The 72,089-nt window shown below is 41.5% G+C and overlaps 1 pseudogene across 1 annotated transcript; it reads right to left on the bottom strand.

The window, feature by feature from the left end:
- Window positions 1–41,203: 41,203 nt before the first annotated feature.
- Window positions 41,204–42,695, bottom strand: LOC116534933 (annotated as a pseudogene). The gene has a single exon (XR_004261955.1). The product of XR_004261955.1 is annotated as an adenosine deaminase pseudogene (transcript).
- Window positions 42,696–72,089: the final 29,394 nt, after the last annotated feature.

The raw sequence follows: 72,089 nt of genomic DNA, 5'->3' as shown, positions 1-72,089 counted from the left end.
GCTTATGGTTTATCAATTTTATCTTTTCCAACAACCATTTTTGTGCATTTTTGATTTTTTGTGTATTTTTAATCTCAATTTCATTTATTTATCTCCTGATCTTTATTATTTCTTTACTCCTACTAGTTTTTGGTTTGATATATTCTTGCTTCTCTAGTTCCTTGAGATGTATCATTAGGTTGTTTATTCAAAGCATTTCTAGTATTTTTAATGTAGGCATTTGTTACTATAAACTTGCCTCTTAATACTGCCTTTGCTGTGTCCCACAGGTTTTGGTATGTTGTGTTTCTATTTTCATTTGTTTCAATAAATTTTTACATTTTATTCTTAATTTCTCCCTCCATCCACTAGTCATTCAGAAGTATATTGTTTAATTTTCAAGTATTTGTAGTTGTAAATATTCTTCTTGTATTTCTTTCTAGTTTTATTACATTCTGTGTGATCTATAGTTTCGATGCAATCTTACCAATATTCCAGCTGCCTATTTTGCAGAAACTGACAAGCTGATTTTAAAATTCTATGAAAATTCAAGGGACCCAGAATAGCCAAAACAATCTTGAAAAAGAAGAATAAGTTGTAGGACTCATGATTCCGCATTTCAAAACTTACTGCCAAGCTTCAGTAATCATGGCAGTGTAGTACTATCATAAGGATAAACATATAGGTGAGTAGAATAACATTAAAAGCCTAACAACAGATAGACTTATTATGGTCAGTTAACTTTTAATAATCTTTTCAAAAATGGTGCTAAATTAAAAATGGAGAAAAGATATTAATAGATATTTCCCCAAAAAACATATAAAAATGGACAAAAAGCCAATGAAAAGATGCTAAACATCATTTTCTTTATTAGGAAAATGCAAATCAAAAGTGGTGTCTCATAGACACCACTTCACATTCATTAGGATAGCTAAAATTTAAAAGTTGGACAATAAGAAATATTGGTAAGAATGTAGAGAAATCAAATTTTTTGGTGGTGGGATTGTAAAATGGTGCAGCTGCTGTGGAAAGTGGTTTCGCAGTTCTTCAGAAAGTTAAAAATAGAGTTACCATGTGATCTAGCAACTCTGCTCCTAGGTATCTAACCAAGAGAAATGAAAGTGTGTGTCCGCACAAAAACTTAGACATAAATATTCATAACAGCCTTATTCAAAACAGACAAAAAGTAGAAATAACCCAAATGTTCATCTGCTGATGAATAGATTAACAAAATGTGGTAGAGCCATGCAATGGAATATTATTTGCAATAAAACAGGAATGAAGTACTGATGCATTCTAGAGCATTAATAATCTTTGAAACATTATGTAACTGAAAAAAGCCAGACACATATAACGTGCTTTCATTTATAGGAACTGTCTAGTATTGGCAAATTAATACAGACAAAAGTAGATTGGTGATTGTCATGGGATGGAAGGAGGACTAAAGAGTGATTGCTGATAGGTATGGAGCTTCTTTCTGGGATAATGCAAATATTCTGGAATTAGACAGTGGTGTTGGCTTCACAACTCTGTGAACATACTGAAAACACTGAGTTGTACTTCCAATTGTGACATTTTTAATTGTGACTAGTAGGGAGAAGTGGAGAATGAAGAGTTTGTTAATGGGTACAAATATACGGTTTGATAAAAGAAAGACCTAATGTTAGATCAATAAGGCAACTATTGTTTACAATAATCTATTGCACATTTTAAAATAGCTAGAAGAGAATAATTTGAATGTTTCTAGCATAAATAAAAGATAAATATTTAATGTGATAGATATCTCAAGTATACTGATTTGAGCTTTACAAATTATATAAATTATTTAATTATTATCTATATCCCAAAACTGTGTACATCTATCAGGCGTCAATAAAAAAAATAAATGAATTTACAAAATGGCAGCAGCAAGCCAGTCTGATATAATAGTCCTGGTGAGAGATGATGGTGGCATGGAAATAGGGTGACCGTGAAAATAAAGAGAAAGGAGACATATGACAGAAAGCTATTTGTAGGAATCTCTATTCGCTGTCACATCACACTGTACCACCCTAGCCCAAGCCCCAGCTGTGGTGAGTGGATCTAGATGTGATGGTAGAGTGGGTTTCATTCTGGCACGCTGTTCTCTCCAGCCAGTAACCAAGAGGATCATAATATGAAGCTGATACAAAGCTGAAGCTAAGCATTGTCTTGGTGACATCAAAGGCTGATGCACAGCACAGTTGCTTTATTTAAGGCAATTTGGACATTGATTTAACACCAAAAAGGCCAGGGTGTAATTAGTATCCCCCTCCAGCTCTCAGCTAAAATACGTCCCTCCTTCCTTCGTGTCCTTATTTCACTCAACTTGACTTGAAACAGCTAATGGTGTCCACTGACTGAGGCTGTGCTGCTCTTCAAGCAGTGAGCATGGTATAAACATGGTGTCATTTAATCTCAAAATAGCAATTCAGTTCAATATCATTATTATCTCAATTTTATAGATGAGTATGCAGAAAATCAGAGGTTTAACTAACATGCTCAAGATCTCCTAACCAGTTAAGTGGTGAAGTTGGAATTGTAACCCAAGTCTGTTTGCCAAATATATGCTTTTCATCATTACATCTATATAGGACCAGCTACATAACTTGTAGCGCCCAGTGCAAAATGAAAACGCAAGTCCACTTGAATAAGAAATTATGAAGAATTTCAAAGGGGGGATAGCGAGCATTAAACAGAGTGGGGACCTTCTGAGGTCCCTGTGTGACTGCATAGGTTGTACACCTCTGAAGCCAGCCCTGCTTTCATGTTTCTCCAGTTTACCTACTGATAAGAATTATACTGGGAAGGTGCATTGATTTTACAGATTTTTAGGTCTCTCTCCAGGATAATCTAGTAGAGCGGATTGAGGTGGAGCTCTGAAATCTTTTTTTTTTCTTTTTATTAGAGATAGAGTCTTGCTCTGTCACCCATGCTCGAGTGCAACGGCACAATCATAGCTCGCTGCCGACTTGAACTCCTGAGCTCAAGCAATCTTCCCACTTTAGCCTCCCAAATAGCTGAGACGGCAGATCTGGCTAATTAAAATTTTTTTGTAGAGATGGGGGGGGTCTCACTATGTTGCCCAGGCTGGTCTTGAACTCCTGGCCTCCAGTAATCCTCTGACCTTGACCTCCCAAAGTGCTAGGATTACAGGCATGAGCCACCACGCCTGGCCAGGAATCTGTGTTTTTAATAGGTGTCTTCAGTAATTCTTATTGCAAGCAAATTGGCGTAATTGCAATATGCCATACATCTGGCTGTTTTGGAGGACTTTTTTTTTGTGCTTAGCACTGTGTTAGGCACTCTGTGTGTGTGTGCATGTGTGTGTGTGTGTGTGTGTGTGTGTGTGTGTGTGTGGCGAGCAGGGGGGATGGTGTTGTCAGGGAATTCAAATGTATGCATTACGTGGACAATCCTTTTCCAAATTTGCCCCCTCTGACACCTCCAAAACCAGGAACGGGGCTCCTTTATTCCCCGGTGATTGGAACTGCTTGAATTTTAAAGCACTGCACAATTTACTCAGAGGAAGTCTTTCAAGAAGGAGTGGGAGCTAGGCCACAGGATTCTAATCTTGAATATTCAGGGAAAGCAGCATGTTCTATTCAACACGGCTGATCAATAATGAGTGCATTCACACTCTAAATGTGTGCATTATGTACAGATACAAAATATACAATGCCCCCAAAACGGGGAAAGACATTTTGATTGAATTTTTTTGTTTGGGTTTATAAAAATAACTTGTGGTGCATCAATTACTCTCCATTTCCATGGATACAGGCAATACTTTATTATGTAACTCTACAGCTGTGCCGGTTTTTAATATAAAACCCAGATTTTTTCATCTATTTCTCTTTCATAGTTACTGAACTGAGATAATAACATCTTTTACCTATGAATGTATTCAATTCCCCTTTTTTTTTTTAGCATCCTGCAAACTATTATTGATTAGAATTTCATTTTGTGGCTTTTGCAATAAAATATGCAGTAAATGTTACCATTGCAGGCAGTGGAAGGGCGGAGTGGGGGAAGGTCATTCTTTATGTATATTGTGTGTAAATATGTATGCATAAAGAATGCCGTTTGTGTGTGCACATTCTTCCAAGTCTAACAAGTGAGTGCCTGGGCATTGTACTGACTTCCAATTTTCTCTAGGGCAGTTTTCAAATGGCTGCTTATGAAATGGTGAGAAAATATTTCTCTACACTTTTTTTTTTTAAAGAGCTCATTACCCACTTTTTTTGGGAACAGAACTTTATCTCTGCAGCTCTACAATTTGCAATTCATTACCATTGTTTTCACCTTCCTGGTGATGCTCAAAGTTGATTGATATCCTGTTGTTCTTTTCAGGTCTCCCTGCACAGAAATGGCTTCCCATTATCTTAGTGGGAATTGGAGCAGAGAGTGAGGGGAAAGGGAATAAATGACGTGGAATGAAAATCCAAGACAGGCCTAAAAGGTGCAGATGAGGGAAATGGAGCTGGAGGGGATTTGAGGAGCTATAGAAAGGGATTCTGCTTCTACAAATTATCAACCATTAGGAATTCTTTCACTAGCAATTTAAATCCTTTGTGTAAACAGAGTTAATCTCCAGGCCTGGAATGAGCCTGAAGGGCCCAACAACTCCCTGGAATTTTATGTGAAAAACTGCATGTATGTGTGTCTGTGTACTTTTGGAGGAAAGGATCTGTTGTAGGTAGATTTGAGGGTGATGGCCTGCCTTACAACAATGCTCAGAGAGGTCATTGCCCCGTTTAGTGACAAAGCCAGCAAAGAGATGGGGGTATAACTAAGCTGGTCGTCACTATCCTGATCACCGTACTTGACCTGAGGGGTGAGCACCTGACTCAAACGGGACCAGTTAGGGTCCTTTCCTGGGACATTTCCAACTCCACTTGGAGGAAAGACTGTATCTCCCACTCTAATTGATGGTGTAAGGATTCAGTCATGCCTTTGCCCTTTGCGATGTGGCAAAAGCACACCTGTAATGGGGGGAAGTAAGCTGTCAATCAGAAAAAAGCAGAGATGACAATGAGCGCCAGAGAGAGCCAGAACCTAAGAGACAGCTTACAGCACTCCACTGATCTGGTTACCCCTTGGACCAGCTCCACCCATGCCCTTTCTAAATTTGCATATTTGAATCACTAAACGGCCCTTTTTGGCAAAAGCTAATTCCATGTGGTACCTGTCATCACAGCCAACAGATTCTTGATAATAACGTAATAATGTAATTCCCAGCTTTCATCAGATTTGTATGACCTCCTACCTCCCAATGGGGTAAAAACAGCCATGTAAGACCTCCTCTCCCAATAGTTATCTTAAATTGTCATTGCTTCTGGGAGGGATGGCTGGGAAAATGATAAACCCTGATATGAATGGGAAGGAGTTGATTATATGCTTTCTCCACTGATAAAAGATCCTAGGAATGAAAGTGGGGGTCTGCAGTGACCCATCTACTTCACAATTTTGCTTGGAATAGTCCCTGGGTTGACAGTGCTGACTTTGAGTAAACATTTATTAAGCACCACTACATGCACAGTTACTGTGAGATGACAAAGACTGAGGGTATGACCCATGCCTCCAATTTATATGAGGTTGAGGACCAGAGAATATTTTCCAGGTATGTTGCAAGTAGGAGTGTGAGATGAGGTACAGCAAAGGGCTCATGTGTGAAGGAGGAGGTGGGACAACTAGCAAGCCCACGACTAGTATTGCTGGATTATTAATTAAATCATTTAATTGATTAATTTAAGACATCATCATGAAATAGGATGGTAATAGAACATCATGAAATGCTCAGCATTGGGCCTTTCCCCATATTTGTGTGGTCATCCTTCTCAGGAGTAATCGAATGCACAGGAATTCTGCTTCCGTGACTTTTCTTTTTAGGGGACCTCCACGTCTCAGTCTTCCCTGTCTATCAAATGGTCATAATCATTTCAGTCCCACCTACTTCACTGAGGTGTTGTGAGGACATAAGGAGATAAATATAGAAGGCCATGCCTCCTTTCCACCTGTAGGAGACATCACCTGTCGATCTTAGCACTCTTTCTGCCGCAACTTGCTTGATCTCAATCTCCCTGGTTCAACTTTTGAGCCTTTTCAACACAACACTCCATGCAGCCTCCACCACTGTTGAGAGCTGGCCTGTAAAATGCTATCTGCAGTCCCTCATCTAGGTTGTCAAATGATTGGTATTAGCGTGGCCGGTTGGGGATGAATTTTCTAACTAATTATGGAGGAAGGATGAAGAGATCATGATGTGTTTGAAAAGGACAAAATGGTGTGACTGTTAGGCAAACATAAACAGGAATTTAGGAGTTAGGAGAAGGGCTTGCCATTTTAGTTATTTAAATATCTATGTTATCATTAAAAACAGAGAAGAGGAATGTTAGCTAATATCAGCCTAATTACTTCTCCCCAGGCACCCTAGGCTGTGATCCTAGAACTGAACAGTCTGATGAGTCAATACAGGGCACAGAGTAGGCAAGTCATTATTACTTTTTGCTCCTGGTGATATAAGACAGTGATATAAGAATAACCTGATGAACTGGGAACAAAAACAAATAAGCGAATTGACTTAAAAATAAGTTTGGAGCAGTTACAGATGAGAGCATTTGGACCCTTATTGGTATGTTTATCCAGAAGTGAGCAACCACATGCAAAACCATAACTCATCTACCGCTGATTAAAAGACACAAGTGGCCTCTGGGCAGGGACCAGCTTTAGCCAAACATAATTCAGAGACCCACAGCTACTGCATTGCCTTAGGCTCTCCCCATATTGCCAGTGGATTCTCAGAATACTCTGGACAGAGCTAATTTTCTGATTTCCACAGTGACTGACAGGCCACTGAAGACTCCCTCCAAGGCTTGTTTCATATCGTAGGGAGGCTTACCCCAAGGGGTCGCACCCCTACTGGGGCTATGGTCAACTGAGTCACAGCTAGGTTCCTTACCCACAATGGGCTAATCTTATTTTCTTTCCCCACATTCAGAATTAAATGACTGAATCTCTGGCAGGTGTCATTAGACCTAGCAGGTCATTAAGATGTGAGAGATAAGAGTTCAAGCTTGCAGGTGGAACAGAGATGCTCTTCTGGAGAAGGGGTTAGGGAGAGGGTTGGCTGTGCTTTCTCAAGATAAACTCCCTTTAATTTCATCTAGCTTCATTGGGCTTCTATTCTGTGCAAGCAAACCTGCCTTGAACCAAACTGCTTCCCCAAATCTGGGATGTGTACCCCTGGGGTGCACAAGCTGATATTTAGGCAGCAGGAGAGATGATTTTTACATGATGCATAGCTGCAGCCTTTTAAAACATCATCATCGATTTCCATTCTGAGAAAGAAATTCCCTTTTAGTCCTTTTGATTATCTCAGTTTGGTGCTTGTCTTTAACACCTAAGACTTGCTAATTTCCTATTTCAACAAAGAGAGGATAGAGCTTAGGTTAAGAGCCTTCAGCAATCAACATTGTTTTGCTAGACTTGAATAATAATATTATTTTGCGTTTATTTTCAGGTTGCCTTTTTATGGTAGGTGATCTTACTTTTTTCATTGCCCTCATTCTGACCCACAGAATCCATGAGAAATATTGAAATGATCGCTGTTGTTTAAAGCCACTAAGTTTAGGGGTGGTTTGTTATATGGCAATAGAAAATGAGAACAGAATTCATACCAGATACTTAAATAGAGAGGAATTAATACAGAAATCAGTTTTTAAAAAGCTGTGTTACAGGAAAGGGGTTCCAATCCGGACTCCAAGCGAGGGTTCTTGGATCTTATACAAGAACGAATTCGTGGTGAGTCCATAAAGTGCAAGCAAGTTTATTAAAGTGAAAGGTTGGCTACTCCATAGGCAGTGCAGCAGCCTGAGCTGCTCGTTGGCCATTTTAATGGTTATTTCTTGATGATATGCCAACAAGGGGTGGATTATTCATTAGTTTTCCAGGAAAGGGGTGGGCTATTCCTGGAACTGAGGGTTCCTCCCCTTTTTAGACCATACAGTGTAACTTCCTGACGTTGCCATGGCATTTGTAAACTGTCTCGGCTGGTGGGAGTGTCTTTAACATGCTAATGTATTATAATTAGCATGTAATGAGCAGTGAGGACGATCAGAGGTCACTCTCATTGTCATCTTGCTTTTGGTGGGTTTTGGGTGGCTTCTTTACTGCAACCTATTTGATCAGCAAAGTCTTTATGACCCTTATTTTGTGCCAGCCTCCTATCTCATTTTGTGAGATGTCAAACTTCCTGGGAATGCAGCCCAGTAGGTCTTAGCTTTATTTTACCCAGCCCCTATTTAAGATGGACTTGCTCTGGTTGAAACATCTCAGACAATTAGAAGAGTGCAAATAAGAGACGGTGAGGCAACCCAGATTTAGCAATGGCAAGAAGGCACTACAGCCAGTGCTCGACTTACGACCACGATTGGTTCCGACAGACCGGTCGTAACACGATTTGGTCGTAAGTTGAGTAGGCTATATGTACAGTACTGTGAAATGATGTTATAAAAATCTTTAAGTCATATTTTATCATAATTTTCTTTCATTATTGTTATATATCATAATTTTCTTTGTTCATTTTATACCATTTTTATCATCTCTACACCATTTTGTTACTCATTTTTACATTCGTCAGGTTTAAGTAAAACACTGCATTACCAGTACAACTGGTTTAATATTTGCAAAACATACAAAATTACAAAATACAAGTGCATACAAAAATACAAAATACAGGTGTAAATAATACCATAGGAAACATTTTCCCAATTGCAAAACATATCAAAATATATAAACATGTACGAAACATTTTATCGGCCGCTGGTGCTTGGCTGCGGATCGTTGATGTCGTCATCTGAGGCAGCAGTTGGAGTTACCGGAGTTAGTTTTTTCATAAACATGGTGAGCTTTGTCTGAACTGTATGTTTCTTTTTTTCTTCATAAATTTCACGATACAGACGAAACACATCGTGTGCCATCCGTTCAATCCTTGCAAATCGTTCGATGTTTGGGTCCATTGCTTCGAAATGTATAAGAAGTTTATTGGGAGGAGTTTGATGAAAAATATCCAAGACACAAAACATAAACTGCTGTACCGAGTCTGGGATAACAGTTGAAATGGTGCACGCGGAGATGGTAGTGCTGCCGGAAGCTGGTCTGCACTGTCGTACGCCCAGCTGGGCAAAGTTTGGGCTGCCAGACGCGGAGCAGTCGTGGCTAGCGATTGTGGTCGTAAAGTCGAATGGTCGTAAGTTGCATAGGTCGTAAGTCAATCAATCAATACCTGTACTGTTCATAGGACTGGAGGGACAAAGAGAGCAGGAGGTGTTACAAGTGTCCAGGAACCAGAGCCACCTGTGAGAGCTGGAGCCATGGTAGGGACTGCCTGGTGGGAGCTGGAATCCAAGAGGTGATGCAGCTACTGCCAAAGACAGAGTCCAAAGGACAGAGGGGCATATCAATACGTTAGCTCTACCCCTTCTCTCTCTTTAATCTCCTGTTGGGGCTCCCATGAGACTCCTACCAAAAGCCTGTTGCTATGGAGCCTGGGCACCATAGTTAGCAGTATCCCCTGGGATACAGAAGAGGGCAAGGCCAGGGCGGGCAAGGGATTGAAGAGCAATGGGGCAAATGACGAGTACACAGGACCGTGTGACACAAAGCAAGGCAAAGCACTTCCCAGGAATGACTGTGACCACATGGCTGAACACAGAATCGAGGACATGAAAGGCATGTGGAGTTTCATAAATTTCCCTTCAGCCAGTTCAAATGGCACCTGCTCAATAGCCATGCCCGATTCCTGGAGATTTGACTTAATTCTTTCCACACAATGCTACTGTTCTAGTAACAATCAAGGCTTTTTTCAGTTGCAAGTGGCCCACTTTTTAAAAATATCCAGGGTAAAAAGGCTTGAGGCACAGATGGAAGCAGATGTTCAGCAATGTCATCAGGTAACTGTATGTGTCCATCTCTCAACTCTGCTCTCCTGTCTTGTTTTTATTCTTAAACAAAAGTTTCTCAAGTAGGAACAACACACCTGCCAGAAGCTCCAAGTGTGCATCCATTGACTGCATAACTCCAGTGAAAACTCAACACCTCTCCCTCGATAGTTACAGCCAAAGTGCTGGAGTTGAGTTTCATTGCCCTGGCTTGGGTCAAGTGTCCATGTTTGAGCTGACCACTAGGGCCAGGAGAGTGGAGATGTTCTGATTGTTCAGACCTGGGACATGTGCCCAGCTCTGAAGCTAGGGCATGAAGTAGGGTGAGTATGAGTCAGCCTCGTCTGAGTGGAAAGGCATTTCATCTAAACAAAATAAGGTTCTTGTCTCCAGGAGAGGGGATGCTGGGCAGGTACAAATTGACATTTTCCCTAATCCCTTCAGCACTTCTATTAGCAGCCACGCTCAAATTTCCATTTGGTTTTGACTGATCAAATGAGTTCTGACAACACATGATACCCCCTTCATCTCCATATCTCCATAATGTCTAATACGGTGCCAGGGACATAGTAAGTGCTCAGTAAACTGTTTGTGGAAGTGAATTGGGTGAAAATGATTGGAGTCCGCATTCATTTCTGAGGTGCAATAGGCTTTTCCATGTCCTGAGGATGCAGGTTGTATTTCTCATATTTTCCCTAGGGTGGGTAGTGGGCAGGGGAGAGGGAAGAAGCACTGGCCGAAATGCAGCCTCCCTCCCACCTTCTACTGCCTGATCCCTTGGGGACCCTGGCCAAACCAGCTGAGAGCTCATCTCCATTTGCCACAAATTAGAAATCAGCATTTTCCCTTCAGTTGGCCTGAGGCACAGTCTTTCCTTTCCAATTTGAATTGCATATAAGTCCCATTTCTTCCTGTTAGATGTTTAAGAACAATCTGACACTTCGGTTGTTTCTTCTTTTCTTTCAGATTTACAGGAAAAAGCACATTTTAGAGCCCTGTTTGGTATTCTAGCCCCTTTTAGAAAGTTTCTGCAGTATCTCACCTCAAAACTGAAGTTCTTCAATTACTCTGCACAAATTAGCTTCAGACTCCATCTTTGCACAGGGCCATCATGTAAGCCCGGACTCCTTTAGTCACTGGCCTCCAGACCAGCCTCCCACTAAGCAGAACCATTATAGAGTCTGTTTATAACAGCACCATTAAAAATGAAGAGCTGTCAAGAATCCCTTATAACGATGTTGGAAGCTGTTTTCACAAAGATTTTTTAATGACCAGATGGTTTTTAAAAAGGCAATAGAACACTTTTAATGAACTCTAATGTAATAAATCAATCACATTTTCCCCTACTTGACTACACTGTCTTTATATTTCTTGCAGCTTATGGAAAACCACACCATTAATTCTTTCCTAATTTCCCTTCCCCCACCATATCCCTATAAAACTGAAACAGACATTTAGGTAAAGTATATTTGTATTTTAAGAGATTTAGTTTTGCCATGAATATTGTTTACCAAACTCAATCTTTAAGTTACCGGTTGTAACATGAGCTCTTTTAAATTTTATTTTTAGTGTTTGTTCTTTTGAGGGTCTAGGATTAACTAGAGCATCCTGGTCATAGGCAAAAGAAACTAAGTCCAACTAACTTAAGAAGGGAAAATTTATTGGAAGGGTATCAGAAGCTCACAGAATTCCCGAGAGTCTTCTGCTCAATTAGAAATGGACAGAAACCAGGACAACTGGAAGGGCTAGAATATAGGAATTACAGACAGTGTCTTGTAGCAGAACAGAGTGGTCAGAAAGTTACTACCACCTCCCACATGAAAATATCTCTCTCCGGGTTTCACTCTCTCCTAACATAACATGTGATTGGCTGAGTTTAAGTCATGTTCCCTGCAGCTCCCTGGCTGTGCTGAGGAGGGGAGAGGAAAGATGGGATCTTTTTGGCTTCCCTCTTAGGAAATGAGCACCTGATTTGCTATCCCATCCAGGTGACACACAACAGGCGAGGCAATTTCCCAAAAGAAAACCATGGAACTGCTCAAAAGTGGTATTAATGAAAGGAATGTCAGCTGCTATATCCTGAATTTTCTGTATTGGCTTAACAAGGCACAAGTTTATTTCTAACTTACGTAATAGTTCATTCTGGTTGTTTCTAATTGGAAGGCTCACTTTCAAGGGTTGATTCAGGGATCTAGCTTCTTTTTTCTGATACCTTTGCATCTTAACATGTATCTCATAACTCACACTGAGGGTCTTCTATATTTCTGGGGGAAAGAGCTTTTGTTTTTGTTTTTAGAGACAAGGTCTTGTTCTGTTGCACAGGCTGGAGTGCAGTGGCACAATCATAGCTTATTGTAACCTTGAAAGGCTGGGCTCAAGTGAGCCTCCTGTCTTAGCCTCCTGATTAGCTGAGACTATAAGCCAGGTACATGCCACGATGCCTGGCTAATTTTTTTTATTTTTCTTTTTTGTAGAGATGGGGGTCTATGTTGCCCGGGCTTGTCTCAGACTCTTGGGCTCAAGTGACCCTGTAACCTTGGCCTCCCAAAGTGCTGGGATTACATGCATGAGCCATCACGCCGAGCATTCCTGACTCTTTTTAATAGGCTACATCTGCAAATGGTGGGCATCATTTCTGCTCACATTCCATTGGCTAGAACTCACACAATCCTTCTTGAATTGCCAAGGAATTGAGAAATACAACCCTACCTGGGACAGCTGCTTCCTGGCAATGCTCTGCATCATGGAATGGGAAGCAGGAATCTTTGGAGGAAGGAGACTAACCTTTGCCACAGCAGAGGAAATGGGAAATGGAGATGGACTGACAGCACCTCCAGTGGATAAACGTCTACTAGGGAGTTTGGGCAGGTCATGGATTTCTCTAATTTGAGCACAGATAATTCCAGGAGAGATAATTTTTCTGGTTTTGCCAACATGTATTTTCTCCCTACACCTGGATTCTGATGCAGAGGTTCCCAGTGAGACTGGAAATGTGTTATTATTCCCAATTTTGCACGTGAAAATTTGAGGATTAGAGTTGGTGAGGGCTAGCGTTTAGCTCTTTTGACACCTGAGAAAATGCCTCTTTTACAACACAACCCTGTACCCATAGCATTTTTGACATCTTGTTACTTCCTTGAGTAGGAAACAGAAAGTTCCATACCAGCACTGGAACCAAGATGAAATCCCACTCCCCGCTCTAATGGAAAAGATTGCTGCATACTTGTAATATCTTAAAGTAAAAGAAACTCCCTCATTTTCCTCTCCACATAGCTCCCCTTTAACTCGGCTCACCAATTCAACTCTCTATTTGGGCTTTTCTTGTGAATTTATTTTTTTCCCCAGAGACAAAACTTGCTTAGAACAACAACAATTTTAAAACAAAGATTTCAGTTGTTATGCAAACACAATTTCATTTTCACATGAGAGTATTTCACAAAAAGAAAAATAAATGCACATTTCAAGATGTCAGCTAAAGAAATGGAAAGCCAAACCAAACCAAAAAATACTTACTATGTAAATCTGCCAGGGAGAAGACGCGGTGTAATGCCATGTTGCCTAAAGAGAGATTTTTCCAGTGTCATTGTAAGTGAAAGAGACTGGCCCATGACCAGGAACATTCTAACAATTTAAAACATGTGTGTATATGTGTGTTTGTGTATGTATCTACATCTATATCTATTAATATAATCCATCTATAGTGTGTATGTGTACACACATTATAGATACACTGTGATATATATGGAATATGAAAATACATATCATTTAAATCAATGCAGTATATTGGATAAAACAGTAGGCTAGGAATGGAGTAAACAGAGTAAGCCACAGAGTGATGGAGGTGTCTCAATCACCACCACCATTACCCCATCTCCTAATTTTTTGCTTCTACATCATGGGTTTTAACGGTAGGTCCACTTAAATACATTGTCAAGCAAAGTAGTAAGCTGGAGATGTAATTCTGGTAAGTGCCATGCCACTTTATGGTGAGGTGGAGAAGGTCTTCATCCTGTGGCTGCAGTGTGCCTGAGTGGTGTGTGTGATGGCTTTCAGGTTGGTAGAACTGGGTTCATGTCTCAGCTGTGCCTGTAACTGTGTGCATAGATCTTTACTCTTCTGGAACCCAGTTTCTCCTACTATAAAATGAAAGAGTTAGAGCAGGTGATTTTAGCATCACCTTCCAGCTCCGAATTGGTTCCTTGATTCCCAGTTCCAGTAAGTTGTGGCAAAGCAAGTAGGTTGTTCTTTTCCCAAATCACAATTTGTGGCTAATTATTTATCTCCTCATTTTTTCCTGCCATACTTTTTTGTTTCAGTTCAGTAAGTTGCAGACCTTCATCAACACTGGTGCAGGAATGAGTGGACATGTCTCGTTGGCTTTGCTCGCTCCTGCCTGCTTCCTAGATCCACAGATCCACAGGATGGAAATTCCACATTACCTGTCCTGGTCTCTCACTCTGCAAAAGAAGGAATGGAAGTGATAGAACTGCTCAGATACAAAAAGCTTCAGCATGGCATGGGGTTTTCCACATTGCTTACTGAGCCTGTTAGTGTACAGAAGAGAACATGGGGGTGTCTCAGCCTCCACCACCATCACCCCATCTTCTAACACTGTTGGCCACCTCCACCTCCCCTGGGTGTGAAGCTGCATTTCAGCACGATGTCCATTGTCCTTGTTTTTGCTCTATTACCCCCAATGCTCAAGTCTAACCAGTTTGGATCCACAGAATGCAAAGAGGGGAATGCATGTCAGAAGTGTGGAGGAGTGAACACTTTGTGAAGCAAACTCTATCCAATGAGAGAAAAGAGGTGGGAAAAAGTCTGCAAATAAACCTCTTCCTCTATCTTCTTCCCACAGACAAGTTGCAAGTCGCAGGGGTTCCATGCTTTCTCAAGAGAGGTCCTGCTTGACCAAGCAATGGGCTATGTTTCTTGCAAGGCTGTCGCCAGCTCAGTAAAGCATCTCATTGTATGTTTTATTCATTCCTCCCTGATGCTCATGTCTTTTTCCTCATTCTTGGTGTCCTGGTGTTATGCACTCCAGTAAAGCCCCAGCGCATAAGCTTTGCTTCAGGCCATTCTCCAGGGAACTGTGCCAGGACAACACCTGTCAGCAGCATCTCCCCCAATACGGGACAGTGCCACGTGTGTTTGGGAGATGGCTTTAGACATCACAGCAGATGCAACGTTGAATCTGATGGTGAAGATATTATTTCTGTTTAAATTTGCTTTCAATCCTTTTAATTGCCCCATGGAGAAAGTTTCTGCTTAGAGCTGTTTTGTCTTAGGTAATTCTCTACCACTCTTAATCAATTCCTCTTCCACAAACAGACACCTGAACTCAGGAGGAAAGCTTTCAGTGAAAATCATAAGCACATATCATTTAATCACATTGTGTCATTTCCAGTGTATTTATTTTGTGTTTAGCTTCTCTTTAGGGGGATACTTATTTTCTAGTTATAAGTGACACACATCTTTCTTTCAAACAAATTTAACTACAAAAAGCCAATTAAAAATAACTAACCAAATAACACAGAGAGGCGATCAGGGATAGTAAAGAAATACGCACATGGTGTACAGTACAGGGGTGTGGCCTAACCCATGAAGGTGAAACATGATCAGCTGGAATTTGGGAAACTGCTTTAGAGCAAAGGACTTTTCTTCATGCTGTAGGAGCAACAACAATCTGCCTCAACCTTCATTTCCAAATCTGTTTTGCTCCTTGCTAGCCTTTCCCTGAGCTCTTCACACACTCTAAGTGGCCCTTTTTCTCCCCAGGGTACAGACATCCCCTAGTCTTCAAGCAGATTTTGGCAACTGTGTTTTATACAATGCAACAGTGAGATTCATATTTCCCACTGTCTGGAACTACAGGCACTGAAATAACTAACAAGACTACCAGAGAACAAATAGGCCTCCACAGCCACCCCTGAGTTTTCTCCCTTTGTTCACATGTCTCCTTACCACTCCGATCCCCAGCAGTTTCTCTGACCTTGCTCTGGTTGCTGGTGCGGCCCCAGTCTTACCATCTCAGCTCACACTGCAAGGCCTACTGCAATCTGCTGTTTGTCTTCATTCCAGTTTAATAGAGCCAGTGTTGGTCTCAAGGATGCCATTATGTCCCCGTAATCTTTATTGCCCCCACCATTGTTTGAGATGGTGATTGATGGCCTCTTAGTCTTTCTATACAGCTCTGTAACATAGTTTGGATATTTGTCCCTGCCCAAATCTCCCGTTGAATTGTAATCTCCAATATGGGAGGTGGGAGGCGTTTGGGTCATGGGGGCAGACCCCTCATGGATTGGTGCTATCCTTGCAATAGCGAGAGTTCCCTCGAGAGCTGGCTGTTGTAAAGTATGCCACCCTGCCACCCACCCAACTTTTTCTCTTGCCTCTGCTTTTGCCGTGTGACATGCCTTTACCTGCTTCCCCTTCCACCATGAGTAAAAGCTCCCTGAGGCCTCCCTAGAAGTTGTGCCAATTACTGTGCCATGCTTGCACAGTCTTCAGAACCATGAGCGTTAACCCTCTTTTCCTTATAAATTACCCAGCCTCAGATATTCCTTTATAGCAAGGCAAGAACAGCCTTACACACGCTGAAGGCCATCTTCAAGCCCTCCTTCCTGCCAGCCTGCTTTCCCTAGATTTCTCTTATCTAGAAATTCTGTAGTTTCTGCTGAATCCTTCCGTCCCTTCTTGTGGCTCATTGCTCTGGCCCGCCGCTGCTATCTGCCATTTCTCTAGGTTCTTTCTTTTCCCTTCCTCTCTCACTCTTGACCTCTCTCACCTGTTTTTCTTCTTTCAGGTTCTCTGGGCCTCTTTTTAGGCTTACCCACAGTCCTGAAAGCATGATGTTTAAATGTGACCTTTCTTCTGTAATTTATGGAGAGAGGTTTCTCAGGGCTTAGAAAATGCCATTAGACATTGCCCTGTTTTTCTTTCAGGTCTGCCTTCAAATATGCATGTTTCTCAGAAATGCACATAGTAGGTGCTCAATAATGACTGTCAGTTGAGTAAACAAGTGAGGGAAGAACTGTGATCTAGATAGAAAATGCTGTGGAATTCTTTGTACGCTGTGTTCCATTTTCATCTGCACTATTTATTCAGCTCTGTGGTCCCCTGTAAGTTTTTTCATCTGTAAAATCGAGATAATACTTACCTTACAGGAAAGTTAAAAAACTTACAGGTATGATAGGAAGAATAATACCTTCCATACAAAGATGTCCACATTCTAATCCCTGGAATTTGAGAATATGTTATGTTACATAGTAAAGGGGAACTAAACGTGCAGATGGGATTAAGGGTGCTTATCAGCTGACCTTAAAATAGGGAGATCATCCTGCATTATCTGGGTGGGCCCAATGTGATCATGAGGATCTTTAAAAAGGGAAAAGGGAGACAGAAGAGAACCAGCGAGATGGCGCTATAGGAAGATGCTATAAGATTGAGGTTATTGACTTTGAAATTGGAAGAATGAAGCCACAAGCCAAGGAATGTGAGTGTCCTGGAAATTAGAAAAGGCTGGAAATGATTCTTTCTTAGAGTTTCCAGGAAGAATGCAGCTTGGATGACACCTTGCTTTCAGCCCAGTGAGACCCATTTTGAATATCCAGTCTCCAAAATAGGAGAGTAAAGTGTTGCTGTAAGCCTCTGAGTGTGTGGTAGTTTGTTACAGCAGCAAGTGGAAACTAATATGCAGGTGTTGTGTGTGAAGCACCTGGCACACTGTGGGTGGTTTAACAGTTGGCAGACAGAGACTGAATGAATGTTAGTGTTTTCTCACTAGACTATCAGCGACTTGAGGACAATGTTTCTTACTTGCTTTTTTTTTTTTTTTTTTTTTGAGACGAGGTCTTACTCTGTCACCCAGGCAGAAGTGCAGTGTCAATCACAGCTCATTGTGGTCTTGGATTCTGGGCTCAAGCGATATTTCCACCATCATCCTCCCACATAGTTTGGACTACAAGTGGACAACAAGTGCACAGCACTACACCAGTTAATTTTTTTTTTTTTTTTTTTTTTTTTTTTTTTTTTTTTTTTTTTTTTAGAGATGAGGTCTTGCTATATTGCCCAGGCTGGTCTCAGACTCATGGGATCAAATGATCCTCCTACCTTGGTCTACCAAAGTGTTGGGATTACAGATGTGAGCCACTGCGCTTGGCTGTTTTTTACTTCTTTTGCATCCTCCTCAGTGCCTGCCAGGATACTGAAGACATACTGATGCTCAAAGAAGTTTCTGTACTCAGACTGAATTTTACGTTTGGGCATTAATTCTGGCAGGAAGGATGGGAAAGAGGTTCAGTGTAGAAAGGGAGCAAATGGGTTGTAAAAGGCAAATCAGCTTTCTCCCAAATGTGGGTTTTTGTGAGCATAGGCTACCTTCAAAGGCATGTGAAACAGAAGTCATGTTTAAATATACCCAAAGAAAAATAAATTGTCTACCAAAAAGACACCTTCACTTCATGTTCATCATGGCAGTATTCTCAATTGCAAAGACATGGAGTCAACCCAGGTGCCCAACAACAGTGGACTGGATAAGAAAAATGTGGTACGTATGTAACATGGAATACTGTACAGCCATAAAAAGAACAAAATCTTTTGAATTTTGTTCTTTTTTATGGCTGTATAGTATTCCATGGTGTTTGCAGCAACATCAATGCAGCTGGAGGCCATTTTTCTAAGCAAATTAATGCAGAAACAGAAAACCAAATATTGTATATTCTCACTTATCAGTGGGAGCTAAACACTGGGTACACATGAACATAAGATGGAACAAAAGACACTGGGGACTCCTGGATGGGGAGAGAGGGAAGTGGGAAAAGGCTGAAAAACCACCTAGTGGGTACTTTGCTCACTACTTGGGTTATGGATTCAGTCATATCCCAAACGTCAATATCATACAACATACCTTTGTAACAAACCTGCACATGTACCCCCGATTTTAAAAAGCTAAAAAATACTACTGCAAAAAATAATAATAATGCAAAATAAATACCACTGTGTCCTGACTCCAAGCAAAAATGTTTGGGGAAGAAATGGGGAAAGGAGCTTTCACTCATCTCCATGAAACACAAGAGGCCATCTCTCTGGGTGAGAGATGCTATTCATCAGGGAGAAAACGTGTATTATGAGCAAGCCCATTTCTATTTACCAATACTGTCTGCAGAGGCATCAGTTTGAAGACACCGATGTGTCCAAAGGGCTGGGCCCTGGCACAGGCCAAGACAGTGAAAGTCATTGCAGAGCAGGATTTTGTAAATTTCCTTCATGTATTTGGCTCCACCCAGAACTCCAGGTTCAAAGGAACAGAATCTTGGTTATGGGGATACTGCTGATCAATTGATCAGTATGACGCTGCTGCAAATCACTGAATGTCTTCCTTCATTTTTAAAAGAAAGGAAAAAATTTGGTTTCAGTTCTCAATGCATGGCGTAAGAAACCCAGAGGTCACTTTCTTTTTCTTTCCAGCTCTCTCTCACTCTTTTAAATAAGGAGAAAGGCTATATTTTTCCATGGATTAAGTCCAACACAGAGAAAACTGTCACTGTGAAAACAATAGAATTTATCTCCACTGATATAGCTTGACACTGGGACAAGTGCCTGAATTGTTGCCATAGCAATAAATGTGTCGGACTTATGCATGCGTTTTCTGCTATAGGATTTTGATTAATGGCATTGGCTAAATGGTGTGAAGGGGGAGAGGGCATTCAGAAGGCCCAAGGAGAGAGAGCCAGGCTGCACAGGACTTGCTGTGGCCCACTTTGAAGGGAGGGGTGTCACATAACCCTGGCTAGAAACCAGTTAAACAAGGCGCAGAATCTCTTCTCTGGAGCAGAATCTGCTTGCCAGTGGTGACTTGTGGCAGGGACCTGGAGGTGGGTGCAAGATACTGAAGCCAGAGCTTGATCAGAGCCCAAAAGCTGTTGAAATCTTACATGTATGGGTGCTTCCTACATGCCAGGCACTGATCTAAGGACTTCGTGTCTCAACTTATTTAATCCTTACATAAACTCTATGAGTTGGATATTACTATTTCTTTTTTGATAAGAAAACTGAAGCACAGAGAATTTCATTAGCTTTTAAAAAGTCACACAGCTAGTCAGTGACAGAACCAGGATTTAAAACCAGTCTGTCTGGTTTTAGAAGGTAAGTTTAATCACTGTGCTATGATTTGCTCTAGAAACAAATACTACCCTCTTGACCTAGCTCATCAATGCTGGCAATGAGGGTGGAAGATAAAAGAGAGAGAGAGAAAGAAAGAAAGAGAATGGCTCAATGAAAAAAATCCCCACCCTTGGAACATAACCTCAAACCCCACATAGCTCTCTGAGGGGAGGCAGCGTATCTTCCTCATTGACAGTACGGAATCCTTCACATTCATCAAGAAGCAGATTTGATGGATGGTCAGAGTAAGGCGTAGGAGTCAGGAAGGGTTGAAACCTGACTGATGGCTCTCAACATGACCTTAGGCTATTCATGTGACTTCTCTGGGCTTCCATTTCCTCATCTGCAAAATGGGTATAATAGTACTACCTTACCTGTGGTTGTGGGGACTAAATAAGATGATGTATTATGACCACTGAACACAGTGGCTGGCATACAGTAAGTCCTAAAATTTAGTTTTTTAAAAGACTCATTTTAACGAATTTGCCTGGTGTTCAGAAGATCTTTTCAGTTTGCAGATTTAGACTTTCTTTTAGCTCAAGGTTTTCTATTATTATTTTCTTTGATTTTTTTTTGTTTCCGCTTCCTCTATTCTTTCATTTTTGATCTTCCCTTTACTTTTTTTCTTGATTGTACTTTAGGTTCTGGGGTACATGTGCAGATCATGCAGGATTGTTGCATACGTACATACATGGCAAGGTGGTTTGCTGCCTTCAGCCCCCCCCATCACCTATATCTGGTATTTCTTCCCTTGTTATCCCTCCCAACCTTCCCCAACCCCCACTGTCCCTCCCCTAACCTCCCCCAACTGACCATAGTGTGTGATGCTTCCCTCCCTGTGTCCATGTGTTCTCATTGTTCAACACCCGCCTATGAGTGACAACATGTGGTGTTTGGTTTTCTCTTCTTGTGTCAGTTTGCTAAGAATGTTGGTTTCCAGATTCATCCATGTCCCTATGAAGGACACGAACTCATCGTTTTTTTATGGCTGCATAGTATTCCATGGTGTATATGCACCATCTTTTCTTTATCCAGTCTATTGTTGTTGGACATTTGGGTTGGTTCCAGGTCTTTGCTATTGTAAACAGTGCCACAATGAACATACATGTGCATGTGTCTTTATAATAGAACAATTTATAATTCTTTGGATATATACCCAGTAATGGGATTGCTGGGTCAAATGGTATTTCTATTTCTAGGTCCTTGAGGAATCGCCACACTGTCTTCCACAATGGTTGCACTAATTTGCACTCCCACCAAAAGTGTAAAAGTGTTGCTATTACTCCACATCCTCTCCAGCATCTGTCTCCTGATTTTTTAATGATCACCATTCTAACTGGCATGAGATGGTATCTCAATGTGGTTTCGACTTGCATTTCTCTAATGACCAGTGATGATGAGCATTTTTTCATGTGTTTGTTGGCTTCGTGGATGTCTTCTTTTGTAAAGTGTCTGTTCATACCCTTCACCCACTTTTGAATGGATTTGTTTGTTTTTTTCTTTTAAATCTGTTTTAGTTCTTTGTAGATTCTGGATATTAGCCCTTTATCAGATGGGTAGATTGCAAAAATTTTTTCCCATTTGTTGGTTGCCAGTTTACTCTAATGATTGTTCCTTTTGCTATACAGACACTCTGGAGTTTAATTAGATCCCGTTTGTCTATTTTGGCTTTTGTTGCCATCACTTTTGGTGTTTTAGTCATGATATCCTTGCCTATGCCTATGTCCTGAATGGTTTTGCCTGGGTTTTCTTCTAGGGTTTTTATGGTGTTAGGTCTTATGTTTAGATTTTTAATCCATCTGGAGTTAATTTTAGTGTAAGGTGTCAGGAAGGGGTCCAGTTTCTGCTTTCTGCAGATGGCTAGCCAGTTTTCCTAACACCCTTTATTAAACAGGGAATCTTTCCCCATTGCTTGTTTTTCTAAGGTTGCCAAAGATCAGATGATTGTAGATTTGTGGTGTTGCTTCTGAGGCCTCTATCCTGCTTCATTGGTCTTTGTCTCTGTTTTGGTACCGGTTCCATGCTGTTTTGATTACTGTGGCCTTGTAGCATAGTTTGAAGTCAGGAAGCATGATGCCTCCAGCTTTGTTCTTTTTGGTTAGGATTGTTTTGCCTATGTAGGCTCTCTTGTGATTTGATATGAAGTTTGAAGTGGATTTTTCCAGTTCTGTGAAGAAGATCAATGGTAGCTTGATGGGGATAGTGTTGAATCTATAAATTACTTTGGGCAGTGTGGCCATTTTCACAATGTTGATTCTTCTCAACCATGAGAATGGAATGTTTTTCCATCTGTTTGTGTCCTCTCTTATTTCACTGACCCGTGGTTTGTAGTTCTCCTTGAAGAGGTCCTTTATATCCTTTGTTAGTTGTATTCCTAGGTATTTTATTGCTTTTTGTAGCAATACAATCATTTCATCTGCAAATAGAGACAATTTGACTTCCTCTTTTCCTAATTGAATACCTTTTATTTCTTTTTCTTGCCTGATTGCTGTGTCTAGAACTTCCAATACTACATTGAATAGGAGTGGTGAGAGAGGGCATCCTTATCTAGTGCCAGATTTCAAAGGCAATGCTTCCAGTTTTTGCCCATTCAGTATGATATTGGCTTTTTGACTAGTCTAATTTCACAGATTTGAAAATAGTTTTGAAATCACTACTCAGAATCCTTTTGACTTTTTTTTCAATTTTTCAGCAATAAATCTGTATAGGAAAGGCTGCTTCTCCAAAATGTTCCTATTCTGTTGGGCCATAATGTTAGTGATTTAGTTTCATTTATTCATTCCCTCAAGAGTACTTTACTGTGTGTCTATTATATGTCCACATCATTCATCATGTCATGGGCATAAACACCCTGAAGGGAAATATAGCAGACTAAGGGAAACTGAGAATGACAGGGGTAACTATTTCATATGGAGTGGTTGGAGAAGGCCTGTCTGCCCTGGCAATCTTTGAGCAGACACTTGAAAAAAGTAAGGGAGTGAGAGATGTGGCTCTTGGGAGGAAGAAAATGTGTTTGCAGAAGCAAACCTGTTTGCTGTGGAAGACGACAGCTCAAGTGGAAAACACCAAAGAGATGGTTGTCACCTGGGTACCTCTTTCTCTCTCATGGTTTGCCTGCCTTATAGATTATTGTTTTCAGAGTTTTCTTTAATCCCCAGAAATAAAGTTCTTTTCTAGGAGGGGAACTTTTGAGTTGTCCATGATGCCTCTAGCAGAAAACCTTTGAGTTTGGCATGTGGATGTCATCTGTCCTACTTTTAGGGACTGCTACTGAAATGCTAATGACTTGAAAGGGGGACTGTACCCCATTCTTCAATGCAAGAGAGCAGGGATGCAAATGCATGACACAAATGCCCTGATTTCGGGGCAGATGGCACATATTGATGATGTTGATTATAGCACTCTTTCCCGTTGAGACAAGATGCCACTTCTGAATCCTTCTTGACACTCCCAGTGAGTCAAAGTTGGCACCCAAAAGGAAATCTTTTGGCCATTCTTGATGATGATTTCTGATGATATACCTGTAAATTAAATTTTTGTATTGGGTTAAGCCACATTAAATTGCTGATAGGTAATTTTTTAACCTCAAAAATGGCCATTTTATATGGCTTAATTTAATGCATTGAATTAAATACAACTCTGTTCAATGGACCCTTGCTGGGAAATCTTTTGCCACGCAAAGGTCTCTTTGTCTTTTCAGAACACTTTAGCCATAATATAAACTCACTTTTCATTTATTGAATTTTCTTGCAGTGGAACTCACTTCTACTCATTAATTTGCTAACGTGTCTACCACTGCACCAGCTCCATTTCTGGACCCTGTCTAATTTTTTTCACTTTCTGGGACCATGAGGTGACTGAACCTAAAATAAGGAGCCCCTAACAGACATGCCAATAGACCATAGCTTTCTCCCCTAACCTCCATGTAGCTTCTGTGTTATTGTCCTCCTCTTTTTTTTTTTTTTTTTTCTTTTTTTGAGACAGTCTCACTCTGTCGCCAGACGCCAGGCTGGATGGAGTGCAGTGGCACAATCTCAGCTCACTGCAACCTCCGCCTCCTGGGCTCAAGCTATTGTTCTCATTTATTCACTCTCCTTCCTGTAAGAGATTTATATGTTCCCCACACACTGCCATGTGACTTGAAGTACTCCCTGAACAAGTCTACTTTCCTGCCCTCAAACTTGGTTATGTGACTTGCTTTGGCCAATGGAATGTGACACACAATGTCTGTGTCACAGCATCATAGTGCTCTTTTCCCTGAGCCATGAGACCTGCACCTCGGGTTGCATAAGACATGTGGAGCAGAGGTATAGAGCCTTAGCTTTGCTGCAGTAACAAATAAAGTGAGTGAGAAATAGACCTCCATGAGGCACTGAAAGGTTGGGGAGTGTTTGTTACTGTAGCCTTACCTAGCCAAAGCTGACCGATACACCTTGTCGGCATTAAACACCATGTTAAGAAATGATTTTCCCCAGAGGCTTGCCATGGATGAGGGCCATATAGTTGTAGAGCTTGTTGGAGAATATGTTGGTTTTCATACATTGATATGAAGGCCATGGATGGTCCACCCTTTCTAAACATAGCACATGATGGATGTGTCAGAAACCTTTAGGAGAATATATCCAAAACATGGCATGATCACAGATGCTTTGCAAGAAAAAAAAGGTTTAAGGTTCAAATAAGCTTGGAAACATTTATTTGATGAAGTTAAACAGGTTTCTTTCCAGCAAGACTTCTCAGAACCTTTAATCTCCTAACATGCATTATGAAACTCCAAGCAAAGAGGGTATACGTATATAAATTCACTGTTTTCCAAAATTGTTTGATCATAGAGCATTTCATAGGCTTAACATTCTGTAAAAAATGTTGGCAAATGTTGCCTCTGGTGGCGGCAGAATTTTGCATATTTCTCTTGTATTTCCCATCTCTTCTAGCCACCTTTTACACTGCTTGTCTTCTTCTTCCCCTCATTTGTCTTCTCTCCTCTTCTCCTGCCTGCTCTTCTGTCTCTACCTGCTCTTCCACTTCCTCTCATTATTCTACCTTTGCTTCCAATTTCTCCTTCTCTTTTCCTCCCTCTTACCTTTCTTTCCACCTCTCCTTCCTTTCCTGTTGTTCCCTCCTCTCCTCTGTTCATTCTCCTCACCCCCTTTTTCTTGTTCTCTTTGGCTTTTCAAGAAGCCAGTGAGTTTTTTTTTTTTTTTTTTAACTGGACAACCCAAGCCGATGTCCTGCCTGATTGACAGGTGTCATTCTTGAACAGGAAAGTCAGTGATGGTGCTGCCTGCTCTTCCCCGCTGTGGTGTCAATTTTAGAGTGATGGGCTTTCACCATCACATCAGCTCCCTTAAGGGCTGATCCTTTGTTCTAGATTCAGACAAAGCAGCATAGTCGGCCTTAAAAGAAAAAAAAAAAGCTGTTTCATTTTATATTGGAAAAATACAATGTGACATCTGGAGAATAAATTGTTCAGTCAGCCAGAAATACGCCTTGTAAAAATTGCTTAGGTTTCTGTAACAAGATTATTTACTGTGAGTGTTCACCTATAATACAGCACACTTTTGAAATGGACCTTTTATGAAACACATCAAGAACTGTAGAAATGTATTCAGTGCATTAATCTACAACACTGCACACTTTACCACACTGTTAGAGCAGATTTCAAAACTCAGACCATCTAATGAGATAGAAAAAAGTTATTCTCGTCCTGTATTCATTCCAGTCATGTTCTACACTGAGCCCTTGGGATATTTAACATAATGCAATAGGTTTTTCAACATACACACACCCACACACACACACTCACACACACTGTCACACACAGTCTCATGAACAAACAAAATATATGACTGTTCAGATGAGTATTCAGTTTAGAATGCACCAGGCCTATATTTTAACAGCCCACATGTGAGGCAAAGGCTGGCTATTTTAGATACCAGAACTTTATAAATATTTAAAGAACTTGATTTAATCCAAATGAGAGATCACTCAGGTGCTGTCAGTTGCTTACATAACTCCTTTTCTGATCAGGGGGTGACAGTTTGGATAGCGATCTCCTGGCAATTTGAGGATCTGACTCCGTTGGAGTCTGGCAGCTGGGATCAGGCCTGAGGTAGCTGAAGCAGGTGGATTGTGGAGAAGTGGGTCAGGTGGGGGAGGCAGAGAAAAGATGCCTGCTTTTCTGACCTTGATTCTTTTTTATGTATTCTGATGACAGCAATAAACTCTTCTAGCTGGGCAGCTCAGGAATAGGTGATTCAAGCACTTCTACCTCAAGGTCAACACAACTGCTCCCTTGGTTCAATGGATATCAGCTCTAGAAGATATAGAACAGATACCTTGCAAAGTGGTCCTCCACCAATTCAATGAGAGGCCCAGACTCTCCACAAAATTCAACTTGGCCTCTTGCTTTAATGTTACTGCTGGGAGAGCTAACCTAAAGGAAAGAAGCTAGCACAGAAACTCAGGAAAGAAAAACAAGAACCATCCCAAAATTCTCTCTCTGGTGTCAAAGAGTGACTAATTTCTCTGCTACCACTTTCCATCCTGTTGTCATTACCACACTACAAAAGTTGTGCTATACTCAAGGCAGGGCTAGTGGCAACTGTGCATCCTCTGCACCTAGGCGGATGGAGTGCTGGAGATGGCTTGCCCAGCCCTGCTTCCTGAGGGCCTCTCTGTCTCTCTTTGAATCAGGTCTCATGCTGTCACCCAGGCTGGAGTGCAGTGGCATGAACATAGCTCACTGCAGCCTCAATCTCCTGGACTCAAGTTATCCTTCCAACTCAGCCTCCCAAGTAGCTGGGACTACAGGTATGTGCCACCATGCCAGGCTAAATTTTTTCTTTCTAGAGACAGGGTCTTGCTGTGTTGCCCATGTTGGTCCCAAACTCCTGGCCTCAAGCAATCCTCCTGCCTGAATCCTGAGGGTCTCTTCTCTTTTTAAATTTATTAATTTTTAACTTGTATTTTAACAGTTTTGGGGGGTACAGGTGGTTTTTGGTTACATGGTTAAGTTCTTCAATGCTGATTTTTGAGATTTTAGTGCACCCATCACCTGAGCAGTGTAAACTGTATCCAATAAGTAGTCTTTTATCCCTCAATGCCCTTCCCCACTAAGTCCCCAGAGTATATATGTCATTCTTATACCTTGGCATCCTCATAAATTAGCTCCCACTTATAAATGAGAACATATGGTATTTGGTTTTCCTTTTCTGCGTTGTTTCACTTAGAATAATGACCTCCAACTTCATCCAAGTTGCTGAGAAAAATATTATTTCTTTCCTTTTTATCCTTGTATATATACCACATTTTCTTTATCCACTTGTTGGTTGATGGGCACTTAGGTTGGCTCCGTATCTTGGCAATTGAGAATTGTGCTGCGGTAAACATGCATGTGCATGTGTCTTTTTCATATCATGACTTATTTTCCTTTGGGTAGATTCCCAATAAGTAGTAGGAGTGCTGAATCAAGTGGTAGTTTTACTTTTGGTTCTTTAAGAAATCTCCACACTGTTTTCCATAGTAGTAGTACTAGTTTTCGTTCCCACCAGCAGCATAAATGTGTTCTGAGAGCCTCTTCCTAATGGATTTTAGCATTTTCCATTTTTGTTTTTTCTGAGTCTCACACTCTGGAAACTACCAGCATCCTTGAGAAATTTTCTTCTCATTGTTTCGATTCCTTTCATGGAAATGTTGTCATCACTCCTTGTGGACCAACTCAAGACACTTGCCCTCCTTTAAACCTTCCATGACCTAATTAGGCTCATCCTAATTTTTCATTCTTTTTTTTTTTTTTTTTTTTGGCTCACTCTGTTGCCAAAGCTAGAGTGCAGGGGTGCTATCTATCATAGCTCACTGTAGCCTGGACCTTCCTCAAGTGATCCTAAGTCTCCCGAGTAGCTGGGATCACCAGTATGCAACCATGGCTGGCTAATTTTTATTTTTCATAGAGATTGGGTCTCCCTATGATGCCCAGGTTTGTCTTGAGCTGCTGGGTACAAGTGATCCTCTGGCCTTGACCACTCAAAGGGTGGGATTACAGTACTGAGTCATCACAATTGATCTTCATTATTGATCCTCTTACGTAACCTACTGGACTGTGCAGTCTAGCAATCAATCACACATAGCCTTGCCTTATTTTTTCTAGGGTGCCTACTCCTGTAGGTTAAGTGGAGGCATAGGGTATAGAAAGACAAATGCACCAAGAAGAATCAAACTTGGGCTCTAATTCACCACCGCCCACAGTTTTTATTCATCATGTGAACCTTGGGTAAATGCCTTAACCATTTTGAGACTCAATTTCTTCACCTATTAAAAGGAGGCATTTTTCCTGTTGCTTGTCTGGACACGTAGTTATTAGTATTAAGTGAACTAATTGAGTGAAAACATTTCATAAACTGAAAATTCTGGAATGTGTACAACTATTAAAAATACTGAACTGCTTGTCTTACATTTACTTTTATTTCCCCACAGAAGCTAGAAAATGGTTGAACACACAGTAAGAAATCAACAAACATTTGTTAAATAGAATTTCTGTTTATTCTTCATGCCCTTCTTCTGGCTTCTGGAACGTCTACTAAGATACACAGAGCAAACCCTAATCAGGATGAAAAAGATTTAATGACTGTGTCTATACTTTTCACAAAGAGGGTTTAGGCTTTTCTTTACAATTTTCTAAGAACCTAAGTTGAAAGCTTTGTTATGGAAGAGTCTCTGGAAAGATTCTGGGTAGGGCTTAAAATTAAAACTTTAAAACAAACTCTGAGATGATCTTTTTTCTTTTTTCAGGAACAGAGAATACTAATAAATTAGGAACACTACTTGATAAGCCAGAGGTCACTGAGTTACTTACTGTAATGTCGTGACATGCCTGTACTATAGGAAAGTAAGAACCATTTAAAATTTTGGGGAGAGTGTGTCTCAGTCATTTTTGTGTTGTCTCAGGTAACAGAATACTCGAGACTGGGGAATTTATGAAAAACAGAGATTTATTGGTTTATGGTTCTGGAGGCTGGGAAGTCCAAGATCAAGGTGGTGGCATCTTGTAAGGGCCTTCTTGTTTTGTCATAACCTAGCAGAAGGCATCATATGGGCACAAGAGAGGTAGGGAGAAGGCTGAATGCATTCTTTTATAAGGAGCCCACTTCTACAGTAATGGCATTAATCCACTCATGAGAGCAGAGCCCTTACGACCTAATCACCTCTTAAAGGTCTCCCCTCCCAATACTTCTGCATTCTGGATCAAATTTTCAACATATAAACTTTCGGGACACATTCAAACCATAGCAGAGCCAGTTTTATTGAAAAATCAGTTGACTTACTCCTTGGTTTTGTATTTCTCCACAAATGACCCTTCCCTTGTATTCTGAAGACAGCAATGGGTTTCACTGTGGACAACCCTATTTTCCTTCATTGCACTGGTGACTTAGAGAAATTTGGTTAAAAAACCTTAATACTGGCCCTGTGGCTCAGAGACACTCAGATGCTCGAAGATTCATCTTTAAGCAGATCCTGAAATGTTTGTTATGTCTGCATATGGTTTGGCTATTAAGATTGGGAGTAAAGGCAGGTGAATCCTTTCAGTCAATCTTTCCTTATAGTTCTAGAATCTCCATCTCTTTGTGACGTAAAAGAGACAAGGTGCAGGCTAGTCCAGAGGGAAAAGATGGCATCAGGATTGCCAGCCACCATGGGAGATCCTGGGTTCTGCACCCTGGCTCAAGCAACTGTTTCCCCTTGTTCCCATGAACTGACAAATCTCTAAACATTAACTAACATGGGGGAAGCTGCAGGCTCCAAACTGAAGCCCTATTCATAGAATTCACTCCATTTTCCTTAAAATGATGTCAGAAGGAAGTTGAGAAAATCATATCATAACATGAGCCACATTCATTGGTGAAAATTTTCCCTAAAAAAAAATTGTAAAGGCATTCATTGAAGGGCTTGCAGTTTTGAGGTTTTGTAATAATAACTATGAGAGAAATAGAAATAAGTAAGATGTGATCCTCTTCTCAAATGACTCACCATCTGCAGGGGGAAACAGCTGTACAAATTCCATGATGGCTCTAGACTGACTGTTGTAAGTGTAGTAGGGAGGGGTATGTGTGGACTGAGGGGTCTAAGAAAGCTTCTTGGAGGAGGAAAACAATCTAATGAGGGCTATCCACGGTGATGAAACCAATAGCTTCAGCCATTACATTTTAGCCATGGCTTCAGCACCACATTAATCAATGAGGTATTTGAGGAGTATTTGGCAAGCCAAGTTGGAGAAAAGGTCCTAGAAATGGAATGTGTTCATGGTATTTAGAAAAAAGGGACAGGCACAGTGGCTCATGCCTATAATCCCAGCACTCAGGGAGGCCAGGGCGGGAGGATTGCTTGAGACCAGCCTGGGCAACAAAGGGAGACTTTGTCTTTACAAAAATAAGTAAATAAATAAATAGTAGCCTGGCATGGTGGTGCATGCCTGTAGCTACTCAGGAGGCTGAGCTGGGAGGATTTCTTAAGCCCAGGCAGTCAAGGCAGCAGTAAGCTGTGTTCACACCACTGCACTGCAGCCTGGATAACAGAGTGAGACCCTGTTTCAAAAGAAAACAAAAGGCAGGTGACTTGTTTCTGCCGTATTAGTACTTCAAGATTTTTCTCCTCTCCTCTTTGTATCTTCTTAGTCTTTATGATTCCTGGTGGCTACTAGCAGGTGGGGGCTCTGATTTAGGTACTGTCAAAAGTATCTAGGTTTCAAGTAACAGAAGCCAACTTAAGAAAGCTCAAGAAAAAAATATATAGATTTACTAAGAATATGAATGTCTCATGGAGCCCAAAGGGAGGAATATAGTTGAGTCGCAGAAAGAAATTGCTCTGAAAAACTGGTAAAGCTGCTAGGAGTCCAGGCAGTGCTCCCCCTCATCTCTACTTCTCTCTGAGCATCTTTGACTCTTCTCTTTACACAGCAGTTCTCTCTGCCTCTTAGTCAATAGAAAAACTATGACTGTTCCAGGGTGTCTAAGCTTTTACCATGTCCTTCAAAATCTTCCATTCACAGAGACTAAGTGTTTATCTCTGAGTTCCTATTTTACTCACATTCTCAGTAAAGAGAATTTGTTTAAACTAACTAAAGCCATGTGTCTCGTCTCTCTTTGGTCCAGTACATTTTGCCTATAGGCTTGCTGTCAAGATCCTATCCTTGTGGGTAGAAATGATGTTCTTAAAACATAAAATGATTGCTCAAAAGCTGGGCAGATTACCCCCTGCCACCCTCAGCTCTCAATATAATATGCCATCTACCCCATCCCAAGCTCCTGTTCTGCAGATGAATCATAAATCATCAGTTTAAGGAAAGCTCAGTTGTAGGAAGATATAAGAAGAAAAGAACACTGCTGATTTGGGATGCCATCCTTTAAGAAAACGGTGATATAAGCCTTCTCTTTTTCATAAACTCAAGCTTTGACCACATTGAGGTTGTGTTTCTAGTTGTTCCTGCTGTGCATTAAAGTCTATTTCGCTTGGTCTCAATAACTTCATTTTCTTCCAGTCTTATTATCCTGCCTTACAGATGTGTGTATGCTGCTTCTGAACAAGGCAGGTTGAGGAAGGCCTTAGTAAGTCCAAACTCTTGGTATTACACCCAAGTCCATTTAAACTCTGACTCTTGCTTACCTCCCTAGTCTGAACTATTACCACACCTGATCTTGCATTAACGTTCCAGACATTTATAACTGCTTCTAATTCCTGAAACAGTGCACGGCGTGTGTGACTCTATGCCTCTGAAACCTCCTTTCCATCTGAACTTCCTTCCCATTAGCTCCTACTCACCTGTTAGAACCTGGCTGACGTGACCACCCCTCCCCAACTTTCAGAAAGCTCTCCCTAAGAATGAGACTTTCTTTCTGTCTCTCTGTACTAAAATGGGATGTGAAAGTGGCTTCCCTCAACACAAAGTAGCACGCTGAGGCTGGATACCTCCTTGCACAGCACCACCTTCCATTCTTCTCCTTTTATTTACTCACAAATTATTCACATATGCTAGACAATAATTTGAGCTCCCTTAGGGTATCTCTGTTCTGTTTATCTTCATATTTATTCCCCTAAAAAGACATGCCTTTGTGCAAGAAAGTGGTATAGCTTGGAGATTAAGCACAAGACCTCTCCTGCCAGATGGACAAGTTGGGGTTCAAATCTCAGCTTGTCCAATCCTTAGCTGTAACCCTGGGCATGTTATCCTCCCCTCTACATCTCAGTTTTCAGGACTATAAAATGATTATAATCATAAAACTTACCTGTAAGGGTTCTAATGTGGTGATTTAGTGAGATAATGCATGTAATATAGCAAGCCTCAACAAATGTTGGATACTATGCAAAAATCTTCTGAGCAGATTTTCTCTTTTACTTGATGACTTAGAAGACACTCAACAACCAAAAACATCTTGTTCAGTAGATGGGCCAAAGTGTAGGTTGCCAGAAGGTTCTGGTTAATTAGAGAGTGTTTCTCTTACTACATTTTTAAAAAAAGCTTTGATTTCATTCCCTTTTCCAAGATGGGGAAGCAATGGAAATCCAAACAGCTTTGATTTTTCATCCGGGGATCCTCTTCAACCACCATGAGACTGTGGGATGAAATGTGCACCCAGAGCTCGGACGTCTCACTTCCTGCTTGCCAGGCACACCTCTGTCCAGTGCATCCCAGAAAAATGCTCCTCTCAGAACAGTAGAGGGGCTTTTACAAAGTTCTAGAACTCTCAATTTTTCAAGTAGAACTCAGGGCAGAGGGGAATAACCTGTTCTTCTGAAAGAGAAAACAGAGATTAGGAAAGGAAATCTGCCCGTCTCAACACACACCTATGATTGTGAGCTATAGGAATTTTGGATTTGTAAAAATATACACATATTTTCTAAGTCTGCAGTGACAACTCTTCTTTCCAGATCTTATTGAGGGTTGTTCTCTAGGTGTCCCTATATCCTATAAGGTACAAGGACTGAAGGCTTGTGGTTCCCCTGACTCCCTTCTCATCCACCTTCTCTTGTTTTCTCTCCAGTTCCTCAGGCACTTGCTCCTCGTTTCTTCTCTGTTTTCATCTCAGTTCTCTCTACGTTTCTCCCCTCTGCATCTTCTCTCCCTGTGCCTCTCTTTTCCTCTTTCCTTCCTCCTACTTCCCTCTCCTTCAGTTATTCAAGCGGTGTGTTTATTCCTGGTCATAGTCTATTCTCAAGTCTAGGGGATGAGATGCATTTTCAGCGCCACAAAACCAGCCCCTAGGGCTGTGTTCATCATGTGTGAGCACAGCCGTTGTGGGCAGGCAGATGCCCAGAGGGATTCTGGCACTGGACCACAGCAGAGCAGCCTCTTCTCTTCTCTGTAGAATTCGGACAATGTTGCTCCATCCAGAAAAGCCTGCGTTTCCAGAGCTGCCACTTTTGGTCCCAGCCAAGCCACCCTTTGGGCTCTTTATTTTGAAATCATGTCTTGTTGGATTCTCCAAGAGTCTGTCTTGAAAGAAAAAAAGAAGAAAAGAAGAAAGAAAGAGAGAAAGAAAGAAGAAAGAGAGAGAGAGAGAGAAAGAAATGCCTGATTGCCATCTACTGATTACTGACCTGGGAACACAATAGATCTCTAACATGAGGCGAATTACTATTTTAAATCTGCTGCCACTTTTCTAAATATTAGCATTAGAATTAAACAGAAATTTCTCTACCAAAAAAAAAAATACTAGGTTTAGGACCAAAGGGAGTTGATTCTGACATTCACTATAGTATTTAAAAAAATATTTCAATTTGGAGAAAATGAGATAGGGGATGACTGGGTACAGAAGAGTTTTTCTTTTTTTTCTTTTCTTTTCTTTTTTTTTGAAAGGGGTTGGGTCTGAAGCTGTGCATGTCAGAGAATTTACCCAGGGGGATGGCAAACCTGTGACAGAGTCAATTTAGTTACAAGATCAAAATCTCTTGACTCACAGGAGACAGTGTTAAAAGGTTGGGAACAGCTACAGATCTGTTAAAATCATGCTTTTGCAGCAAAATCAGATTCTGAATTGCTTTACAGTCTCTCCATTTATAAAACCCCTTTCAAGCCGGCAGTTTTTGGTCTAAGCAGTCAGGATGTTTAGGAAGCCATTGAGCCAAGGCATTGACTTCACACAGCCCTCCTCCTCTATCCCCGCCCCAACTCCCAGCCCCTACCTAGGTCAGGTTCAGCTGCTTCAAAGACAAAGGAAAAAGTAAAGGCCCAGACAAGGACTGGTTTTCTGGTGCTTATAGAATGACAGGTTTCAGAATTAATGCCCAATGCTCTCTTGTTAATATTAATAACAAAGAAGTTAACGATAGCTAATGAACACTTACTATGTGCCAGATATTGTACCAAATATTCACAGGCTAATGGGAAAACTATGGCCTATGGACCAAGTCTAATCCACTGCTGCTTTTGTGCTCAGAATTGTTTTGACATATTTTTAAAAATTTAGAAAAAGAATATTTTATGACTCATAAAACTTATGTGAAAATCAAATCACAATGCTCATAAGTAAAGTTTTATTAGAATACAGTTACGGTCATTCATCCATTCAATGAACTGTGTTCATCTCTATTTATTATTTATGGCTGCTTGTGGGCTATGAGGGCAGGGTTAAGCAGTCGTAAGAGAAATCATATGACCCAGGAAGCCTAAAATATTTACTATCTGGACCTTTAGAGAAAAAGTTTGCCAATCCCTATTTATGTACAGCACCTTGTTCTTACAAATGCCTTCCAAAGTAGGGACTACGATTATCCCCATTGCTGCAGGTGGAGAGGAAATGGAGGCTAGAGGAATCACGGAGCCTTAAGTACTTTGCTTAATTTCCTCCTTGAAAAGTCTCTTTTAATGAGATGACTTTAAAAGGAAGCACTTCCTTAGGTGCTAGGGAGTAGTGAAAAGTGGCTAGACAAAGTCAAAATCCAGAAGAATTCCAGTCTACGGTGAAAGTCCTTCGTAACCACGGTTAATGTAAATCTTCACAGTCATAAACACTTTTTGATTTATTTAACAAACACATATATAGAACTTAGTATGTGGCAGGTGCTATTCTCAATGCTGGGCAAATATTAACTCATTTCATTCTCTCAGCAACTCTATGAAATAAATCCTATTACTACCTCCATGTTATAGATGGGGAAACAGTGGCACACAGGTGTTTGTAGGTAACTAGCAGTTACATAACTAGTCAGTGGAGAAACAGGATTTGCACTTGGTTGAACTTGGTTGGAATGCCATTGCTCTGCACCAATGTGTTCTGTGGTTTTCTCCTCTCAACCTATCATTTGATTATTACAGCAATCCTGGGAGCAGAAGGATGCCCATTATTTCCACTTAACAGATATGTTAACTGAGGACCTATGAGGTAAATGACAGGCCCAAGACTGAACACCTATTTAGCTGCAAAGCCATCCCCTGCTTACTTCACTCCACACCACTTTCTTCTTACTTTTTGCCTTCAAGCCATGCTGACTTTATTTCAGTTTATTGCACATGAGATTCTTTTGCCTGGAACACTTCCCTTCCACTTTTCATGTGCCCAGTTCCTTTTCATCTCTTATATTAGACAGTCTTACCAAAAAATAGGTCCTGCTTTCTCAACAAATAGATTTTCACATAACAATGTCTGTTTCTCTCACCTGCAAAAGTATGGGTTAAAGATTGTTAGACAGCTACACAGTCACAAAGGATCAGGCTCCTTCTTCAACATGGCTTCATAGTCATGCTATTATGTTTGTAGAATAGAATCCCAGAAATGAATTATGAGGTCTATTTCTGTAAGATTTTAATAGATACTGCTGAATTACCTCCACAATATTGTACCAGTGTTTTAATACAGTGTGAATCTACTCTCCTCTCCCTCCTCTTTCCTGCACTTAATGTTATCAATGTTGGTTTTTGCTTTTTGGCCCACCCATCTGTGTAGTGAAAATAATATCATATTGTTTTGTACCTTTCTTTAATGTTAGTGAAACTGAGCACCATTTGACATGTTTGTTGCTAGAGGTGTTTCTTCTGTAGATGGCTGCCAATCGCATCTGTCCCTGTGTCTATTTATTTATCCTTTCTTATGAATAAATATAGAGCTCCTACCATTGTGATCATGACAAGTATATTCCCTCATGGAGGTTCCAATCTAGTTGGGAAGATAGACTTTGACCAATGGTAAAACGACCCAGGACACATCCTATGAACATGTGGTGTCAGGTTCTATGGGAGCACATAACAGTCTTGGGTGAAAGTGAGCAGGAAAGGCTTCTTGGTAAAGAATATGTTTCATAGTAGGAGGAATTGGCCACATGGAGGCAGAGATGAGAATTAAATTCCAGGATGAAGAAGCACTAAGCGGGAAGGCGATTAGGAGTCTCTGGATTGGCTTTATTACTTTACATATTTATGTAAATGTAATTGCTTGTATATACAGACTGATGAGAAACAGGTGACATTAGGATTATAATAGCAATTGTTATTTAATAGCAATAGTAACTAACATTTTTTAATATTTGGTTTGTTCTAGATAATCTTATGAGCAATTTACATGTATTATCTCATGTAATCTCTTCTCCATACCTCGTTCTAGCTGCTCTTTTATTAGTCTCATTTAATAAAAGAGATTTAATTACTGATCAGAAAATGTAGGCACAGCTCGGGAGTAGTGGGGCCTATTCTTTGTACTTGTATAGCAAGTGTAGAAAATTTCTATTTATGCTATATTCCCCTTGGTGTCCACTTTAAAACCTGGGCCTTCATTATACTTCAATCGCATAATGGCTGTGCAATGTTGAAACCATTACTCTGAGCTTTAGAAGAATCTAAATGATTCTTTTAAATTAACTATAATGATACTTAACATTGATAGATTTCTGCATTGGTCAGGGGAAGTTGAGTAATACCTTGGTTAAAAAAAAAAAAGCTTCTAACAACAAAGCGTTAATTTATTTCTCATTCATGTTACATCTTGATTGGGCCGGGAGCTCTGTTACATGTCTCCTTTCACCTGGACTCCATGTCTCCTTGCTCCAGCATGGCATGCCTGTCTACAATCTCTGCAGCAGGGGAAGGGGCCACTTGTTTCCATTCAGCAGTGCTGTATGCTCTTCTTCTTTCATTGGCCAAGGCAAGTCACATGATCATAGCTCAGCAGAGAACAGTCCTGTCCTGGGCAGGGAAGAAGAGGAACAGGACCATTTATGAACTATTCTAATCCATGTACCAGTTTCTGTTCTACCTGCTTTACTATAACAACTCACTTACTTGCCAACAAACCTATGTAGTAACTATGATTGCTATCCCCATTTTAAAGATGAAGTATCTGCACTCCCATGTTCTCTGAAGCCCTATTTACAAAAGCCAAGATATGGAATCAATCTAAGTGCTTATGAGTGGATGAATGGACAAAGAAAATGTTACATATAAACACAATGGAATACTATTCGGCCATAAAAAAGAACGGACTCTTGTCATTTGCAGCAACATGGATAAAATTAGAGGTCATTGTGTTGAGTGAAATAAGAAAGACAAAAAAAGACAATTGTTGTATGTTTTCATTTGTATGTGGGAGCTAGAAAAGTGGATCTCACAGTGGTAGAGAGTAGAGTGGTGGTTGTCAGAGGCAGAGAAGGGTAGTGTGGAGGGTAGATGAGAATTGGTTAACAAATACAAACATACAGTTAAATAGAAGAAATAACTTCTAGTATTATAGTATTAATATACCACATATTACTGATATAATATAGTATATCTAGTATTCTATAGAAGAGTAATTATAGTTAATAATAACTTATTGCATATTTCAAAATAGCTACAAGTGGAAAATTGTACTGTTTCCAACACAAACAAATGTTAAATGTTTGAGGTAATGAATATCCCAATTACCCTGATTTGATCATTCTGCATTGTATACAGGTATCAAAATATCACATGTACCCTCAAAATATGTACAACTATTACATATCATTTTTTTAAGATGATGAAATAGAGGGAAAGAAAGATTAAGTCACTTGCCCAAGATCACTTGGCTAGAAAGTGGTAGATCAAGTTTCTACCCAAGCAGCAGTCTCCAGAGCCCATACTCTGAAATCACTGACTGTATTTACCTTACAGGGTTATTGTGAGAATAGCAGATTAGATGGAACTTGGAAAGTGTAACTTACCATAAGGGAGCATCAGCATTATTGTTGTTGCTGCCACTGGTCCCTCAGTGTGCTGGTCTCAGGAAGTCCTCAGGTGAGGAGATTGACTCAGCCTCTTCAATGGCCACCTCCCTCCCCTACTCTGCCAGAAAGACACAGGTTTTTGTAAAGGTGTCACTGCCTTTGCCATGAATGATTCCCATGCAAACAATCCTTTTCCAGTCCAGGTCTCATTAACCTAAAATTTGTAGGCAAGTGCGGTGATTAGAAGGAATCAACATCAGGCACCGAAGGGCTGGCTCTGTGAATAAGTCATGTAGCACAATGTAAAGTGGGATAACACGTTGTAAATTAATGTTGTTAAAATGAATACTTGATAGTAATCCCAAGGAAGGCTATTTACCATCTTACTTGAAGAGACAGGAGCTGTGTGGAAGCCAAAGCAATTTGAATTGCACAGAAACACTCAGGTTTGCCGCTGCTGATGAATTATCAAACACTTTGGCTTCTTTCCATGTGCAATACTGTTTAATGTTTACCTAAAAAACAATGGGGCAGGAATGTGCTCTGTGTGCCTTGGAAATGACAAGCGACAGAGGTCAGCTAGATGCACGAAACAAAACAAAAGAAATCTATTTTAGTAGTCACTACCTTCTATGGGCTATCATACCTGGCTTTTATTCTCTCTTGAATTTTGGATGGACCATTCCATCCTGGAGTTGAGTGAAGAGAGGCACTGTCAAGACATCAGCAGTCACCTGTTCTTTCTGTCCAAGCTTACTTTCCTGGTCTGGGTCCTCTGATGTTCCACCTCCATTTTTTAGGTGTTGGGATTTTTATGTGCACAATCAGAGAGCTGATGAATGGTACTTTTCATCAGCGCAAGTCTTGGGCAAAAATTATCTTTTTCTCCTTTTACAATTTTTCACCCTAGGTTCCTCAAGCTTACCTTGAATACTTTGAGTGCCACTTAGAAAATAACACCCACTGTTTTTGACCTCCTCTCTTTCGCCAAAAGTCAACATCCCCCTGTACAATAGCTTCAGAGTTCTGCTGCTTATGTGCATGGTTTATTTACAGGATAGGCCCATTTATCTTAGAATTCAACCATAAAGGAGACAACCAAAAGAAGGAGGAGAAGAAAAAAATTAAAGAGTCCTGGTGAGTTCACCCACAGTTCCATTCCATGTGAGGCTGAAAAGGGGAATAGGAACTTAGTTTCCACAGGGCATGGTGCTTGCCTCCAAGCTAACTACTTTGTCAGGATCCAGACCCAAGAATCCACAATCATTCCAGTGTTAGAAGGAGAACTTGATGTGTTAAACTCATTGAGCTTCTTCCTATGGGATTCTGAAAACGACAACTTGTTTTTCATTTCAAGAGTTAGAAACTATACCCCACTGTAATGGTAGAATCCAATAATAAATTAACATAATTTAAGCCCATTATTTTAAACTTAACTTTTAGCAGATTTTGTACCTTCTGGGAGTTGTTCCAGGAAGAACAAATGATTTCTCTTCCTGGCACTCCTTCTTCCTCCCTATCACCACTAAAAAGCAAATTCATGTGGTATAGAATTGGGCAGCTCATTGTTTGATTTTAATTTCATGGAGACTAGGGTTTCTCAAACTTGAGTTATATAGAGACCCTTTTGAGAGGAAAATAATTATCATGGATCCCCATGAGGATATAAAAGACTTTTATTAAAATGTTAATATATAAACATAAAGTCAGATAGAAACTCTTTGTGCTTACTGTTTTAGTCAATTATGAAACCAAAACAAATTAGATACAAGCATCATTGCACATCTAATAAAATTCAAATTAACAATATTAAATAAAATGATGAATCACGTTGTCTGGCTGAAGTGGCATCTTCTCTTTAAACATGACTGTTGTACTTTGGGCTTTGGTGCAAGTTCTCTTGGGGTAGGAGATCTAGGCCATCGTGTACGAACAATGCTCTCATCTCTCTTCTCTAGTTCTCATCGCTTGGCATGAATTAATCATTTCCTATGAGTTTTTGCACGGGATCATTCTCTGTTCATTTCTGCAGAGAACATAAGTAGTAGTATTAGGAGCCTACAGGAAGGCAAAACTATAAAAGCAAAGTCTTTTCTGAAATCACATGGTTGAACTCAGCGAGAAGGTGGTCATGCAAATAATCCTTAACATGCTCCTATTGATTTCCTCTTGCTTGTCGCTGACTTTTCATGTGACAATGAAAATTTATTTTGGAGAGAATGTGTGTGGATCCTCAGGGGCTGAGGACTCTAGTTTGGGTGCCGTGTTCTAAGATGTATTCTCTTAATGACCTTCTTATTTCACCACCAGTCATCTTCCTTTGTCCCATGCACCATCAGAGCATGGACAGTTTAAAGGATCCAGCTGGACAATCAGGAGACCTGGGCTCTGGTTCTAGCTGAAGCCTTACCTACTCTCTGACTGCAGTAAAGCTTTCTATTAGTTCTCTTCCAGTCCGAGACAAGCCACCATCATCTCTTGCTCCAACTGAAATGGCCTCCCAACTCACCAACCTGCTTCCATGCTTGGCCCCTCCGCCATCCATTTCTCACCCTAGAACAGAGGATGATCTTCTTAAGTTGTGCATTAATCATGTAACTTTCTTGTTTTAAACCTCTCCACTGAAGTTTCAATTTTATTTATAGTAAAGTCCCTGACCGAACACACTGTATGTCCATTTGTCACCCACCTCTATTTTCACCCTACAGCAGAAAGTAATCTTAAATTATAAATTAGGCATGTCACTTCCCCGTTTAATACTCTTCCACTGAGGTTCCAGTTTTATTTATAATAAAATCTATGGCCTACCAAGCTATATGAAATCCAGTCCCACCTACCTCTCCAGATCCATCCCCCACCTCACTTCTTCACATTCTCCACACCCAGCCCTAGAGTTTCATTTCAGCTCTTTAAATTGCCGAGTTCTCCTTTGAATGAGGTTTTTTTTTTTTTTTTGCATGACACCAGCCATGCGCTGCTTTATTGAGCACAAGATTTTCAGTACAAGAAGTTGCCACAGAAGCAGGGGTTTAGATTCAACCATGCCCATGTGCAAGGGCGCTGGTCCCTGTCCAGGGCACATAATCAGAGAAGTGATACAGCCATGCCGAGGTATACTTGTGTGCAGAAATGGACACACAGGCTTCAGGAGCATCAGTAACTGACCATCGAGATCATGGTCTTCTTGGAAGGAATAAATTTAAGAATGTTGCTCAGCCCCACAGAGTTGTGGCGACTCCGCAGGGTGAAGGCTTGTAGGGGTGACGTCCTCAGTGGTGCTGCCCTGCAGAGGCTGAAGGTGTCATCCCATAGGCTTTATAGAGGAGGTCGAGAAGCTCCCTCTTCTCATCTTCTGGGAGGAAACTGGAGTTGGCTGCATTGATGTTCAGCCTCCTAAACTCCTCTTCAGTAAAGCCCATGTCCTGTTTGGTCATCTGGTAATCAGTGTCCAGGGTGGACTTGAAGATGAGTGGGTCATCTGTGTTGAGTGAGTAGTTAGCCTGGTCATTTCTGAGACGAACAACTGCATGCTCTGTGTCCGGCTTCCAGGCACCAGTGAGGTAGCTGGACCAGGGGCATACCTCGAAGTGCATGTTTGCCTGCCGCAGCCTGTCATAAAGGGCCTGGTCTTCCAGGGTGTGGTAGCCATGTCCCAGCCGCTCTGTCCTGAATATGTCCACAGCCTCGGCTGAGCCCACTTCCCCGGCGTGGACAGTACGGTGAATGACGCTCTTCAGAGCCTCCTCGTAGGCCTGGACATGTCCAGAGAAGAGGCTGCTTCCTTGGATGGTCTCGTCTCCAGCCAGGTCGATGGCCACCACGGTCTGCTGCTGGTACTTGTTACACAGCTCCACCACCTCAGAGGACCAGTTGGGCTGGTGGCGCATGCAGCACAGGATGGACCAGGCCTTGACCCCGAAGTCTCGCTCCCCCTCCCGCAGGCCCTGGCCCACTAGGGCCACCACCTCGTCTGGGGTGAGGTCCCCTTCAGCCTGGTTCCAGGGGATTGGCTCCACTTTGGAGTTGGCCAGCAGGTGAGGGCTGTAGCGCACCTCCACGTACACCACGCCCTCTTTGGCCTTCATCTCTACAAACTCATAGGCGATCCTTTTGATAGCCTCCCGGCAGCCCGCGATAGCTGGCATGTAGTACTCAAACTTGGCCAGGAAGCCCGGGAGGGAGAGCGGCTTTTCCATGCCGATGACGTTCTGCAGCCCCTCTGCTGTGTTAGCTGGGAGGGTGATCCCTCTCCTCCTGCCATAGTATAAGATGGTTTCCGGCTTGATGGCTCCATCTAGGTGGACGTGCAGTTCTACTTTGGGCTTGTCGAAGGCGGGTGTCTGGGCCATGATCCCCTCGTGCGCGCCGGCGCTGATCCCTCCGCTGACGCTCGGAGGGTCTCTGCAGGCTCGTGGGCCACTCGACTTTCCCTGGGGCTGAATGAGGTTTTTGAATGGGCTTGTTGCTCTCCCTGAAACACTCTCTATCTCCACCAGTCAACTCCTCTCTTCCTGGTTTCTAATAATCCTTTAGAGTGTATCTTAAATCCTACCTTTACAGGTCAGGCTTCTCTGATTACCCTACCTTGGTTAAATTTACCCCCAGATCTTGTTCTCTGGATCCATCTTTTGCTGAACTCCATCAACAGTTTAACCGTGTGATGTGAGCATGCATTCCTCTTTGGGTCTGTCTTCCTCCACTGGAACATCAGCTCCTTGAGGGCAACAACATTGCTCTTTTATCATGGTATCCCCTGACACCTAGGACAGTGCAGGCATGGAGTCTATTTTGAATTATTGAGTTAATGTTGATGAAGGAATGGCAGCCCTCTTTCCACTGGGCTCATTTTCTGGACTTTATTTTCCTTAGCTATAAAGTGGAGCTAACATCATCTGCTTTACTTGACCTCATGTATTTAATACAGAAACGCCAGTTTTGTAGTTGGCCCCATGCTTGGTACCAGGGATACAGAGTGTACTGAAAAAAGTTCAAGGGGTCTCAAAGAGAGTCAAGTGCTAGGGATTTGGTATCAATAGCCAGGCAGAAGATGCGGGGAGTCAGGCTGACTGCCTGGAGAGCTCCACCCCTTGGGCACTAATAGTCCAGTGCCCCAGGAGCCTTTCTCTCCTGCCAGGGATGGTCTGGGGGTCACTCATTTTACATGTATGCACTGAAGGATCATGTCAGGTACTTAGCAGCTCTAAGTCTTTCCACCATCTTTGCACTTTATCTCTTATTTAACATAGCTTCTTTCTACTTTTATTCTGGAGATCAAATGGAGTGAGTTTAACTTGATTCATCAGTGCATTCATTCGGGGCACACATGATAAGCACCTTCTATGTATCAAGCACTAGGATTGTGAATTTTGCTTCTGCTACCACTGAGACAACGCAGCTCTGGCCCTAACGTTGGGGCTTGATGTTCTATTTGCTTTTCCGAAGTCCACCTTCCTTATAGAACTCCGTGGCATCATAGCCATGTGGTGAACTGGAGCGGAATTTAGGAACTCAGCCTTCTTACCTCATTCTACAGCAATAGTGTGACATTGGGTGGGTTTCTTAACCTCTCTAAATCAAGGATTTCCTAACATGTAAAACAAGGCTATAAATTCCCACTCCACCCACTTCTTTGAGTTCTTTTCAGACTTGAGATAATGAGCATGAGGGAGCTTAAAAGAAGCATAGAGCAAAATGAAAACATAATTAACTCAATGACTGTAAAATGCCAAGAGAGGTAAAGATAAGGAAACTAATGCTGATTACATATTTACCCTGTGCTTGAGGCTTTGCTAAATGCTTCATGTATGATACTCTGTCACAAAAAGCCATTTTTCCTGGAGAGGAAACTGGGACCAAGAATGTCAGGTCGCTTTTCAAAGACTGTTCAGCCAATAGGCAATGAGGTTGGCTCTCCCGCCAGATCTGGGTGACTTTTAAGGCCAATATGCCCACTGCTTCAGGCTGTCCAAAACAATGGAACATTGTATATCATTGTAGAGGGTCATTCAGCCTCTACCTAAACGCTTCCATATGGGTGTGGTCTGGTTTCCTTGGGGTCCTTACTCTGGGGACAGATAGGATGGACCTAAGATCAGAATATCTCTCTATTGGTAATGTTAGATCTTTTGCCCTCCCTCCGTCCAACTGGAAGTGCCCTCTATAAGTCATGAGTTTGCTGGCAATCTGGGGAATGTCTTAAAAAATTTCTTTCTTGGCCAAGTATGATGGCTCAAGCCTGTAACCCAGCACTTTGGGAGGTCGAGGAGGGAGATCACCTGAGGTTAGAAGTTTGAGACCAGTCTGATGAACATGGCAACACCCATGTTTACTAAAAATACAAAATTAGCCAGGTGTAGTGGTGCATGCCTGTAATCTCAGCTACTCAGGAGCCTGAGGCAGGAAAATCACTTGAACCTGGGAGGCAGAGATTGCAGTGAGCCGAGATCATGCCATTGCACTCCAGCCTGGGCAATAAGAACAAAACTTTTTCTCAAAAAAGTCCCTTTTTACTTTCAGACAACCTAAGTTGCCCCAGGTCCCGGTGGTAGGCCATCAGCTTCACAATTCCAGAAATGCCTCCTTGTCTGCTGAAAGTTTCAGCCGCTTTCTGAATTCTGGGGATGGCTCTCTATTCAGTAGGTAATAGAATAACAGGGTAGAGGCTGCATCAAGAGAGATGAAGCCTGCAGCAATTTGGTAGCAGCTAACACCCCAAATACCCTGAGTTTCATCTGTATTCATTCCCCCCAGTGCTGTGGACAGCTCCTGCGGACTTCAGTTTATCTCAGCCTCAAAGCTAATAGAGTTAAACCAGCTGGTCAATTTAAACAGGAGCCGAAGCAGTGAGATGTTACTGTATTCTGAGATGGTGCTAATAAACTTTAATAGATTTCAGCTAACAATTTGGTATAAATTAGACATTGCACTGCTGCTGAGGTAATAACTTTTGGCATTAAATAACAGAAAATCAAGCTCTGTGATGTGCTTCAAAAGCACCTTCATCGAGCCTCTGAGATTCAGGCAGATTTCACTATTGATTACTGCTTACTCTTCCCCAAGCGTTAAGAAAACAGCAAACTGTTCCAAAATACACCCCCTAAAAGGGGCCCAGATTTTTTCTTCCACCTGCTCCATAACTCATTTACATTAAAGAACCCTTGGGCTTGAAATGGGTACAAGGTGACTGAAAGACTTCTAAGGATGAGTCAGGAGCCAAGATGTTAGACAATTCCCGTGAGAGCACCCAAGCACTTGTTCATATTTTTCTGGATCCTTCCAAAGTGTTCACCAGCTGAATAAAGTCATTCCCATTAGATTGTTTAACAATGGTTCCAATGTGAGCTCTGTGATGAGCATGGGTTAGGCACTAGAGTCAATGGAGTCTTTTGCAAGAGGCCTGACATGGCATTAGGAGAACTTGCTCAGGTGTTGGCTATGGCACTAATGATCTACATGACCTTAGGCAAGTGATTTAACTTCCCTGAACTAGAGTTCCCTCACTCCTTCCCCTAAAAGGACATAAGGAGGGAGGAAGTTTGAGAATCCCTGTGAAAGTATGCTGTAGGCTGGGAAGTGCTATCCAAACATATGTTGTGAGATTCAGTAGGCTGTGGGACGTTTAGGTGGTCTAGGGCACGCCGGGGTTCTGAAGTTCTGTGACATCAACATGAGTCTCAGAAACAGCCAGAATGTTCCCTGCTGCAGATGCATTGGCCCCACCTGTAGGGCCTCCTGACATCTACCCTACTCTCCCCTCTACTCACACTCTTTGAACTGTGCTCAGGAGCAGTGCTACAACTTCCACATTGGTCTTCACAGGGATTGAGTGATTTTTTCAGAAACAGAACCCTGTGTGGAGGTTATTATTATTGAAACCTTTACCACATTTCACTGAATATAAGACACATTTTTTTGTTGTTATTTAACATCTTTAAGGTTGGGTTATGTTTCTTCATCATTGTCAGTTGGAGTTGAATTAGGAGCATCTTTTTTTTCCCTTAATGTCACACGCAGTAATGGTGCAGCATCTCACAACTGAGATCATCTTAGACGTGATGGAATATGGAATTGTATGCCTGTTACAAGCAAGGCTGGAGACTGTGGAACCCAAGACAGCACCATCCTCTAGTGGTGTTCACACTCCACCACAGTGGAGTCGGGTAAGTCAAACTGGAGCAAGTCAGCAAGAGAATTTCATACAGTATTGGATTTTGGAATAAGACAACAGGAAAAAAGGATAAAGAGGATCTAGACTTTTAAGCTATGATTAAGAGGACAGTCCATCGGGGCCTCTCAGGGGAGGTGAAATCTACACAGAAAGCTGAATGCTAGAAGGAAGGTTACTTGGTAAGATCTAGGACCAAGGGCTTTCCAGTGTGAGGGAACAGCCAGGTGGTCCCTACAATGGGAATTATGTTAGCAGAATGTTACTGGTAGAGTCCTTGGTCCTTGTGTGCATAATTCTCTAAATATGTGCAAATGAGAATAGTCACAGATTTTCCCAAAGATCTCGTGCCTCTTTCTTTCCTTGATTTTTTTTAAACCAAGCCCCCAATTTACATTCATCAAGGACTTTCTTAGTTTCCTAGGGCTGCTGTAGCAAATTATCGCAAACTTAAGTGGCTTAAAACAAGAGAAATTTATTTCATCATAGTTCTAGAGGCTACCAGTCTGAAATCAAGATGTCTGTAGGGCCATACTCTCTCTGAAGGATGTAGGGGAGAATGTGTTACATGCTTTCTCATAGTTTTTGGTGTTAGCTGGAAATCCTTGTTATTCCTTGGCTTGGAGCAGACACATTGCTCCAATCTCTGCCTCTGTAATCACAGGGCTTTCTCCCCATGAGTGTCTGTCTCTTTTCCTCTTCTTACAAAGACAACACCTTGTTGGATTGGGACCAACTCTCATTCAGTATGATCTCATCTTCACTTCATTACATGTGCAAAGACTGTATAACCGCATAGTCACAGGTACCAGGGATTAGGACTTCAACGTATCTTTTTGGAGGGCACAATTCCACTCATAACAGCTATCCTAATGGCACATCTCAAAAAGAGGTCTTAATGGAGGTCTGATGTCTTTGATAACATGACACCCAAACTGTCTCACCACCGAGCAGATCTCCCACATTTTGTTTACTGAGAAGAAAAGTCATGAGCCCATCTTCAGGGTTTAGGATCCAAACGCCTGGTTTCCTTGGGAGCATTTTCTTTTCTCTCTATTGCCATAGGTTATTTTGGTGGTAAGGTAAAAGGTTGATTTTGGTGGAAGAGAGTCATCATCGTAAACCTCCCCAAAAGTAATCATTGATTGCAACAATTAATGACACTATTTTTGGAGTACATGGGTGGCCACTGTAGCCAAGTGAGAAATAATGTCTAATAACTTTGTAGCCAGTCATCATCAGGAGTATTAATATTAAACAGGTTGTTCACTCCTCTGTCTATTTCTTTTACTATCTAATACCACCTTTGAAATTCATCATAAAATAATATCTAGTATTTACTGAGTGCTTATCATGTGTTAGGTATTATGCCACATGGTTTAAATGTATTGTGAACCCATTTAATTATTGCAATAAAGGTGTTATTATTCCCCTCACTTTAAGTTGGGAGGAATGAAAGTTAGAAAAGCTTATGTGCCTTGCATAGTGTCACTAAGCTGGTGGGTGATGGAAATGAGATTCAAATTTAATAGACCTGCCTCAAAAGCCCATAGGTGTAACCACTCTGTCTACTGCTCTTCAACACGGCAGCCCCTTCATTTTACACCAGACAAGGGAAATGATGTTCTCAAGGTCACACAACTGAAAGATACCAGAATTGATCAAAGGACCCAGATTCTTCTGATTCCCAGGCCAAGTGCTTGCCTTGCTGCCCCTTGCTTTCTCAAGGCTGCATCAACAGTCACAGCTCTGTGAAATTTTCCCCAAGAGCAAGCCTAAGATAGTTCATCGAAAGGTCCTTCCAGCAGAGGCTGGAGCTCTGACAGTGCCGTCCTGCTCAGTGGACATCAGCCCCTGTGAAGCCCAGATGTTGCTCAGGAATGTCATGGTCACTGTGAGCAAAGCAATGCCCCTTGATGTAATGTGTTTTCTGGACCTCTATCATTGCTACAGAGCTAAGTCTGCTCTATCTCAACTCACTACTGGCTGAAGCACAGTGGGCTCACTCTTCTGAAATTGAACTAGATTCTAAATCTGATCAGTTTCACCTTTCAAAGCTATTGGTTGCCTAAAATGCTGTCTCACAAAAGATTCTGAGACCAGGTACCTTGGTCTCTGTTTGGGGAGAGGAACAGGATAGTTTGAAGTCAGGGGTGGGAGGGAGATTTCTCAAGTATATCTCTTTTTTGTATTTATTTGAATTTTGTACCCTGTGAATATATAGGCTATTGAAAAGAAGGTCTGAAGTACGACCTTGGGTTGGTGAGAAAATACTAAATACGTTGTAACCAATTAGCAGTGTCTCCTGTGAGTGGGGATAAAGCAGTGTCAGTAGATGGGCTGACATTTGTTACCCCTGGATACTTGTCATGAGATTCATAATTTATACCTCATGAGGATAAAGCTTCTTAGTTCCCAGGGAGAAGAGCACAGGGCAGTTGTCAATGTTTTACACATTTCCAGTTCTTTTTCAAAGCTCCTCATAGCTACGTGAGTGTCACAAAATGGATTTTCACAACTTCTCAGCTGTGAGAGGGAGCAATAGCGACAGACCCCTGGGGATCTATTTCATGTCTAACCTCACTCCCTCTTGCTGCCTGCATAGAAAATAAGGGGTGGCTTTTTTTTGTTTCCCCCCTGGGACGTCCCTAACCTCATGCTCCCTGGTGTCACCTCTTCCCCTTTCTGCAGGAACTACATAGCTCTTCTTCAGATTCCTCCTGCTACTCAGGCTGCCGCCTCAGCATGGGTATTGGGAGGAATCCGAAGAGGTGCACAGGTGTGAAGACTCAAGATGATCCTATTTGGATCAGGTGTGGTGGCTCACGGCTGTAATCCCAGCACTTTGGGATGCCCAGGTAGGCAGTTCGCTTGAGCTCAGGAGTTCAAGACCAGCCTGGTCAACATGGTCAAACCCCATCTCTTCCAAAATACAAAAATTAGCTGAGTGTGGTGGCATGCATATGTAATCCCAGCTACTCGGGTAGCTGAGGCAGGAGAATCGCTTGAACCCAGGAAGCAGAGGTTGCAGTGAGCCAAGATTGCACCACTGCATTCTAGCCTGGGAGACAGAGTGAGACTCTGTCACAAAAAAGGAAAAGAAAAGAAAAGAAAAAAGAAAAAAGATGAGCCTATTTTGGTTTTCCTGCCTGGAAAAACTGCCCTTGACAAACACATTTGTTGCTCATGCATTATCTATTGGCTATCTACCCATGTTCCCATCTGCTGAGATGGTAGTGTGCCTGATCCCAGACCCTGAAGCCAGCCCCATTAAACCTAGGTGCCAATCATCAGCGAGCTGGCTGCAGGAGACTTTGCCCTCTGGGGATCCTTCTCCCAACATTGCCTTGAGAAGACTGAGCCTGCAGGCATGCTTCCAGCTTTCTAGCCTGATTCTTGGCTAGAGGTATATCCCCTTTTGGGGATCCCCAGCTTAGGATGAGAAAGACTTGTCCTGTGGAGGATGAGGCCCAGCCTAAGCTGAGACTCTGTGTTTGAGGGACAGGTGAGGTGGGGAACTTGAGACGTGTGCTTAAGTCGAATGGGATCTTGCCTGCCTGCACTGTGAGGAAAAGGCAGAGATGTCAGTGTAGAGTGGAACCACATCTCTTCCACCAAATCCCATATGTGTGAGCATGTGTATATGTGGGGGTGGAGGGATTAAGTTCATCTACATCACCGGTGATAAATCAAATGTCTATTTCCCTCCCTTGCTCCAAAATGGATTTGAAGGGACAGATAAAATGTGCTAACAAGGGCAGATTTCCATCTCTGGTAATACATTTAGACCCCAAAAGACACCTGGCAGGATGGAGGTAGAAGATTAACTATGGCTTGTGGTTGGCATAGCATCAGGCACACAGCGTGAATGAGAATATGAATGAATGATAGAGGTTCCCTCACACATGGCTTTGTCAATGAAATGTGATGATCTATTTGTTTAACTTATTATTTTTTTTTTTTGAGATGGAGTTTCGCTCTTGTTACCCAGGCTGGAGTGCAATGGCGCGATCTCGGCTCACCCGCAACCTCCGCCTCCTGGGTTCAGGCAATTCTCCTGCCTCAGCCTCCTGAGTAGCTGGGATTACAGGCACGCGCCACCATGCCCAGCTAATTTTTTGTAGTTTTAGTAGAGACGGGGTTTCACCATGTTGACCAGGATGGTCTCTATCTCTTGACCTCGTGATCCACCCGCCTCGGCCTCCCAAAGTGCTGGGATTACAGGCGTGAGCCACCATGCCCGGCCTGTTTAACTTATTTTTTGAACAACTACTAGGTAGTACCAAGCAAGATAGACAAGCTCTCTGCTCCCAGAGGGCTTATCTTCTATCAGGGAACAGACAAAAACAAACAAATGAATGTGCAATGAAAACTGGGCAGAGTTCAAAAACTATTCTCTTGCCCTGTGGAAAATAGCAGAATAGAAACTGGCATACATATGTGTATTAATCCATTTTTACACTGCTATAAAGAAATACCCGAGACTGGATAATTCATAAAAGGTAGAGGTTTAATTGACTCGCAGTTCCACATGGCTTGGGAGGCCTCCAGGAACTTTCAATCATGTTGAAGGTGAAGGGGAAGCAAAGACCTTCTTTATAAGGCAGCAGGAGAGAGAAAGAGAGAGAAGAAGGAACTTCCAAACACCTATAAAACCATCAGATCTCATGAGTACTCACTATCGTGAGACTAGCATGGGGGAAACTGCTCCCATGATCCAACCACTTCCCTCCCTTGACATGTGGGGATTATAGGTCCCTCCCTCTACACATGGGGACTACAATTGGAGATAAGATTTGGGCAGGGACACAGAGCCAAATCATAGCAGCATGTTAAACCATCACCTGTATTTGCTAGATGGTTTCCAAAGAGCCCTCTGCCGCAGCACACATACTCATGTATGTAAACATATACACTTACATGTACACACACTGTCTTCTTGAACTTGGAATGCTGCTGAGAGATACATTATTTTTTCCTGCCAAATCGGTAAGAGGCAGACCTCTATGACTAGACTGGGGGTCTTGTCAAGAATTCAGAGAGATCTCAGTTTGCTTGGATCAGTTGCCAGTTTCCTGTACCTCAAATCACAACATCTGGGCCTCTCTTTGCAGCCTTAATACCTGTGTGCTGACTCTGGGTGTGTGTGGAAAAGGGCCATGGATTTTGGATCATGTCCCACCATACAGCTACCCTGAAAGCTGCAAAGGTGGGAAAATGGCTACTGTAGAAGCAGGGCACATGAAAGGTGACTTGGGAGAGATTACCAAATAGGATCCTCCTCTTCTTCTATGATTCCATCTGCCTTAGAGACTGTGATTCCTGGGAGATTCCAGAGCTCTGACTTCCTTGGGTTGCTTAAATGCTCAGGAGTTGAAGAGTGATGGAAACTATGGCTTGGTCCTATAGTTGAGACTTTGGGTGTCAGACAATACCATCTAGATCTGAGGGATGGCAGTCAGAAAAACGTAATCTTCCATGGGATGAAAACTGAGTCTCCTTTTTAGCATACAAGGACCACTCTGATTATGTCTAATAACCAAATCATTCGTGAGTAGCGTGGTATAGTGCTCAGTCTGCAATGGTGGTCATTTCTAATTATAATCAGTAGAATTAAGAACCCAATGCCCATTAAGTTCTCCATGGCTGGTGAGTGAGTGCCTGTGTGAGAGAGAGAAGAGAATGTGATCATGGGAATATCTCATGTGCTGAGATGGGAGCTCCAGGCAGTCTACTATGTAAATGGTGGGATGGGTGGTATTGTCTATCACAATATTATCAACATCTACCATAACAACGCTGGTTCAAAGTAGGACTCAATAATATTGGTAGGATGAGTGAATGAATGAATGGTTGTAACTGTTCTTTTCCGCAAAATGAAGTAAATGTGATAGGAACATTTCTGAGGCTAGTACCCATAGTGCAGAGAAAATGGTAGTGCTGGTGGTGATGATAAGGGAGAAGGACATTATTATTAGGCTAAAAGGCAACATGCTACCCTGGTGCTGGCTGCAAAATCCCAGGATAAATTGTCACAGATAAAAAATAATAATTACTATTGTGGGTGACAGTATAGATGGACAGGCAACTTTTTGCAACTTTTGTAGGAGCATAATTTGGTGTACTATCTCTCTGGAGAAGCATGTTGGCAATAAGTTAAAAAAATTTAAATATATGTGATAGTTCAGCTATACCCAGCTAACTACAACACATAAACTAGTTTAGAGGATTATCCTAAGATATCTAAGTAAGTTCATGGGTGCTTAGCTATTGGGGGTTCCTTAATACTTTGTTGAACATAGAAAAATATTGGAAATAGCTTAAACATCCTCCAAGAATAGGCTGGTTGAGTAAATTGTGGCACTTCCATGTCCTAGAATACCACGCTGCCATTTAAACAGCATTGTACACATATATTTGTCAACATAGAAGCTTGTATATTTATTAGGATCTGGTGAGGCTGAAGATAACAGAGAAGAAAAAACGTGTTGCTTTTACAACAACAAAAAAAGGAGTTTGTTTCTGCTATGGCTTGAGGGTTTGTCCCCTCCCAAATTTATGTTGAAATTTAATTTTAACAGTATTAAGAGATAGGACCTTTAAAAGGTGATTAGGCCATGACGGCTCTGCCCTGACGAATGATTAATATTGTTATCGCAGGAGAGATTTCCTTATAGAAGGATGAGTTTGGCCCCCTTTTGCTTCTCTCTGTCACCCTCTCTGGCCATTTCACCATAGAATGATGCAGCCAGAAGGCTTTTGTCAGATGTGGGTCCCATGATCTCAGATGTCCCAGCTTCTAGAACTGTGAGAAAATAAATTTTTGTACATTATAAATGACCTAGTCTGTGGTTTTCTGTTACGGAAAATGAACTAAGACAGCTTCTCTCTTATGTGAAAGTTCAGGACTATGTTGGGGGTTCTTCAGTCTTCTAGAACTGTGCTTCCAGATTTCTGCTGTCAGGGCTGGTAAAAAAAAAAAGCCTTGGCATTGGGTAGCCATCAAAGCGTTATAAGCAGCACCTGGCTTTCCTCTGCCTTCTTTGCAAAGATGCCCTCATTCTTCTCAATGCAGTTGGGAGTTGTTCTAGTTTGTGGACTCATGCAAACTCGGACAGTGCTTATGAGGACTTTAGACAAGGAAGTAAAGAATATGGGACTCCAGATAGTCATGACTCTATATCCCTGAGTAAGCTGCTTTTAATTTTTGTTGGCTGTTTCACTTCCATTATATTCTCAGTTAATAAATAGTCAAAGTTTAGAGAAACACCTCTCTCTTTTTTTATTTTTGAGCTTTGAAGCCACAATAGCAAATGAAAGGCATATGTGAAGGATAAACCAGGTTTATTTTAGTGCTTCCCAGCATCTCCCCATGTGTAATTGTGTTGGGTGAGCTCTAAGACACCAAGAAGTGTTTGTAAAGATTTTCTTTACAAGCCTACATTTGCAGCCTTCTATGAAAGTGAGGCAGCATTTGCTCATTAGGATGGACCCTGAAGCAAGGAAAACATCACCAATCTTACTGGAACACTCAATTCAATCAAATTAGATAGGAGCGCATCACTTCAATACTAGCTTTGCAAGGCCATGGCCCCAAGCCAAAATAACTAGCACTAAGTGTTGACTATGATTACTTCTGGGAGGCAACAGAGTTCTCGGAAGCTGGGTGGGGTATGAGAATTAGGGGGTCCCAGAGGACTGAAGCCAGTAGGGGAGGTGGTGACCTGTTAGTGGTGGGCAGTAGAGCCTTGTTTTACTGGGTTGGAAAGAGTTAGCATAGCATTGGCCCTGATAGAGGCCTGAGCAATTTAGCAGTTTATACTTTGATAGCAACTCCCACTCTGTTTTTTAAAATAGGTCCTTTAAATTTGCATTTTCACCAGGGGCACTTAAAACTAAAATAGAGAGTAGTTAATGATGAGAGTGCTTTGTTATAGAAAGGACTCTTTGGGTTGCAAAAGACTGAAAACAATGAACAGGGAAACTTCCATCAAAGAATCAGAGGTAGTCTATACACGCTGGGGCAAGAAGTTTGATGGGAGAACTATAACCACTATTTGGTGGGAGTCTTGTGAACGTAATTGACAAGTGCTCTCTGATTGTTGGTGGGAGTACAGGGTCCGTGGTGGCTATCACAAAATAGCTACTTTGTCCACCTTCTAAGTCCTCATTGTCCTACAGTTTCAGCATCCAAAGTCGACTGGTACTGTTTCTTCATGCTCTCATTCAGAAATCTGGAACAATCGAATGTGACTGGCCCAGCCTAGGTCAGGTGCTTATCCAATCAGCGGTGGTTGATGGGGGTGACAGGCCACGTGTGGCTCATAAGAGCTGAGTCTTTGAGAAAATGAAAAGGGCAGATACGCTAAAAGGGAACGTGGAGTGAGTAGAAATAATCAGCAGGGAACATAGTTTGTATCTATAACAAATTTACCTAAAAAGAAAAGCAAGAATGCTAAGCTCACAGCCTCCACGGTAGATTCTTAGGAGAGAGGAAGACAATCTGTGTGCTGTGCCCCCCTTCTCCTTGGGCTTCTCTATTTACTTCTTCACCACTTTTCTAATTACTACCAGCAGAGCAATCAATACAAGGTTATCAACAGTAGGAACAAGTTAATTAAGATGAGCGAATTAATCAGGTAATTAAATGGCCTTCCCTCAAAGGGTGAGCCTGTTGAGGTGTTAGTGACATTAGGTCACATCAAGTTGTCTTTCTGCAGGCATACAGGAATCGTGGTAACTGTAGATCATGCCAGCCTGAACCACGATGTATAATCCTCATCCGTGTGCACAGGATTTCTCTGGTCTTATCCATAGTAAGCTTATATTCCAATGCAAACACCCAGAGCCTTGATCTTGTTTCCAATGTATGAGCCCTTTGTTTCAGGGGCAGACCTGGAGTAATTTAGTAACCCAATACATATTCTTTCTTTTTACCTGATAAATAAAACTCCAGCCTATCATTGGTGTCCCTGCTTAAAGACTACATTTCCCAGCATTACTTGCAGCTGGAAAGTCGCCAGGGAGAATTGGTGGAAATCTCTGAAGGCTTTTTCTGCGCTTCTTTGAAGGGCTAATCTGGATAGGAAATATGCCCTTTCTATTTCTATTACATATTTTACAGTTCTGTGGTTTCCTTTAAAAAAAAAAACAACTATTTTTTGCCCAGATTTTCTTTTTCTTTTTTATTTGTTTCAAGAGAATGTGTAATTGATTATTGAAGCATTTCTATGATGTCTCCTTTAAAACCCTTATTAGGCAATTCCAGCATGATTCATCTAAGCGTTGCTGTCAGTTCATGGTCTTTTTTAGTTCACTTGTGTTTTGCTTGGTTCTCGGTGTCATGACTTTTTACTGTATACTGGACATTTTGCCTCTTATGTTAGGAGACTCTGGATGCTATTTTAATCTTTTATTTTAGCAGGCAGTCAGCCTGTTTAGGTTTAGCACAGAGGTCTAGCGTACTTTGTGGACTGTGGATCCAAAGACAGTTTAATTTTCAGAGCCTTTGTGATGTTGTTTTGGTTTGCTTGGTGTATCTGGTGCTGCCTGAAGGGACAGAGACGTTTCTGCAGGCCAGCAGAGAGGTGACACTTCGTCGGGGAGGGAAGTCTCAGGCCCTGTGAGAAAGAACAGCACTTCCCCTGGCTGCTTATTTTTGATGAGCAAAAAAGTAGAGGAACCCTGGTCCTGTGGACTGGAACCCACCATCCCAGCTTTAGGCTAAAGTAGCTTTATGCTGCTCTTTTCTCATGTAAGGCAAAAAAAATTGTATCTTGTTTTAGCCACTGTTATTTGTGTTTTCTGCAACATACTTGATATGTTTTGGCTGTGCCCCACCCAAATCTCATCTTGAATTGTAGCTTCCCTAATTCCCCTGTGTTGTGGGAGGGACCTGGTGGGTGATAAATTGATCATGGAAGGCAGTTTTCCATACTGTTCTCATGGTAGTGAATAAGTCTCAGGAGATCTGATGGTTTTATAAGGAGTTCCCCCTTTTACTTGGTTCTCCTTCTCTCTTATCTGGCATCATGTAAGATGTGCCTTTCGTCTTCTGCCATGATTGTGAGGCCTCCCCAGCCACGTAAAACTGTGAGTCTATTAAACCTCTTTTTTTTTTTAAATAAATTACCCAGTCTTGGGTATGTCTTTATTAGCAGCATAAAAATGGACTAATACAGAGAACTTAATCCTATTGCCATAAGAGGGGGAGATAGAACTGGGAGTCTTCTGAAGTTGGCTGACTCCTGTTCTTGTAGGCTAAGCAATTTGCCAGTGCGATGTCTTTGGCCTGTGCCATCATCCTTGGCTACAGGAATTCTCTCCTCCAAATCAGAGTGACTATGTTTAGAGATTAGAGGCTGGTCAGTCTGAGTCTGAATCCCAGCTTTATCACTTGCTTTGTGACCTCATGCATGTCACTTCAGTTACAACTGAAAAATGGATAATAATAACTGTGAGTCAGGTTGTTATGAAGACCAAAATATATAATGCACATAAGGTGCCTAGTCTGATAGTTATTTGGCCATCACCATCATCTTCTACCTGTAGCAAACATTATTTCATAAGAAATGGGTCACATCAAACACAGCATATAAATAATCAGAGCTAACATTTACAGAACGCTTACTGTCAACCAGGCACTGACTTACACACTTTGTGTTAACTCATTGAGCCCACACACATTCATGAGGTAGTTATTACAACCACTGTTCCCCTTTAATAAAACAAAGTTCTCAAAGGAAGCTGAGAACTTCATCCCAGTTACACAGCTAGCAAGAGCTGGAGCTAAGATGTGATCCCAGATCTGTCCAACTCCAGAGCAAAAGTTTTAATAAAAAAGAGTATTAAACAGAGAGATATGTCTCAGATTTGGGGATGTGAACAATTAATTCACTTCATTCATTCAGCCATTCAAGTAGTATCCATTGAGTTCTCATTCTGTGTCTGTTCCATGGTAGGCACTGCTATGGTTTGAATATTTGCATCTTTCTAAAGTTTATGTTGAAACTTAATCACCAATACATTGATATTAAGAGGTGGGGCCATCAGGAGATGATTAGGTCATGAAGGTCTGTCCTTGTGAATGGAATTAGTGCCCTTGTAAAAGATCTTGAGGAAGTCTGTTTGGTCATTTTTGCCCTCTGTTGTTTTGCTATGTGAGGATGCACCGAGACGGCACCATCTTGAAAGCAGAGTGAGCCCTTCCCAGACATCAGATCTTCTGGTGCCCTGATGTTGGACTTCCCAGCCTTCAGGATTGTGAGAAATAAATCTATGATTTATAATTTACCAAATTTAAGGTATTTGGTTATAACAGAAGAAATGGACTAAGACAGGCACTATATATACAAAAATATACGAAACATGGCCGTGCCTTCAAGGGGCTTCCAGTGTAATTGCAGGAAGTAGACATGTAAAGAAATGTGTGCCCTAAAAATTTAAAGGCTTGATGAAGTAAATATATATGGAGTTCATTTGGAACATATAGCAGAAAGCAGTCAGTTCTTGGGAAATGAAGGAATATTTGGCCCCATATCCCAGAAAGCAAATTCTGCATTTCCTGAAAGGTCTATTTTCTATCAGAATTTTGAAGAATCTCTATTTTCTTGTTTTGCTTGTGACAAAGAAGAATGACGGCACCTGCCAAATATCCCTGAACAAGGGCTTTTGTTAATTGTGAATTAAAGGATCCATGCTTCGCTTAAAGCCGGAAAATGCTAGAAGGTGTCTTAGCAGACATGGCACTTCCCTTTCTAGAGCACATGAGAAGCTCCAGGGCAGGTTAAGCTTGGCTTCTGTTGCCTCCTGACACCTCATCTGCCTTTACCCACTCACCGCTTCCACCAGTGGGCACCAGGTGGTTGGGTTGATGAGGAAAAGTCCATACTGCAAGAGAGATGGCAGCCAAGAAAAAAAAATAGAGGCTGAGCTAAGGTTGAAAGGTAGATGCTCTTGAATCTTTTCCAAGCACCACAACATTTCTTTTTCTCAAAAGCAAAATAAGTTCAAAATTTCTGCACTTAGAAAGATACTATGATGAAGCCACACACAGTGGCTCATGCCTGTAATCCCAGCACTTTGAGAGGCCAAGGCAGGTGGATCTCTTGAGGCCAAGAGTTAGAGACCAGCCTGGCCAACATGGAAAAACCTGTCTCTACTAAAAATACAGAAATTAACTGGGTGTGGTGACAGGTGCCTGTAATCACAGCTATTGCATAAGAATCGCTAGGAGGGAGAGGCTGCAGTGAGCTGAGATGGTGCCACTACTCTCCAGCCTGGGCAACAGAGCAAGACTGTCTCTCACAAAAAAAAAAAAGAAAAAAAAATCTATAAAGAAAATGAAAATGAAAGCCACAGGTTGGGAGAAAATATTTGCAAAACATCTGACAAAGAGCTTGTATACAGAATATATAAAGAAGTCCTACAGCTCAGTAATACAGATGACCTAATAAAAAATAAAAAGATCTGCATAGACAATTTACAAAATAAAATATCCCAATGGAGAATAAGCATGTGAAAAGATGCTCACATTTTTAATTATTAGGGAAACGTAAATTAAAACAATAATGAGATATCACTACATACCTGCTAGAATGGCTAAAATTAAAATTATTGGGAAACCAAGTATTGAGAAGAAGGTGGAGCAACTAGAATGTTCATGCATTGCTGCAGGGTTGTAAAATGATATAATCACTTTGAAAACAAGTTTGGTAGTTCCTTATAAAGTTAAACATTTACTTCCCAGGTAATCCAGCAATTTCACTCATGGAGAGTTACCCAAAACAAATGAAACCATGTATTTATACAAAGAGAAACTTACACAAGTATTTTATAGTAGCTTTATTCATAAGAGCCCAAATTAGAAACAATCTAAATCTATATGTTTTATTAAATATAAATGTCCTAAATATTTTTAATAATTATATTAGTGGTGGATCACCACTTAATTAGCTGGTCTCTATTGTTATTAATTCACACATAGAGTATGTTTCACCCAGGTTACTGCTGAATACTGTTGTCTTGATTGCCTAAGTTAGTTGTGCCTTGACAACAGTTAGTTAGGTTATGTGTGAGTTTTCTGTCATATAATAAGTAAAACTACGTTTTATAGCTAAATTTGCACACAAATCCATAATTATTTTCTCAAGATGCATTCTAGAAGTGGAATTTCTTGGTCAAATGTTAGAAATATTTTAAGGCTTTTGATATCTTAATTTTATAGGTATATATATTTGATAAATCACCTATAACCGGGGAAATCTGAACTATCTTCAAATGGGATATTTTAAAGGAAGCTTGTCCTGAATATGGTCCAGGATGGCTTTGAATGTGGCCCAACACAAATTTATAAACTTTCTTAAAACATGAGGATTTTTTTGTGATTTTTTTTTAAAGTCCATCAGTGTTAGTTTATTTTGTGTGACCTAAGACCATTCTTCTTCTTCCAGTGTGGCCCAGGAAAGCCAAAAGGTTGAACACCCCTGTTTTAAAGTGTTTGCCAATTGAGAAGAGGAAGATGGTGTCTCGTTGCTATCTTAGTATGCATTTCTCTGACTGCTTCTACCACCCTTTTCTTGCTATTTTGGCTGTGACAGAATTGGACCCAGGAGTTTATCATGACTGAGTTCAAAGGATGGAACAGCAGCAAACATGGATGACTTCTGACTCTCTAAGTCACCCGACCCCAGGGTCAACCAGCTAATATTGGTCTTGACATTAAACAGATCCCCAGGCAACAGAAGTCTCTGAATCAAATCCTTAGCTCAATTGCAGCACTGGCCAGATGGGAGACAAATGTCTCAGTGCCCAAGGATCATGGTCCAATTTCAGACAGCTAAGACCTGGAGAAAGTGAACTAATTCACACTAAAGGGATACGTTCTACTATGGACAACACTCCATGATCTCCTTCACAAGCACACAGATCTGTTAAGACTTTGATCCAGTTACTAAGCTGTCCCTTGGGGAATCAACAAGAATATCAAAAATAAAAAAGAAGTAATACTCAAGGAGCATCTCTACTTCTCTACTCTCCTTCTAGATTTATGGAAAATGTAGACTAAATAAACGCTTTCTAGTAATTGTAGAAAAACATAGCTCTTACTGGTAGAGGGGTGGATTTTTCTTTTCTACAACATTCCAAGTGTTAGCACATGCCTCTGACTTCTATTCGACTTTTCCTGGTCAGGGAGAAAGTCTGTTTATCCTTCAGTCTGAAAGAAAACCTTGGGAAGGGAATTCTCCATAAAGACAGAATTGTCGGTGCTGGTAAAAGAACAATGTTGTGTATTGTGAACACGAAAATTGATGAGGTCAGAGCCACCCCAGGGACGTGAAAATATATATTTATGTAAGAGGCAGTGAAATTTGTCTGCAATTAAGTTTTACCAAAACTCTCAAATGTGTTGTTTGGTTTTAAGCAGATGTTGAAAAGGTTTATCCTGGATTCTGTCTTTATTGATAGGATGTCTTTTGATCTGCAGCCAAATAAGAAATCTGGATGTTATTTTGGATTTGGAAATTTCTTTTAAATAAACATATTAGTTAAGTATGTAAATCTGCTTATCATCACTTCGGGCATATTGCCAGAGTGGGAAACATCTGGGGCCTGGTGTCAGCCGACTTATTAATTCACACTTAGAGTATGTTTCACCCAGGTTACTGCTGAATACTGTTGTCTTGATTGCCTAAGTCAGCTGTGTCTTGACAACAGTTAGTTACAAGTTTCAAGGCTTAAATTTTGGCTCATGAGAAATTCATGGAGTAAGATCTGCCTGGATCTAGTGATTTAGGCTTCCAGCCCCCTTCAGGATTGATTTCAGAAATTAATTGTTAACATTTTGGATTATGAATGACAGAGATCTGTATTATTTATCTGAACTGACCAGCATGTAATTCCGTTAAGGGATTATATGGCCTGCTCCTGATAAGCGCTGAAGTGGGGTCATTAACAGAACTTTCTGCCATAAAGCTCTCACCACTTTAGAGAAGCACCTCTCCCTCCAGTTCAAAGGATGCTCAATCGACTTCAACCTGTAAGTCTAGGGTGAATCATTTTGTCTGGTGGGCTGATGGATGATGAATGGGTACAGCCTAGCACTCTTGCTAATTCAGGTAATGCAGCATGCAAATCCAGGGAGTCTGCTGCTCCTCATACACTTCTATGCCAAGAAATGAACACCATGGAATGAATGCATTTGGAGAGCACCCTCACGAATGAAGACTTACACTCAACAGCAAAAATGGTTCTAGAGACTGGTTGACAGAGCAGCTGGTATTCACATTCTGAGGCCCTGAAGACGTGATTTGTGACAAAAAGGAATTTTAGAGAAGATGTGTGTCTTCTGGTTAGTTCTTACAAAGCATGTGAAAGACTTCTTTGGTCTTCCTTGGCATCAGCTAGGGTAATACTAGCTATTATAAGGAAAAGTCCTGAAAGTTCTGTGACATAAGAGAAAGGAAACTGTGTTTCTGTGTTACCTTCCTGCGCAATGTAAGCCAGCAGGTCAGGGAGTGGGAGCTCTGCTGCACAGGGCCATTCATGGATTAGAGTCTTTCTATATTGTCTCTTTGCCATCTTCTAGGACTTTGAAGTCCTCCATTGAAGCTGCCTGGAAGATGAGGGAAATGAGAAAGCTTGGAGGAAGATTTTGTAAGTCAGGTCTGGAAGTAAGTGGTCATTGTTCAGAATCCAGTCAGGTGGCTACAAGGATCTGTAAGGTAAGTTGGAAAATATGCTCAAGTTGTATGCTCAACAGAAAACATTTGATATATATTTAGTCTTGCAGTAGGCATCTTGACTATAATAATAACAGCAAAGACAAACATAACAATAGCTAACAGTTATGGTATATGTAATTCATGCCATGCTCTGAGCTAAACGTCTTGCAATGCATTATCTCATTTAAGGTTATTTATTCCATTCTGTAGATGAGTAGTAAACTGAGGCTCAGGGAGCTGAAATGATCCTCACAGTCACATGACAGATAAATACTTTAGCTGACATCAAAAACGATGAGTTTGTGTCCTTTGTAGGGACATGGATGAACCTGGAAACCATCATTCTCAGCAAACTGACACAAAAACAGAAAATCAAACGCCACATGTTCTCACTCATAGGTGCGCATTGAACAATGAGAACACATGGACACAGGGAGGGGAGCATCACGCACTGGGGTCTGTTGGGGGAAACAGGGGAGGGACAGCGGGGGATGAGGAACTGGGGAGATATACCATGGGGAGAAATGCCAGATATAGGTGATGGGGAGGAAGGCAGCAAATCACACTGCCATGTGTGTACCTATGCAACAATCTTGCATGTTCTTCACATGTACCCCAAAACCTAAAATGCATTTTAAAAAATACTGCAGCTGAGAGCTAAACCCAGAGTGCACTTGACTTTGGGTCACATGAGCTCAGTTCTTTTCTTCCCATGCACATCTTCAGACTCCTCTGTTCAGCGTTGAGTCGAGTCAACCCTGTCTCCTCTCTTCCTCTTTCTCTAAGCTGACACAGGTCCTTCTTCTGACTGAGACCTAGAAACTTTTATTTAAATCCCCTGTCACTACCAGGAACCTACAGTAAATTCTAGTGGGGGAAACATACTTGAATATTCAGTCATAAACAATGCAAACCTCCTGCTCTGGGATGAGAAATGAATAAAATTGGTACCACAGACATTTTAAGTCCCAAATATCACTCTAGTTAAAATTTTCCTCTTTATAAGTAGTGATGTTTAACAAACATTTAAGTGACTTCTCAAACTCCTCATAATTCTAAAAAATAGGGGTCATTTTATTCCAAACTTACTTTTTTCAGAATAAGAAACATTTTTCTACAAACTTATTTTCTCTTTACTCCCAGTAACTGTCCCAGCAGTTGAGTTTCAGGACAACTTAATTTCTCTTCTTCCTCCCTCCCCCTTTTCTCTAGCTCCCTGCTCCCTCCTCCCTTCCTACCTTCTCCTCTCTCCTTCTCTGTCTTCCTTTCATTTACTATTTTCTAAGCACCAATTTTGTACTAGATTTATTATAATAACAAAGATAGTCAAGGTTTCTCATTTCAATGGGCTTGCCTCTGGTTTTCTACAACAAAATGAAGTTCTTAATTTCTGTAAGAGCGTTGTCCATGTGAAAAGGGTTGAGGACCACAAAGTAGTTGACAACATGAGTGTGAGGAAATTTCACAAGTCTCCTCAGCAAAGCAATTTGCTTGCCGATATCATGTATGTGGGATTTAAATCTGAGCCATACAAAAATAGAAATTGCTGCGTGTTCTGGAGCATTTGGGACTCCTCTCCGATATCTGAATCCATGAAATCTGTGAATGTCTAGGCTTTACTGCAGGGTGACAAACACAGGGCTAAAGGGTCCTTCCTCTCCCATTCTGAGCCTATGGCAGACACGGCTCATTGATCACAGCACGCTTTGCCACAACTCAGATGCAACCTCAGAATCTTTCTCAACACAGTGCTATAGGCAGACCTCACTGATCAATTGGAATTGGCATAGGAGGTGAAGCTATTTACCACCCTTAGAATGCTCTATACCAACTATCTCTTAATATGGTATTTGTAAATAAACAAAGATATTTGGCATGCTTGCCTCTGGTATTTTTTGTGCACAAATATATATTTTTGAGTAAATGAAAAGTAATAATACAAAATTTGTTAGTGGGATAAAAGGAGCAGTGACTAGGGGACCCTACAGGGATGGAACATAAGTGTCCAATGGCAGGAAATAATGATGGGTCACTCAGCTCAGTGCTGTCCACGCACCAACTGCCATACTCTGTTAGAGATGAAAGGGCCAGTATAGAGATGAAAAGTAAATGTGACTGTCTTTAGGGCTCTTGCCATCACAAGGTCCATGTTGCTGGCATAAAGAGACCAGTTCTCCTCCTACCCATTCCCTACTCTATTTGTATCCTGCGCCTTGTGGCTTTCCTGGAAGTGAGGAAGTCATGAATCATTGGTTGGCATGGCCTGCGGACATGGATAAACAGAGCTCTGCCTGCCCTCCAGAGAGTGTGGAATGAGGGAAGGGATTTCTGCCAGGAGCACGTGGAGGCGGAGCTAGCAGGCACAGGACAATTTATTATCAAGGTGCTTTAGTGGCCTGAGAGCAAGGGTTCCCAGGAGCCAGGACAGATTCTAATTTGTTCAGTGTTTGCGTATGTCTGTGTTTGGGAGGACATGTATGCTGTCATGGAGCTGGTCCTCTCTTCAAGGACACCTCCTCTTCCAGTGCATGTATTTACTCAAGAATGGGATAAAAACCAGTGGAGTGTGAGAATGGGGGTGGGACAGAGGTGGGAGCAGTCCCCTGACGGCGTGCAGGCAATGAGGGGGCCATAGTCTGTAGAGCATTAAAAAATAATAATCAACTAAAAGTTATTTTGCTTTTTTATTATCATCATACCTCACCAATTCTGAGCCACTCTTTCCACCTGGGTGCCATGCCACTGAAACCACATGGAGCCTGCAGGCCCTCACGGGGCAGGTAACCCCCGCAGGCCAGATTGCTTCCCTGACCCCCTTCCCACACTACCTCCCACCCCCATTACTGGTCCCATGGGATGTGAAGATTCACAAAGAATAAACACCAATGACTAACCTTGTAAAGACAATTAATATTTTATGAAATAAATTAATAATAAAATAGATTAATGCGCTATTTTAGTAAATAACATTTAACAGTTGTTTTGTCTCCCAAGCCTGAGTTTCTTCATTTTTCTTTCACTCAGGAAGTTTGCACTGAGTTCCTTTGATGTGCCAGGCCAGGTGCTGGGTATGGGTGGTACCACACAGTAGAACAGACAGTGAGAGGGAGCCAACCTCCTAGAGCCAGAGACAGGCAGGGGGCCAGTGAACAACACACAAACAACGTGGTTTTAGCTGGTGTGAGCTGTCACGAAGGGCCACACTGTAGGGTCATGAGATAGAAAGTGATGGGCAGGAGTGGATCTGTGTTGCATAAAGGTGATCAAGACTGGCCTCTTGGAGGAGGTGTTGTTTGGGTTAAGATTTGGTGGTTGGGAAAGAGCCAGCTATGGCAGAAAAAACAGCGAATGCCAAGACCAGGAGGCAGAAACAAGTCTGGCCTGTTAGAGGAATTGAAGGAAGGGTTCTGTGGCTGGTAATAAGCAGGAGCCCTTTTGGGAAAGAGGCTGAAGGGATGCAGAGGCCAGGTGGGGTCAATCATGTAGGGTCGTAAGGCTGTGCTATGGAGTTTGCATTGGGTGAACCATGAGAAATACACTTTTGATCACTCTCCTCTTAGCATCCTAATTTGCACAACTGCTTGTTTTGTGTTGTGTCTTTCATGTTTGCTAGCTTCTGCTGACCCTTCTCCCCAGCACTCCAGTCTCCCCACCGCCTCTGCATTGCTTGCACTACCTTCCCTCTGTCCATGCACCTTCGAATGTCTTCTCCTTGGTGCTCAATTCCCCAATATGGCATCCTCTTCACAATGCAGCCTTGTCATCTAATGAGAAAGGAAAGTTTCAATGGTTCTGACCACAGGCAGAACTCACATCCATTGTCTAGGTTGGAGGAGATAAAGCAAATTAACCTGTGCCTTCCTTTTCTTATAAATGGAATTTCTTATCTTGGACTTTTTCTTGAGTCTTCTTGGGGAAAGAGATGAGTCTGTGAATGAGGAGGAGAGGGAATGAAGAAAGGAAAGATTAGGAGCTGTTGAGGCCTGGGAGAGTTGAGAGGGAAGGGTGAGTGTCAGCCGGTGATTCCCTTACCTGACCTCTGGGCTGAGAGGAGTTATCTATGTCTACCAAGTGTATTTCTCTTTTCAGTCTTCAACGAAGCCTTCTTCCTTCAGACCTTTGTCTGCAGATCTGAGGAATAAAACAGCCATTTAAGAATTTAAAATGTAAACTCACTTGGGGTGGAGAAAGTCTGGTTATCCTCTGATTTAAGAATAAAAATACAGGTGTATATGTACATTTTCTCTCTCTCTCTCTCTCTCTTTCTCTCCCTCTCTCCAGACACACACACACACACACTCTCTCTCTCTCTCTCTCACACACACACACACACACACACACACACACACAATTTGTCAATAGTTGGAGAGAACTGGCTGTTGGATTCCACTCTGGCACACAGAATAAGCCAGGTGGGTTCCACCTTTTCACTAAATTTGAGAACGATTTCTATGGAACCCCTGCTTTAGTTTTTTCCTCCTTTTTTACAAAAAGAAGAAAATAAATTGCATGAATAATGCAGCAAGTTGTAGCAGTAAGTGGATGATGTCCTGGAGGACAGGAAAGGCAGATGCATCTGGACCTCTTGCCTAGAAGCACTACATGTCTTTATTTTATTTTATTTTATAAGAAAAAGATGACATCATTTCAGGTTTTTATAGCAAGGAGGATAGAATTAAGGCCCAGATTTTTCTGGGTTCCCTTGAGGGAGATGGCAGAGTTTGGTTCCTTAGATACGATGTCTCAGATATATTTGTTTTCAGCTGTTGTGATGGTTGGAGAAGCACCTTGTATCCTCCAAATTTCTGCTGAGGATCTAAGCCAAGTAAAGCACAACCCCCCTAGAGATGACATTGCAGACTCAATAGCAAATATGTCCTTTGTCTTTCAAAATGTGTTTTGTGAATCTGTCTATATGACATAGTCAATCACTAAGTATTTATTGATCAATCATCACTATCTTTGGATCCAGATAGGGCAAGTGCTTTGGATCAGCGTAAGATAGAATCCCTAATGATGCTATCTAGTGGGGGAAATAAAGACACATCTTTGATGTGTTAAGCATCTTTTTATTTAAAATCACAGAAAACCCAATCCTAACTGACTACAACAAAAATAAAATTATCGGTTCATATAAATGAAAAATTCAGGAATAGGATGTCTATCGGTCATGGATGAATAAAAAAATCACTTCAACATACCGTAGCTTAAAGCAACTATTTAGCTCAAAATCTGCAAGTCAGCAATTTAAGCTGGGCTCAGTTGGATGTTTCTTCTGTTCTGAACGGGGCTGCCTTATTCATCTGCAGTTAGCTATGGGTGAGCTACGCAACACTGCTCCTGGCTGTTGGTTGGGATGCTTTGGCTGTCATCCACACTGTCTCTCATCTTCCAGCAGGCTCACCTAGGCTTTTCTGCGTGGTGCAGAATTCTGACAGCAGAAGTGCCCATCATCACTTCCACTGCAATGCATTGGTTAAAGCAAGTTACAAGACCAGCCCACATTCAAGGAATAGGAAATAGTTTCCATCTCTTAATGTTCTCAATGGGAGAATCTGCAAAGTCACATTACAAAGAGTTTGGATAAGGAAAGTGTGAAAACTTGTCTATACTTTTTTCCCAACCAATGCCAGCCTTAGGCATGGCTCTATGTGGGGCTGGAACAATGTCATCCTTCTACTTTGTTGACTTCAGCCTCAGGCTCCTCATATATCCACAATGGCTGCAGCAGTTCCAGCCCTCACATTCAAGTCTAGTGAGAAAGGACAGCCCATCTAATCACTTTCCTAGAAAGTCTCATTTGCTCTAACTGGATCATCTGCTTACAATTAAACCAATCTCTCAAGGGATAGAGTATATTAATTGGTCTAGGCTTGGTCACATGTTCCACCCTTGCCCCAGGGATGGAGCTCCACCAGAAGTATAAAGGCTTTAAATGTAAGAGTAAAGGAACCTCAAGTGAAAATGGGTGGCTTGTGCCAGAAGGAGTAATGGATGCTACTTGGGATAGTCATAGGGGTGGAATGACAGCAGACGTCCACAACCCCACAACAAAACACACTGCATTTGTTACAGCTCTATTTGCTACTTCCATATGATAAAGCAGTAGGTTAGAAGTTCTATGAAGCCAGATTTGAATCCAGATCTTAAGATACCAAGCCCTGCATTTTGGCCTGAATTATTTTTATCAGCACAAAGCATAATTCTTACATGATATGAGGAATGGATGGTTCTGCCTGGAAGGGCTTTTACTTTGTAATAGAAATATCACCCTGATTGATGGCAGTGTTGGTTCTCCGTGATCATCTTCTATGTGTTGTGGAATCAATACACTTTCAAATACTGGCCCATTCACCAAAGCATTATCTCCCCAAACTTCTTTGTCCCTGCTTATATTTGTCAACTTTATAATCCTTTTATTACCAGCAAAAGCTTTGGGAAGCTACAAATAAAAGCAGGGATTATAAAAGGATTCTTATTAAAGCATGCTTTCTTTGAGGCACAGAGTACAATGTCCTCCATTCTCCCCTTGCGAAAAGATGTGTTTTCTTGTTTAATTAGAATAGACCTCCATTCCATTAGAAGAGGACAAGTAGGGCAGCAGGGTTGAGACTGTAGGCCCCAGGGGAAAAAAAAAGCTTATTTATTTCAGCTCCCATCAACTTTAAGAGTGTACTGCAACTTTGTGAAATATTCTATCATATTTGGAATGGATGAATACGTGTAAACACCACCACTTCTCTGCTACAGAGTAATTGGTTGTGGTCTCCATTTTTGTTTTTTTTCTGCTGTTGTTACTTTGCAATTAAAGCCTGTGTTGGAGAAATGCAAAGCCAAGTGCATCAATTAGGGTCCTAGCAAGAAACAGATGGCACACTCAATTTGAATAATTCGAGGGGAGCTTAGTAAAGGGGCTTTTTGCAAAGATGGGAGCAGGATTAAATGAAAACACAAGGGACCATGCTGTCCCAGAGTTAGCAACCATGGGGAACTGTCTTACTTAGAGCAGGCATTGGCAAACTATGGCCCATGGGCCAAATCTGGCCTATGTTTCTGAAAATAAAGTTTTATTGAAACACAGTTAGGCCCATTTGTTTACATATTGTCCACGACTGCCTTCACATTTCAAAAGCAGAGTTGAACACTTGCATCAGAAACTGTGTGGCCTACAAAGCCTAAAATATTTGCTCTCCAGCCCTTTACAAAGAAAGTTTGCATCAAAGTCAGGATAAGGGTAAGGCAAGCGAGGTGTCCAGGTTGCAAAACTTAAGACAGAACAGACCCTTAGGCCCTGCATTTGCATAACTCCACCAAGGGTAACCTTGGCTTCCTAGGCACCTTGCTTGCCATCCCCTAGTCCCTAGTCTGAGCCTTGTTTGACAATCCTTGACCTACAAAGTAGCTATAAAGGGAATGCTGTCTGACAAGGGCTGTGGCTTTGCCACAACAGATGCTGCCAACACTTGGCAACTCTGCAGATAGATACATGGAGAAGAAAACCCACAGCCTTCATCGCCTCCTGCTTTCCAAGGCACCTGGAAGCACAGGGTGAGGGAGGCAGTTGATAGGGTCCATAAATGTCAGCGTCTTGGGGAATAAAATAGTGTGGAATTAGTCAGGGCTCTCTAGAGGGACAGAATGAATAGGATAGATGTATATATAAAGGGGAGTTTATTAATGAGCATTGACTCACAGGGTCACGGGGTGAGGTCCCACAATAGGCTGTCTATAAGCTGAGGATCAAGGAAGCCAGTTGAGTCCCAAAGCTGAAGAACTTGGAATCCGATGTTCAAGGGCAGGAAGCATCCAGCACCAGAGAAAGTGTTAGGCCAGAAGACTAAGCCAGTCTAGTCTTTTGGTGTTCTTTGCCTGTTTTTATTGTGGTCACACTGGCAGTTGATTAAATTGTGCCTACCCGGATTGAGGTCCATTGGCTTAAATGTTAATCTCCTTTGGCAACACCCTCGCAGCCACACCCAGGAAAAAACTTTGCATCCTTCAATCCAATCAAGTTGACACTCAATATTAACCATTACAAAAGCAGAGAAGGGTGCAGAGAGCATCCGTGGAGCAAACTAAAAGAACCTGCTCTAAGCTCCAAGGCGCTCCAGCCACTATAGAATCACAGTCTGGGGCCAGTAAGGATGATGGTGATCATTTGACCCAAAGAAACTGCATTAACAGTGGAATACAAGGAAGAAGTCTGGTGGCTCATATATTCAAACACTTATTTTACCATGCAGAAGTTGCAAATCCATCCCAGGTCTGAGTTACATAAAAACAGTGAACTCTGAATTTCTCCACGACGCACATCACAGTTATTAAATGATGAATCTCTGATCATTTAAAGTCTGTTTTCCCTGCTGTTGGTTCTACAGTTCATTGATCTATGCCCAGAACCCAGCCCAGTGCTTGGCACATAGTACTTGTTCAGGAAATATGTGTTGAGTGCCAGGTGTGGTGGCTCATGCCTGTAACCCAGTACTTTGGGAGGCTGAGGTGGGAGGATTGCTTGGGCCCAGGAGTATGAGACCAGCCTGGGCAACATAGGGAGACCTCATGTCTTTAAAAATTTTTTTTAAAAAAGAAATGTTTTAAAAAGAAATAGTTGAACGAACTAATTGGATAAAAAATATATATGTGAAAGACGTCACACTTAAAGGTAGCACACAGTATGTCTACAGGATGAAGGGGAAATGAGAAAGAGGCAAACAGGAAAGGTAATTATGTGAAAGTCCTTCTATCAGAAGCATTTGGGACAAATAGGTAAGGTTGAATTCAGAAACAATTAAAAATGATCCATACTTTAAATATTTCATTTTATTTTAACACAAATCCTGTACATTGTTTTGACAATCATTTATATAGGACTTAGGCTTTTTAAAAACATGGTTACATTCCATTGCTAAGACTTCTAGATTGCCTTTCTTGTATAAATTACACTCACTATGCATTATCCATGAATTTCAGTTTGTTTCTTTCACACAGAATGTTTAGCCTTGGGAAACTAAAAGAACATTCTGAGGACAGGTTCCATATAGGTCATCACAAATTTTCTCAATTTTTTGTTGCAGATTTGCCAACACTCTTTTTAGTAACTTCATTTTATCAAATATTTCCAAAGCATTGTATCTAATCTTCACAGAAATATCTGTTTTTTTTTTCTGACTCACATTAAGTTAATGTACATAATGACAATAAGAAATACAATGAGAATAAACAGACCTGGGAATGAGCCTAATAGACTCATAGTAAGCATCATACTCAATGATGGAAGAGCAGGACCCTGAACATGCTCGACCGTAGCCTGCTTGCCACGAGCTTTCAACCTGCATTGGAAGTATGGTTTATAGGAAACAGAGAGAACTCTGGTTTCTTTGGTGAATTGGTTAAAAGCAGGTTATTTAGTTGAGATTCTTCCATATGCAAATTAGGAGACAATTTTTTTTTTTTTTTGAGACGGAGTTTCGCTCTTGTTACCCAGGCTGGAGTGCAATGGCGCGATCTCGGCTCACCGCAACCTCCGCCTCCTGGGTTCAGGCAATTCTCCTGCCTCAGCCTCCTGAGTAGCTGGGATTACAGGCACGCACCACCATGCCCAGCTAATGTTTTTGTATTTTTAGTAGAGACGGGGTTTCACCATGTTGACCAGGATGGTCTCGATCTCTTGACCTCGTGATCCACCCGCCTCGGCCTCCCAAAGTGCTGGGATTACAGGCTTGAGCCACCGCGCCCGGCCCAATATTTTTAAGATCATTTTACAAAGGTCAATCCCTGAACTACTGACTTTTGCCTTTCTGTCTTGCAAAAACAATCACATGAAAGATAAACGCAGGCTGGTGGTGGTGGCTCACACTTGTTATCCCAGCACTTTGAGAGGCTGAGGTAGGGCGATCACTTGAGCCCACAGGAGTTAGAGACCAGACTGAGCAACATAGG

This window comes from Sapajus apella, unplaced genomic scaffold (genome assembly GCF_009761245.1).
Source record: "Sapajus apella isolate SASKATOON/1434 unplaced genomic scaffold, GSC_monkey_1.0 scaffold90, whole genome shotgun sequence".
Lineage (NCBI taxonomy): Eukaryota > Metazoa > Chordata > Mammalia > Primates > Cebidae > Sapajus > Sapajus apella.
Note: the sequence above shows the minus strand (reverse complement) of the source record. Positions and strands in the feature narration are given on the sequence as shown.